At 32.0% G+C, this 54,187-nt stretch overlaps 3 protein-coding genes across 3 annotated transcripts; all 3 read left to right on the top strand.

Annotated features, from left to right (window-relative positions):
* The first annotated feature begins 212 nt into the window (after positions 1–212).
* Positions 213–26,471, top strand: LOC111002978 (elongation of very long chain fatty acids protein 7-like). The gene is made up of 7 exons (XM_022273288.2): positions 213–370; positions 16,863–16,928; positions 19,857–20,044; positions 20,932–21,009; positions 21,441–21,530; positions 21,987–22,196; positions 23,054–26,471. The coding sequence occupies exons 2-7, from the start codon at positions 16,874–16,876 to the stop codon at positions 23,396–23,398; spliced, it is 966 nt and encodes a 321-aa protein (XP_022128980.1). The 5' UTR covers positions 213–370; positions 16,863–16,873; the 3' UTR covers positions 23,399–26,471.
* A 3,031-nt stretch (positions 26,472–29,502) lies between these two features.
* Positions 29,503–32,722, top strand: LOC111002973 (elongation of very long chain fatty acids protein-like). The gene is made up of 5 exons (XM_045631786.1): positions 29,503–29,668; positions 30,333–30,523; positions 30,849–30,923; positions 31,273–31,572; positions 32,494–32,722. The coding sequence occupies exons 1-5, from the start codon at positions 29,611–29,613 to the stop codon at positions 32,683–32,685; spliced, it is 816 nt and encodes a 271-aa protein (XP_045487742.1). The 5' UTR covers positions 29,503–29,610; the 3' UTR covers positions 32,686–32,722.
* Positions 32,723–43,062: 10,340 nt separating this feature from the next.
* LOC111001210 (elongation of very long chain fatty acids protein 4) lies at positions 43,063–53,504 on the top strand. Its single transcript, XM_045631751.1, has 6 exons — positions 43,063–43,138; positions 45,397–45,461; positions 48,197–48,387; positions 48,718–48,792; positions 50,909–51,208; positions 52,256–53,504. The coding sequence occupies exons 2-6, from the start codon at positions 45,407–45,409 to the stop codon at positions 52,493–52,495; spliced, it is 861 nt and encodes a 286-aa protein (XP_045487707.1). The 5' UTR covers positions 43,063–43,138; positions 45,397–45,406; the 3' UTR covers positions 52,496–53,504.
* The last annotated feature ends 683 nt before the right edge of the window (positions 53,505–54,187 follow it).

Raw genomic sequence — 54,187 nt, 5'->3', positions numbered from 1 at the left:
TCAAAGCGCTTTTACGGCGTAAAACGTTGTTTGATTTCCCCCAAATCTACAAATATATTTTATGCAAATGTGGCTAAAACACGTCTGTTTAGTTATGAACAAACATAAGTCAACGTGTAAAAAAAGAGATTAGAAGCGGTCCTTTCAGTAATTATATTATAGAATTGGGTTGACTCGAAAACAAACTCGACATCGCGTGCGGTAATTTTACAGGCTCGCTGGTCGATATTGGCGCAGTGCACACCTCTATGTCTGACTGTGCGGTCCTAAGTAGGATTTATAGGGTAACTTGTATTATATCTTGTAAATTAAGAGCCTTGTAACGTGTGAATAGTGACAAGTGAGCTTTTTGGAAATCGAAGAGGATAAGGTTAGTAAATTACATAATCATTATTTTTCATGTTTAACGTTGGTTTGATTCTTATATAAGGGTTTTCTAATAATTCGTAATAGTGAGCTTTTTAAATGTAATCGGTCTATTCTGAAGATAGATTGAAAGTTTTTTATGAAACTTCTGTTTTACATGCAGATTTATATTATGGTTAGTTGGATATTTTTGTAACAAAATTATCCTTTAATATTTTGTATTTTTAAGAAATTAAAATTGTGTATGACCGTCGTGTAGCTTTTCTCGAGCTTAGATGACTTTTTAACGAAATTATTGTTCAGAAATTGGTTATAAATACTTTAATGACTCAATAAAATATTACAACAAAATTTGTTACGCAACTTTTTTAAATTGAAATATATTTTTTATAGAATCACAATGTTTGTTAACAATTCTAATCGAATATTGAAAATTATTTTTAATAAAAAATTTAAAGTGATACATACATAGTTACATGACTCGATATTTCAGCAGTCGTTGTCAGCGAGAGAGTAATTCTTTAGATATATAACAACAATCTCCTTTAAATGTTTATGTACTAATTTCAATACAGTTTCAAATCTTAATGAAAAAATGGACTAAAACATTTTTGTTCACTGAAACTTAAACACATTTTCTATGGTTCGTTAATTACCATAGATTATGACTTTTAGTAAATAATCAAATAGTTTGACGTTAAAAAGACCTCAAAAATAAAATAATCGTAAATCAGACATGTTAAATATACCATTAATAAATGAACTCCGAGTGGTTTATTTAGTTTTTAGTGGAATTTTAATGGTTTAATGGTAAAAATGTTATAGTGTATAATATGTCACTGACCTTAGTATGTACATAAGTTAAATTTTTAAATATGTTCGACGTCCTGTTGGACAGAAAAACTGTGTTCAGCTTGTGTTTCCACGACACCAACTTCTTTCAACATAAGTATACAATAAATAAAATAACAAATAATAACAATGAAAAAAAAAACTGTAAAACATTTGAACGTGTTTATAAAAACTACTCGTAGCAAGTACGAGTTGTGTATTAATAATACTATAAATGATACGGTTTGGTGGACACAAAGGGCTAATTATATCCGTATTTTGCCCCGTGGGATTTTATGTGTAAAATTAAATTGACTAAATAAAAGAAAGCCCTTGTAAGGGGTCTAAGTACTCGAATTTGTATTGTATGTATTTGTGTCACAATACAACATTTGAATGAAGATGTACTTAAATATCAATTAAGTAGCAGGTCAATGAAATCGACGTCGTTTGCTGGCTTTTGTTCGTTTGCACGAGTAACGAATGTGAGACAATTATAATCAAATATCTATATATATAATTATATAGATGCCGCGAACTATGTTTCTCTTTAATCTATTTTTTTAAATTTTACGTATCCTACATTATTAGTACATAATAACATGGAACATTTTGCTATGCTACAACAGAGACTGCGGTTTTTCTGTGAATTTTTATCTAAATAAAGATGAGAGTTCAAGTTATAAGTTTTTAATTAACAAATAAAAAATAGAGGTTGATCGTAGAGGGGTGAAAATTGAGGATTGTATATACTTTTGTAAAAAAAAATAATCATAAAAAAAATTAGGGGTTAACCCACGATGAAAAACAGATGTTGTCCGACACGCAGACCTAACCAATATGCAGATATTATGATATTTTTTTTAACACCGTGTGCATGTCACTGAAGTCCTCTTAAACGGCTGGCCTGTTTGCATGAATTTTTTTGTATAAGTTTGGGTGGCGCTCTGGATAGCTTAGATTCAAAAATCAGCTCGGGTTTATTTATATATACAGAAAATAAACAGCGATCCTATAAATCTGTGCATGAGTTCGTTATTAAACGTCAGATTTTGATGAATTTTTTCTGTGTGTTAGAGTGTGAGTGGTGTAGAGGATGAGATATTATTTTTGTGTGTAAGACGTGTGTATAGAACGTCTGTGTGATCCGACAGTATACTTGATAGTATATATTATGTATAATGATGTAAACAACTTGAATAAAGAGTAATAATTGTAAAACTGTATCTTAGAGCCGTGTTAGCCTAGTCCTGCGATTTTCATCAGAGAAGTTGTTGGTTCGATTCTAGACAGTGAACATTTGACTTTCTGTCAAGATCTAACACTCGACCGTGAGGAAACCCACATGTCGTATACCCAAAACTCAACAGCGTGTGACAGGCACAGAAGTTTATTATGTACTTCTCTTTTAAAAAATATGATCACTGAACAGATACAGAAATCTAGCGGCACTGGATTTATTTTATCTAATGCCTTCTTTTATCGATCTTTATTTTCATAAAGAATTATAGAATATTTTAATGTGTTTAAATGTGTATTTTCTTTCTTGGCGAACGCATATTTAACTACCTGTACGAATATTAACAAGACAATTTTATGGCGCTTTTGTATTTTCTTTTTCTCTTTGATTTCTGTATGACACTATACGTATAATGTTTTAACTCACAAGCTAGTTTTATATAAATAATTCCTCTTTCCTTCATAATATATCTATATAAATCTAATTAATATATAGATTTATTAGTATAACTATGTATAAGTTAAAATAAATCGGCTTTTTTTTTTATAAAATTTTGTATTTATTCGGTAGGTCGTTAATATATAAGGTTGACTCAACCCGTAATTGAGAAAACGAATATTTTACGAGTTGGCATTAAAAAATACATAGTTATTTCCCCCCTCTTATCCACCATTTTTTATATGTACTGAAAACTCTCAGTAAACTAATTTATATGGCATACGAATATTTACCAAGCTGCCTGTATGATTAAGAACATTATTAAGATGTAACTTGTATTAAAAATGTTGTCACTAAGCAAACATTTATAGTCAACGGGCATTGTATTTACATACAGAATTCTGCAGTACCTTGTTTTCTGTTAGACCCTTCAAGTCATCTTGTATTTTGCAAGTTGCAAGCTTTCTTCAAGCCTTCTTAAGACATCCCACGCTAATCTTATCTTGATGTTAGCACGTTCTTTTAGTTGCTGACAGCGTCCAATGTGTACATAATACTTTAGCGAGGCAAATAGCATTTGGTATTACTAGATTTATAGAGCTAGAGCCCACGACGTCCTGACCTTCGTATTTTTGTAATAGCTGAATGTTCTGTGCACCCCTATACAGGTAAGAACGACCAGAGACTATAGAGTTTGGGTTGTGGTTACGTAGGATATTAGTAACCTAGCCTATTTGGTTTGTGCTAAGTTAGATGTCGTTCTTCGCGATTTCCTCCGTGTATTTGTTAAATCAAAATCACCGTCACGAGAATATATAAATCAATTCCTTTTAAGTCAACCCCCTGTCATATGTTTTTATGAAAGCCTATCAGTTGCTTTTAAAGTTAAGGAGAATAAATCACAGAAACAAATATTGCCGGTGTGTGTAAACTAAAACTGTATCTACGTATAATATGTATTAAAAAGAAAGTCAATTTACGAAATAAACAATTTAATAAAAAATTAAAAATTAATACTGTCATGATAAAACTACCGAGATCTAAATGGAGAAGTTATTCCATTTGTCCCTCCTTTCCGTAGAACGCGTTTTGGTCAAAGCTCACCGATGTCCAGATTAAGCATTCTGATAAACAAGCTAGGTCTGGATATCCATAGTTGATGTCACACTTTAAAATCGATTTTTGTTTAGTTTTTTGTAATGTTTATTTTTTTTAATCATTGTTTCGATTAATATTTGTATGTGCTCTAAATGAATGACATGTTTGCCTCTAAGTGCTTGTCACATTAAAAATTGTATTTTGTGTTTATTTTTACCCATGTATCAGTGTGCCGAGCGTTGGCAAACTTTATCAATAAAAAAAAAGTTTCGAGTCAGAATGATACCCTAAGTACTGGAGAGAATTTATTATTACACCCGTGTTGTATCTATCTGTGATTACTAAGAAAATGTTGAACAATTTCGCAAGGTCGAGAACGCTCTAAATTCACTTAGAAAGCAAACACTGCAATGCGGCAAATCCTGGTTGGAAACAAATTCTGTCATTTTAAATCTATCTTGAACGCCAGGCAATTTACTCTGTCACGTATAAAACTAAATGTTATATATCTTGGAATTCTATGTACATAGTTTTGGTGATGGAATTGTTAATATTAATAATTGTTATATTTATAAGTTTTTTTTTGGAACTAAATATCGTAATATTTCTGTCAATTTACCATACGGGCGGTGTTTATACAGTCCGATGAAGGAAGTCATTTCATTCATAATAGGTACGAGAGATAAATTAGCGTTAGATCTAGGGCCTTTAATTAAATAGTTAACTTATTTAATTAGAGCGCCTTATCTAGAACAAGTGACATTAAACAAACCATTATTTCAGTGAAATTGTGGAAAATATATTAAAACTAGATATTAATTAAATTTATGAATACTTGTGCAAGATATAAAGTCATTATTTATTTTATTGCTTTAATTATAGTAGCGACATATTCTAAATTTTAGATTCTAAACGAATTTGTTGTTTGTTTTTGAATTGTTACCTTCGAAAGCACTGGTGTGATCAGAATTAAGTTTGTAATTGTTTATAGCGTGATGGAAAAAGAGAAATGTAGGTAAACTTTTTACAAAACATTGGGAAACAGAGTTTACCTTGGAAGCGTCGCGTCTCACACTGGAGGAACAGAAGAAGACATTACTTCACGCATTTATTTATTTCGTAATCCTACAGCTAACCTAAATTATATATAATTACAAACAAATACACTGAAAATATAGCCAAAAATGGAATACATCATACATTTTACTACAAAAAGATTTACAAAAGTGAACAAACTAACAAAAAGTATACAATACATTTAACTAAGTGTGATTTAATTTATTTAAACAAGACTAATTTGGCTGTGTTGTGTGTGTGATGGTGTAAAAGTGAGGGTATGTACGTGATTGCTTGGCAATGCACACCATCACGTACGGTATGTACGTGCGCATTGCCAAGCATTTGCATCCTTGCCGTCATGTCCAATCAAGGCCCAATATTCGGAACCAACGTGAAATCTGTGCTGCTCTATGGGTGTGAAACGTGAAAGGTCACCAAAGATATCTCGCACCGTCGCTAAGTCTTTGTTAGATGAGGAGAAGAGGGCAAAAAATACTTAGAGCGAAGTGAAATACTCAAGGCTCAAGACAGAACACGATAAAGATTTATTGTAGAAGCCAGCTATTGCCTCTACGGGGTTACAGAACATTAAGTAATTGCAAACGAGAAGGACTCTTCTGTACGCCGCCCATGGACACACTCAATGCCAGATTGCGATGCCGGCCTTTTAAAAACTGGTACGCTCCTATTTTGAAGGAACCTAAGGCGAATTGGTTCGGAAATACTTTTATTATTTTATTTTATTTTATTTTTATTTTTATTTATTTGGTGCACAAAACACATTATAATCTTTACAAAAATAAACTTAAAACTAATAGTTATGAACAGGATTCTAATGTAAAACCATGTGCACACTGCAAAATTAATGTTACATCAATAAAAGGCTCATAACTAACAAAGGTAACATAGTAAAAAAAAAAACAATAATAATAATAATAATAAGTTCCTCGACACCAATTTAACGTAACGTTAACCAGGACCACAAGGGTCAGCACTTAACCTACGATGGAGGATGTCTTTAACGACACTAATGAATTTATTGATGTTGCGACAGAATATGTCCACAAGTAAGTGGTTGCTCTTTGCCATCTCGTTATATTGACGAGCCATCCTGGTCAAAGGGTTGTAAAAAGAGATGTTATTCTTATAAGTTTGAAGGGAAAATAAATTGACTTCGTTAGCTCTACGGGCACTAAATCTAATGTTAAGGCTAATGTGAGCTAGTAGTTCGGGAGAGTCTATAATGGAGTGGGTGATTTTGTAAAGGTAAACTAAGTCGAAGACTATGCGTCTGGATTCTAATGGTTGAACTTTAAATTTCAGGAGTCTATCGCAATAATTTAAGTTAGACCGGCCAGGTTTTATACGATAACATAAAATTCTGAGAAATTTCCTCTGAATTCGTTCAATATCGTCAATGTGCACCTTATAATTCGGCGACCATATTGGACTACCGTATTCTAATATACTTCTTACGAGGCTGAAGTATAAGTACAAGGTGCTACGAGGATTTTTAAAACCTTTTGTGGATCTAAGAATAAAACCCAGTAGATGGTTTGCTTTAGACGTGATGTGACTATAGTGGGCACGGAATGAAAGCTTGTCATCGAACAGGATACCTAGGTCTTTTGCAACATCTGATCTGTTAACTAATTGACCATCTATGACGTAGTTCCATACGATTTTGTTTCGTTTATTAGTAAACGATATGACAAAACACTTGTCTATATTTAAATACATGTAGTTCGTCTTGCACCATAGTGATACGGTATTGATATCACGCTGTAATGTTAAGCAGTCATCTAAATTAGTAATAGAAGTAAATATTTTTAAGTCATCTGCATATAAGAGACAATTGCAGGACAGTTGTTGAATAAGGTCATTAATAAAAACTACGAAGAATAATGGCCCTAAGTGGGAACCCTGAGGTACTCCCGATGTAACTGCGATAGGTGCAGAGATGAAGCCCTTTAACGCAACCAACTGAGTTCTAGAGTCTAGGTATGAGCAGATCCATCTATATAAACTGCCGTGGATACCATGTGACGCTAACTTATGACAGAGCAGATGGTGATTTACTTTGTCAAAAGCCTTAGAGAAGTCAGTGTAAACAGAGTCAACTTGGCCACCTGTGGCAAACACTTGACAGAGATAGTTTTTGTATTCCAGAAGGTTAGTGACCGTAGACCTGTTTCTAACAAAACCATGTTGCTTGTCTGAAAGAACAGGCTTAAAATGACTGAACAGATGAGTATACATCACTGACTCAAATAATTTAGCAGCGCAAGATAAAATACTTATCGGTCTATAGTTTTTACAATTGGACTTATCACCACTTTTATAAATAGGTATTATGTGGGCAGTTTTCCAGCGCTTAGGAAACACACCACTAGTTAACGATTTATTAAAGAGAACACATAATGGAATGGACAACTCCTTTCCGCAACTTTTTATGAAAATAGGAGGCAGAAGGTCAGGACCCGCCCCTTTGTTAATATCCAAACTATCTATTTTACGTTTGATATCTGTTACCGTAATAGAAAAGCCAGATAATATATTAAAATACGTGTTATTTACAGCACCAGATTGGTCAGTGTATATAGTTTTATTAGTTTTATCGTCAAAAACTGAACCAAAGTATCGCGAAAAAAGGTCACATATCCCCTGACCGTCTGTCTCAGAAGTATTTTCAAGTGTCATGGTGTGAGGCACTGAAATATGGCCTTTACGATTATTCACAAATCTCCAAAATGATTTTATGTCCTTGGCCAACGAGTCCTCGATGGATGCGATATACTTGTCGTAACAAATCTTGGTAAGAAATTTGCATCTCTCCCTCAGCAAAGAGAAAACGTCGTAATCGCGGGGATTCCCAAACCTCTTAAACCGTTTATGATATAAGTTTTTTTCTTTATTACATTTAATTAAGGAATTGCTGTACCAGACTGGATAAGATGAGAATTTGCTACAACAACTTGGTGTATTTCTTGATATTATTTCAAATAAAAGCTCATAAAAAGCTTCGGTGCACTCATCAATACAAGGGGACGATAAGATTTCGGACCAGTTCACAGACTGGAGTTCAGATTTAATGTTTTCAAAATTACATTTAGCAAAATTAAGCCGTTTAATGTTAGCGCGTTGAAGCCCTTTAGAAATCTGAATCGGAGAAAGAGTAATCAAAATTGCGGGATGATTTTTATCTAACAAACTTAATGCAAGTGTTTCATTGACACTTATACAATCTATATTAGAAAGCACCAAATCCAACAAGCGAGCGTTTGCATTTGTGATAAAGTTATGCTGTTTTAGATTACACAGTGACATTAATTCATTTAGTAGAAGGAGCTTCTTACTCGGGTTAGGGGAAATTGACAGAGAGGGATTAATCGAATCAGAGTAATCAGGTGTGTTAAAATCACCAATTAATAAGAAATTATCCAAAGGGAAACGATTAAGAAGTAAATTTTGGCAATGGCTATAAAAGAGTTCAAGCTTGTTAATTCTAATATCAGGAGGCAAATAGCAAACACATAAATTTATGCGAGAAGTGTCACGTGCTTCAGGAATAAGAGTAACCCAGACATCCTCCATATCACTATCCCACGATGCTTGACGGATGACCTGGTATTTTTTATGGACGGCGAGTAAAACTCCACCTCCCTCGGTTTTAGCACAGGAGGAATCCGCACGATCTCGTCTGAAGAGATTGTAACGGGCGTCAACAACTTCGCCATCGAAAACACTCATATTTAAGTTCGTTTCCGTCAAGCATATAATATCGAAGTTAGAATTTAACAGATTTAAAGAAAATTGAGTTAACTTGCTACGAATTCTGTTTACATTTTGATAAAATATATTAATCATTGTGGAAATAACGTGTGATTCAGTATATAAAAACAAAAATTGATCAAGTAACTTACTAAGCAATGATAAACAAACAAATTAGTAGTAGTAATAACAATTAAGACAATTTAGTGAAGGAATCATGACTTTTAATTAGAATGGCCGGGCTTGATTCATCCTTACGAACATAAATTTGGCCATATCGCACCCAAACAAACCTGTAGTTCTTGTCAGTAGAAAATTTACGTGCCGCACGGTGTAACTCTTTAGCTTCAGGAGACAAATGTTCAGACAAGTATATCCTGCTCGACGACGAGCCGCCAATACCAATATCGGTAGTAGATAGTTTGGTGTCAGGGTGGGACTTATTGAAGCGAGTCAACGCAGACAAGAGTGTATCACGCTGACGCTGCGTTGAGAGGGTAACTAGTATGTTTCGCGGCCTTTTGGAGTTTATATTTTTTTTTATTTTTATTATAATATGAACAGACTGATTTGAAATCACAGGTGACTTGTCGTGAACGAAATATAAATAGCAGCTATTAATAATCTAAAAGTTTATTAATATAGGTCAAACGCAAACTTAAAATTATATCAGCAGAAATATATATGATTGGAGATATATCTTGTATAAATAGACTTAATAAAAACCCGGAGCGATTAGCTTTTCGATCTATTTTCGTGTGTAGAAGTAAAATTTCTCCTTTCCTGAATATACACCCTAACTTTATATATTCTAAGTTATAATAAATTATTATTAATTTAAATGGATGAGCGTGCATTCTCATTGTATATTTGTTACACACAGTCATTTGTATGATATTTTAACGATCCTATTATTGGATTATATACCTCAATACAACGTTATACAGCACATAATTTATCAATAGTGTCTGTAATCTTACAATTTGTCTTTCACTGAAAGGGAAAATATTAATAGGCAACTTCGAGACTATCTGGAAGAATTTTTTGCTGGCTTAGTTGTTCAATATAAGCAAAAATAGATTTGTCATAAGTCTGAGGTTATTTAAAAATAACTTGCACGTGACAGTTCTCATTATTACTAGACGCTGACCTGATTCGCGTGTGTTATGGGAAAAATTGAAATACTTGGTGAGCTTTTTAAACTAATGTAGCTTTCTCTTCCTCTGACTGAAATATAGGTAGAGTGTTTAAAGTTTTTGATATAAGTGAATAAATATAGACTTTGTAATATTCTTCTATTTACATTTCTAATTTTCGCCTGTTATACTAATCAATATAACTCCCTTTTGGTCACGTGACATTTGACAAATAAAAAAAACGAAACGAAAAATTATACAGTCCGCTTTATTATAAATGCTTATTTTTTTTACATCTAGAAACGTTTAATTTATAAAAGTGATAATTTAAGAGGAATTTAAGTACGAAAAGTAATAGTCAGGGAATATACAATATCCTTCCGTGTTATTTAATACATTTTGGTAAAAAAATCTATCCATTTGTCGTTCTTGTCTATGTCCTCTGCACCGCCAGAAGTCTTGTGCATTTTCGATGTCAACAGGTGGACTTTAGCTTATTTATATTCTAATTACGAATATTTTTTCCTAGTTATTTTTCTAATATGTTCGTCACTATGACAATTATTAGAAAAATGTAAACACACTGTCTCACTATGTTCCTATACTAGTGTATTTTCAAAAATGCAGTCTTCACGTTAAATGTTTAGAATGAATTGTATTTTGGCTACAGATAGATGGATCAATGTAAGTTCACCCTTTTAAAAATGAGCATAATTAAATAATGAATAAAATTTTGTAACGACGTGGTTTAAGTTGTCCCAACTTTGGGGTCATGGGTTCAAATGATGGGTAATGTATGCGCGTAATTAATACTGTATGTAAACTAAACAAACGACGAATTTTGTTTGGATATTAAACATCTGATTTATAGAAATATATACTACTGATACGCCATTATGATTATGATTATTATAATATATATTTTTTTTAGAACAGGCGGCAAACGGGCAGGAGGTTCACCTGACGTAAAGTGATACCGCCGCCCAAGGACACTCTCATTGCGAGAGGGCTCGCGAGTGCGTTGCTGGCCTTTTAAGAATTGGTACGCTTTTTTCTTAAAGGATCCTAAGTCGAATTGGTTCGGAAATACTTAATAATAATAATAATGTGCCCGTTTTGGTGATCTAGTGTCGTGTGGGCTCATCCGGCCTCTTCCATTCCTTTCCAATATTAGCTTTTTTGTCTTCCTCTTCTTCTTTTTCCAGTTCTCAATGATAGACAATTCAGTGTGGCGATATTAAAATTATTTCGATTGGGATTTGAATGTTTGAAATGTTATTTTTTTTTAATCTTGTTCTGAGCTGAAAGGGAGTGGTTATGTCCGATGTTGAATAGGATCTGCTTTTGTGTGTGTATTGTTATTAGTTTTCCATATTCATTATAAATTCATATCATTATTTTCAAAGGGAAATCACGCTCAAGTAATCCTTAAGATATCTTGAAATAAATGTGTCAGTATTCTCACAAGTCACTGTTATTTTGTAATCTATATGAATACAATGAACATTGACCACTGCGACCTACAATCCATCACTTGACATACAATTTGTACAGTGTAGGAGCTTACAACTTTTCTTCAATATATAATAATAAAAAATAATTGTTGAAATATTTAGTACGCTATACTAGTCGTCATAAAAATATAAACGTCTTAATTATAAACAATGCAATGTAAGATTTTGTAAATTGTAATCACATTTCAGTAAAACTACCTGTGTACAGATCTTCCATAACAAGTAATAGTTATTTTCATTTCAGATAAATTTAAAATGATGATACACAAATTTGTACAGTACATCAGTTATATCATAGAATTTTTAAAATTAACCGAATTTTCAACTACATACAGTTTAGTCTACTGGTGTTGCTTTAATGAGAAAATTGAGGTATAAATTGAACCATTATATGATTGCTGATGATCTCAGCATTAGCGGTATAAATACGATTCTGTCTGAGTACTTATTATCTACGCCGCATTCAGGATTAAAAACAATTCAAGGAAACTGCAAAATCAGCCATATCGAACTTGGATGCAATCGTATAATTAAAGGCAATGAACTAAATATCGATGTAACGTAAATTATTTCTTTTTTTTTACTAAAAATATGTTGAGCATGGAGAGTGTATTGCTCTGTGAATCTAATGAAATGGTTAATTGTCATATTTATTATGTCATAGCAGACGAAGATAAATAATTTAATTGTTAACTTAAATATAAAAGTACCTACTGAAACATAAATGTTCTTTTTTTAATAAAAATATATTGAGCAAGGAGAATGTATTGTTCCTACAATCTGAAGTCATTATCTTCGATGCCCAAAGGCGATGGTGATGATAAAATTCTGTATCTATGGTCAGCGTTCAGAAATAATTCATAAACCTCATCATACTAATACTAAACGCAGGTTGTAACATCTACAATCTGCGTTTAGTTGCTACAAATATATTAACAGAAAATGTGAAATAGTTATTTTTAGAATACGAACAGATGTATTAACACATTTTTATTTAATATATTTTAGCTAGGTTTTTACGTCCCCAAACTTCGTTTTTCACGGCTTTTGGCTGAAAAATCCTACTTATGACGCTGTATTGGGAAAAAAAATCTGTGCTACAATTATTATTGTTTTACACCAGTTCTTTTCATCCGTTGTAGTATGTACATCCATTACAGTTATTTTGAGAACTGGCAGTAAATATATATTTATAACCTTCATACATATACATACGTTACGTTATATGAATGCATCTTATATGAATGAGTGATATTTAATTTTCATTAGATATGATAAAACAAATTATATTGTACATAAATTAGCTTCTTTTACAACCAAAATTACAATTTACGATCAGCGATTTACCCGCATTTTAACGGCAGTCTTCGACCATATTTAGAATAGAACATATTAAATACTACTGTAATGTAATAGAATTTAATATGTGTCCCAACAATAGTGTCAAGCGGAGGTTTAGAGATTATAGCACCTTTAGGTTTTAATTCTTTTTTGTTTTTGAATAAATATGAATTTCCGCTTTTTAGGTAATTAAAAAAATATATCAGTTTCGTAATAAAGGAAGAATAACTGAAATAATAAGATTTCAAAAGAAATTGTCTGTATGACAAATAGTTGATAGAATATTCAGCCAGATCTTAGACTATTTTATCGCTATTACTGTCTAACAGTAGAAAGCTGTTGATGGCAAATAAATCGCTTCAAATACATAATAGGGCCTTCTAAGTAACAAATGATGTGACAGTTATACGTAGTACCTTCTCTTAAAATACATTACTAGGTCGGATCAGCTTTACTTATGTGCATCTTCTGCAGCGTCCACCGCGGATTTTTATTTTTAATTATAAATGGCGTGCCCAAATAAAATATATTACTAAAAAATAATGGTGTGGCTGTGTTTGTGTGTGTGCGTGTTTGTGAGAGTATATCTGTGACTGTTTACTTCATTAATTATTTTGCATATCGTCACTGTAGAATATATGTGTATAAAAATAGGTATAACCATAAAATAAGGATTTTTTATTAATAACATAATTAATAATAAATCATCCAAAACAATGGACAAAATTAATAAAATTTAACGAACATAGATGAAATTTAAAAAAAAAAGAATTAGTTTCCTGTAATGATCTCGTACGAGCTCGGTCGCGTACGAGCTCGTCGGTTAGTATTTATTGGTCCAGAAGAGAGCGTTATAGGATTAAAGAAATTCGTTAGCTCAAAGCTTATTGTTTTTATAAAGACAGGTGACGGGCGAACTATATTTTATTATATGTACGATTATGTTATTGATTTTGGCCTCAGATTGCCTTTAATTAATTAATTTGGCTGTAAGGTCGTCATCGATTTTGGGGTCTGAGACATGCCAGTTTCCCTTATCGTAATAATGACAGCTTATATTAAGTAAAATTTTATTATCATAAAATTTAAACGAACGATAGACATACATTTTTTTTCTATTTCGGTCACCTCTACAAAGAGAATCCTATATCCTATACTCTATTTATGTTACTAAATCGGGAAATTCTTAACACATCAAATGACATTTTTAAAGAATATGTAAATATGTATTATATATACATTTTTGGTATATTAGACATTTTTGAAAAATCTAAAAAATTACATATGCCATTCATAACACCAATTAAGGATTTTTTTCAATGTGTTTATATAATATTAAATTACAATTTGAATAATATTCCTGTATTCATTCTCGAATGAACGCACACTTTGACATTTGGCCACTATTTATTTATTTATTTATTAATTACAGACATGGCTAAACTCACAATAAAATAGACTATAATATATACAATACAAAATTAATTAAAATAACATAAAATACAGTTTATTCAAACCCCTAATACTCTCCAAGTATACTATAGTGCCCAATTAAGAAAATCATGTCTAACGGTATACGGCTATATATTCCCAGCAGCCAAAATGGCTAGCGAGAACAGAATTTTTTTATTAAAACACAAGATTATTATAGGCTATTTTTATTTCTAAAATATTAAACATTGTTTAGTGTGAAGCTGGGACAGGTTTATAAGAGTCTGTAAATTCGATTACACGAGGCATACAGTGAGATTTCTATCTTACTATTGAAGCTTAGGATAATCTCGGATTACTTTAATGGCTTCCACTGCAATGACACTTTATATAGATCAAGTTTAAAAACTTTGCAGTGCACCTTTAACGATGGCACCGGGAAAGCACTAGCTAGCTCTGGGTCACCGGTAGTATCTACCAGGCGCCAACTTTCATTAGCGTCTTTTTTTATTTTATTTTATAGAACACTTGGCAAACGGGCAGGAGGCTCATCTGATGTTAAGTGATACCGCCGCCCATGTACACTCTCAATGCCAGAGAGCTCGCGTGTGCGTTGCCGGTCTTCAAATCTTTCATTAACGTCTGTGCACTTGAACCTCTAGAGTTTCTAATCCAAAGAGAACAAAATTCGTAATTCGAGGAAAACTTTATCTTTGATTTTTATGAATACTAATAAATATTACTATTCTAAAACAAAAAAATGTTCATTAGTTGATTTTTACACAAGACACGATCTATGCTACCGACAAATATCAATAAACTACATGAAACTTGAAAAGTCAGTAAACTTGATATTCAAAATCGCGTTTAAAATTATGACGTACAATATATTTAGAGCAACGTATGACCTGAATAGCGCCGAAGCCAATGAAATTCATACAAATTGAATTCCGCAAGAAACATACTAACATGGATTCACAGTGTTAATCTAATATAGACCAATAATTATTGTGTTGATTTTTCAGTTTGTTACTCTTATATCAAAACATTAATATTTATTTATTTTCAATTAGTAATGTTACAGCCAATATACATATTATAAAACAAAACACTTAGACAATATACAAAGTTAATGTCTTCCCGCGTCTTCGAATATTTCCTCACATCCTCATTGATGAGGTGAAGAATATCAATATTCTCATAATTACTGTCATAGTTAAATAAAACCCGAAACATTTGCAAATTGTATGCAAAATAATTTGTGTATTTTTATATCGAACTCTATTTGTTATATTCTAACATACAAATATACAGTATTTACAATATTTAAAATGTCCAAAATAGTAAGTAGTAATAATCATTAAAAATGGATAATATATAGAAAATTAAAACAAATTTAAATAGTAATGAAATTCGAACGTGAAAACGATTCTCTAATGAACTAAAAAATATCTAAATAAAAAGCATAACGCTGTTGCACATGGAAGCATTCTATAATAATCTATGGCACATTATAGTTTTGGCGTTCGTTTTTTAAAATTTATTTTTAATAAATCGCAATTGGTAGCTTATTATAGACAGTGATGTAGTCTGTGCGTAGTATTAAAACTTTGACTAGACGGCTCTAGTTTATGCTTCATCAAGAACAAATTAATTTAGAATATATAGCAGTAAGGCTTATTCCTCTGTTCCTTTCTTGTGTAACTACAACTTTCCGTTATCCACCAAAGCCAGTAAGAGACATTACATACATTAAAAAAAAATGTATTCATTAACCAACAATTATACGATACCTTTCATAGTTTAGTTTTTTGTCGATGCACCACTTAACCTACAAAATTTACAGTAATGAAAAATATGCGTTCGTAAATTTCTTTAGTTTTCTCCTCTCAAAATGGAGACAAAAGAGGGGAAAAAAAATTAATTTGTTCAGTTTAAGTATGCGATAAAGTTTCAACATTTGAATATCCCGCCCACCTTGACAGATTGACAAATGTCAGGTTGACATTAAGGCTGTCAAGTGTGAAAACTATAATTCGGTGATTTCAAATGGTAGATGTGAAACGTTCAAACATTTTGGTTTCAAGATAATAAAACGAATGTAATTTTAATTTATTATTTTATATTTGATAAAAACAATGGTTAAAAACGTTTTAATAATTCATAATATGCAAAGAAAACTTTTCACCTACCTAACTACCATGTAAATGTAGTATTTAAATCTTTAATTTTGATATAAACTAAAATAATTAAAGTTTCACTATTTGAATTTCCAGCCCACCTTGACTGTGATTTCCAGAGACTTCCTATCTCATGTCTCTTTTTATTATCGCATTTTCGTTTCATCTCCTTTCAAATCACAACGATGCTACAGAAGTTTTTACTTCAAAAAACGTAATTAAACAAATTCCTTGCATTTTTTTTAAATTTTATGGCATTAAAACTTCCATTTCTGTATCAGCAATTTCGAGAGTTCTTTATCTACGAAACTGTTTTTAATTTTATAACAAACCTTTTTAGTACTTTCTGCACCACTGGCCGAAAAAATGCCAGAGGGAGAAAACAAAAAATGTCAGTCGGAAAATATAATCACGTTGTTGAATTATTGATTTGTGATATTAATTTCTTTATTTTCAGAAAACTTGAAGATGAACTTCATAGGGAAGATTGATAGATACCTGGACTCACTTAAAGTTGGTAAAAGTAAGTTTCTATTTTTCTTTCATACAATTCTATTTTTCTGTTATCTAAGAACTGTATATGTCAACAAGGCCAGTCTCTAAAGAGAAAAGTCACCATGTATCACCCTGGAAGACATACTGTGTTTTAATTACAGACTTGTTAACTCATATTAATAATAATAATTAAGCCTAAGATGAGATTGATAGATAGATAATGAGAGATGAGATGCACAAACAACCGTATAATTGTATTGTCTTTTATTTACATAACTTTTACACATTTAAAGAAAAACACTTTTTTAACGGATTATAGATATGTATATTTAAACTTATAATTATTTGTACATAATTTAAAGCACAACACAACATTTTCTGCAGCTGTAATACTTTTTGACATTTAACACCTTTGTCTTCAGTCACCGTGACCACGCACGCTGTAAAGCACGCGAAACGTCGGTTTAAATTTAAAATTATGTACAAATAATTATAAGTTTAAATATAATAATACATATCTATAATCCGTTAAAAAAGTGTTTTTCTTTAAACCGTATAATTATTATAATATCTAAAAACCGTGCAACGAAAAAACGAATTAAGCTTATACTTACACGCAGAAGTTAGGCACCTCGCTGTAATGACGTCATAGTGATGTACTAACTGCATAAAAAATTCAATTCTCGACACTCGCGATAGTAGATATCTATGGATTATTTATAATATCAATGTTTATCAATGAGGTATATTTTTTTATAACAGTTACTTCTATCTTATATCTTTATCGGTTAATAAAAATAAATAAAAAATTAGTTTATTTTTTAATAAAATGATAACATACTATTTATTTTACTGATCGTACTGTCGCGTCAAGGGCGAGATCGGAAGCACTTTCCACGCAGGTGCCAAGTTGATTTTTGCGTGTAGTAATATATATAGTATATATAGTATACATAGGTATAAGAAAAAACTTACTTAACTTATTACAGAATGCGTAAATCTAAGTGACACATTATGTTATTGGACATTATCAGAAACTACGAGAATGTTAAATTACAATTTGTGAGTGTGGTAAAAACTAAAAGGCTCTTGGCTTGCAAGTGTGCGATGATTGTTTTAAGTTTGTTTATTAATTAATATACATTAGTGAGAATTATCAGAATTATGCTTGGTTGTCAACGAGCAATTCTTGCCGCAAAGAATAATGACGTACACCCACTGAATTTCACCATTCAATCAAAAATTGCTGGCGATTTGGTGACATACAATTCCGTTGATTCCATAACAAATCCCGATGATATAGTAAATTATCCAACGGAGATTTTGAAATCTCTGGAGTTACCAGGATTTACACCACATAACTTGTAACTCAAAGTTGGTACAGATATTATGATATTGCAACGGTACTTGAGTTTCGGTTTTAAGATGTATGCCGAATTTGATTGAGGCAACCATTATTAACGGAAAGTACGCAGGTGAAACTAAATAACATTTCATTTTAGTAATCGAAATGATTTCATACTGTTGTGAAATGAAATAAAATTTTTCCTTATCAAAGTTAAAACAAAAAAAAATTGTTCTTCTTCTTTTAATCACCAAACGAAATGTTACATAAAACGAAGCCATCTGGTGGCAAAAGGGAGTTCGCCGGGTTTGCTAGTTAATGAATATATTATTAATTCAACTAATGTTAGGTAACATAACTCGCGGCTAAAATTTTATCAAATTTTTTGACTCCCAACTAGGTCTATAGTAAACATCTAAAATGACAATAAACATTAATTCCTAATTAATATGCCGCGGCTGTTTTTAATAAAAAAACAATATATTTTTTTCATTATCGAGCAATTACCAGAAGCAATGTTAATTCTTAGCTCATAGCAACTCCCTTGATCTTTGACATTTTTAATTAAATAGGAAGCTATTAGGCAATAGTTCACTTGTAACATAACAATAGGAGGAAAAATAGATGTACGTATTTATTTAATTAAAAGTATTAGTAATTAAAAAAAAATTAAATTTTCTAAATACCTAGATCTTCTTAATACGTTGGTATGGTTTTTTATATATATAACCAGCGTGAACAAGCAACATTCCCCGCTTACTTAGCTTATTAGTTTTCCTGATTCGACCGGAGAGCGGCCTATTTGTTAAGCGTATGAGGGTATTGTGATTTAAAAATGTAGGTATGTACTTTAAAAAGATAAATGGATAGCTAAAGAGTTTCAGGTAATTTTATAAAAATCACCTTATTTGGACATACCAGCTAAAATGCCATGCTGTAAATAAGTATTATTTTTGAGTTGATTCAGGTTTATTTTTTTTTGACGTAAATCTTCTTTAACGGCGTTGTACACTTTTTTGGAATGGGTAAAACATGTTAAACTCGCGTCAGAACACGTGACCTGATCGAAAAATCGTAAGACGGATGAAGAGTAGACAGCTGGCACGGCGTATTAAGGGCCTGTTTCACGATGTATGGATAAAGTGCCAAATAGCTATGCAACACATAAATAATTCGAAAGATAAAAGTTCCGAATAATATACTTCGCATTTCATGACGTATAGCGCTATCTGACAGTCGTGAAACGCAAAAATACTGTTTATCCTACCAATAAGTAATAAATAGCTTATTTGGAACTTATCCGGACATTGTGAAACAGGCCCTAAATGTAATATAGACTGTCATGTTTGTGTACGATAGCCGTCCATTTTTTTTTTTATTCTTTTCACTATTTACATGTATTAATTGCTTTGTTTTGTTCCATTCTATAAATACGTATTTTTTTTCACTTCTTACGCTTGCCTTTATTTATAATCTTTAGAAAAAGTATGTGGATTATTGATCAACTATTATTACAACAAAAAATAACAAATGTTTATAATTTATTAATTTAAAAAAGATGTGTATAGAAATAAATTAATTTAATATTAAATGATAACACTTGTTTTTCAGGTACGCTAGTAGACTCATGGTTTATGATGTCCAGTCCAATGCCAATCTTGGCAGTGGTCGTATCATACCTGTTCTTCCTCAAAATTGGAACTCGACTGATGAAAAACCGCACTCCATTGCAACTTACCACGATAGTTAGCTACTATAACGCTGGTCAAGTAGTACTTGCCACTGTGCTATGTATTAAGGTAAGAATATGTTATATTGAATGCTTTCAAACCTGCGATTCTGTCTCCAATTATGTACAAAATATTCCAATAAAATCCATACGTCTTATCCCAGAAATTAAGTACAAAGAAAAATGGTAAATAAAAGATTTCATAATTTATGTTGCCTTGCAATTCGACCCAATTTGCAAAAAATTTTTATAATTTGTGTGGAGACTGTTTTTCATACAACTTTGCGAATACAATTTTACAATTTGAAATAGTTTAACATATATTTTTATATTCGTCACCTTAACGTGACTAACTTAGCGCCAGCAATCCAGCACCAACTCTGAGGAGTACCAGTCCCCTGTACTCTGCTACTTACAGTAGCGAAACCGATCCCGACAATTATATATAGTAGAATAAAAGGCAGTTCTCTCAATTAAGGTAGTTCAAAACAAAGCCTGATTTAAGTCAAAACAAAAACAGGGTATTTACAAATTTTGAAGCTATGAAGTAGTTGCCGCCCATGCCTCCATAATTGTCATGTCCTTGATGATTTTTACAATATAGTTTAACATAATATTTTTACAGTATAGTTAGACCGAATATACAGGGCGTCCCACGGCGATGCCACACGGAGGGAAAGTACCTTAACTATTAATGATAGGATATTGAATGAATGAAGATGAATACGCCGTGTGACAAGGGAGATGGGAATTTCATCGACAAAATTTGTTGCAGACTATCTGTAAAACGTCAGAATAAGTCAAATATATTTGAATTCTACGAGGTAGCAAAAATTATTGGTTCCTTAATTTGCCGCCCCAAAAATCTGCCACTTTAGGCTCCTCTACTCAGCCTGCTGGTACGCCGCATACATCTCGCACTGATAAAGATTAAACCTAACATATTTACCATTGCAGGTGTTCAAGTTGAACCTTTTTAAAGATGGGATTGTCTATGCAGGGTGTCGCTATCCGTCGAATACTCAAAATCCTTTGGTGAGTTGTTTTTTTAAATATCTTTATACCCACATGAATGAAGTAAACAGTTCAGAAGAATATCGACAGAAGAATTCATAGTCGTCGAGAACTAGCGTGTAGCTTTGCGCTGTCAGACTGATAGCTTCTAAATTAATGTGGAAGTTTTTACGTTATATGACTAAACATCAGGGGACTATGGTCCGTTGCAGCAGTCTTCTAAAAAATCATGTATTTAAAATTTCATCCTTTATAGTAACTAAAGGCTATTATTTTTTTAAAAATCGCTCTGTAAACATATTAATAATTTAATAACTACCCCTCATTTATTCCTTAAAACATTCACCCATCTTCAAATATTCTCACAACTATTTTTATTTCCTGTAAACATAGAGTAAAGAGTAAATGATGTGATTTTTATTTAAATCTCGATGGTACTCATTTTGTTTCAGCTCTTGGACTTGGGCTGGTGGTATTTTTTCGCTAAATTCACAGAACTTTTGGACACCGTTTTCTTCGTTTTGAGGAAGAAAGATAAACAGGTGATTTTTTTTGAGTTATGAAAACATTTGGTATTCAATACGAGCAGTCATAAGATAAATATCTCTAATAAAAAGTCAAAGGAAAGTCCGCTCCAGATGATGCCTTGCCAACTAAAGAGAGAGAGAGAGAGTAATGGAACAAAGAAAGTCATCACTGCTATCAGAGGCGCAACAGAAATAATTATTTCTAAGCTTGGAAAACTTTAGTAAATGACCCATAAAGTCATCAAATAAAATTACTTTCTTTTTTAAGTATCCACAATAATTGTTTCTTTGAAATGTCGTTTTCCTGTTTTTGTAGAAATAAACCTCAATATTTATGTATCTGTTTTCTTGTACATTATTTTAATAGGATAAAGTTCTTTGGCGTACGAGTGAGTGTTAAAAGCACGTAAAATCAATCAGTTCTTTAGATATTAAGTGTGATATATAATTTGATTTCGATTGCCCCATCAGGTGACATTCCTCCATGTATACCACCACGTTGTGATGGCTCTCTATTCATGGAGCTATCTCAAATTCGCTGCGGGAGGTGAAGGGGCCGTCTTGGCACTTCTCAACTCTGCCGTCCACATCGTCATGTATTCATACTATTTCCTATCTGGTTTGGGTCCAAAGTTCCAGAAGTATCTGTGGTGGAAGAAGTATGTGACCAAAATGCAACTGGTGAGTTTAAAGTTTGCTTTGGAGATTTTTCACAGCCATAGTTTTTTAAGGGGTTGAATCGAAGAGCACTAAGTATCATATCCAAACGTCAAAAAACGTGGATTTTACCATACGTGCGAATAAATTAATTTTTAAATAATTTAAATAAATTCCGTAACCTTTACTCTGTTTTTTAATTCCTTAAGCTTTGGTCTGGTGATGATGACGCACAACGCTGCGGTATTCGGTATGCGTTGTCGGACACTCAATCATATTATGAAAAACGTCGAGACTGTTCTCTTGTTCCGTCGCAGTATGCATCAGCAGCGAGGGGCAAGCGCGGGGAAGTGGGGAGGTGTACTGCCGCACAGCGCGGCGTCATTCTCGGTTCAACGCGTCACGGGTGTGCCTCACTGAGTCAATATGGAATTTTTCGTAGCTGCGGCAACATCAATTGACCACCTCTCTGCAGGGACGCTAAATGCTGCGTCGTGACGCTGCGTTGCGGCGTATACCGCATCGTTGTGCGTCATGATCACCAGACCAAAGCTTTAGAATTCAGACAGCTATCATTTTTTTACATGTCTGAGACAGAGATCTCACAATATAGATTTAAATATTGAAACCAATAATGAACTTAATAATTGGCAGATTTTAATACCGCTGTTTTTGATTATTAAAATATTAATCGCAACTATCGTAGAAACCAGATACATTACAAGGTTGGCGATAGATTTTGCCAGTTATTTCTCATATAGTTGAGTAAAATAGTGACGATTAAGCCTATGGTCATTTTTCACTAGTTTTATGTTATTATTATCAAGTTAAGTTTTGTATTAAGATTTCGATGGGACTAAAACTGCAATTTTCGATTTCAGAGCCAGTTCGTATTAATGCTTGTGTATTGCATCTGGACCTACTTCTCACCGCAATGTCAATACGCAGCCGGCTTCACATATTTCATATCTTTCAACGTCATAGTATTTTTGCTGCTTTTCGTGAATTTTTACTCGAAAAGTTATAAGAAAGATGCAAAGGAAAGCATTCAAAATGGCCACAACAAAATGAACGGTCATAATAAAATTAAAAATACGAAGATGGCTATTAATGGTACAAAGGTGCCTTATGATAAGATTGGAGTAAAATCTGATAATGGTGTAACAAGAAGATCGGTAAAGGAATCGAGCGGACCAGATTTTAACTGTAGGAACTTTGAAAAATGATGTGTCAGTAACGAATAATGGTGGTTATTGTTGGTTGTCACTAGATGGCGCTGTTTTGGAATGCGATACAAAGTATCACAGCAGTTCAATTTGACAGCGACGTGATCTTTTTAAGATAAACGAATGATAACATTAATTAATGTAGTATTAAATTTTAACTATTTCATACATTCGCACCCTTTAAAGCACTACATTTTAAGATAAACCATAAAAGCAGGCGTTCATTTCCCTTCACTTAATTAGCTTTCAGTGCTGTTAGAATCTGCAACTGAAATCAGCGCTATCTAGTGGTGCCAACATGAACTTCCTGAATCTTCTGAGACTGATGATTGTGATTTAAATGGCTTTGTTGAAATCAGAGGGTTTGTATTTAAGTTCAATGTAAATATAGATATGGTTGCCTTTCGCAGTTAAACATTAGATAAGTACAAGTAAGTAAATGCCTGTTTGGGAAAACAATATTTTAAGTGAAGAGTAGAAAATAATGATAAATACATATCGTTTCGATTGTATCTAATTTTCAATGGACTAATAGAATGAAAAAAAAATTAGACAATAATTTCCCAGTTGTAATGTGTGCTTAACTTTTATTTAAGGTAGTTACGAATAATGTATGGTCCAGAAAGAATTTATTATGTTAGTTTTAAGACTGGAAAAGCAATTTTGCAGTAAGCCACATTTGCTAATGAGTTTGTGTATTTTGCCAATTATGTACAATAGGTTTATTAATTCAAATTTTGTTAATTAAAATTAATAATATATAAATAACCTGCGTCGTATCGTAAGCTTTGGTTGGATAAAAATAAAAGATTAGCGGCGATTTGGACAATTGACAATATGGCTTTGTCGGTCATCATCGCATTTTGCTAATACATATTACTTTCGTCGTACGAAGTAGATTATACGTGATAACGAAAAAGAACGCAAAGGTCTATGGTCCAAAATCTTAAGTTTGGCCACAATTAGAATAAGCATGTCAATTGTCATTTCGGTCGTAATATTAATATTGCACTTACAATTCTTATGATATTTATCAAAATAAACTACAATCTGACTATGAGGATTCCGGCCAAAAAATAGTTTTAAATAAGTAGCTATGTTGCAATAAAATAAAATAAAAATGCTTAATTTATAACCTTAAAATATCTATAAGCTATTTTACATTAGCGCCCTCTATGAAAGAGACGAATAGTTCTGTATTTTCGTCTTTTTCTTACTTGAGTGATATTGGTTACTATGGTTACAATGTTTCTTCCGCGATTATATCGTTACCATGGTAACATACGCCCTATTATAAGCTTTGCCTTTTAAGTACACCGATTTGTGTACTTACAATTAACATTCACAATCATTACAAAAATATATATAGACAATATACAAAACAGAAATTTAAGGCAAATTAATATTTCTACAGCCTTACCAACATGTTCCTTTAAAGTTATGTTTAGTAGTGTTGTTAAGTAAATATTTTTATTCTTAAATTACGTAAAGAAATTCGGTATTTTAGTTTCAGAATCTGCAGGTTTATCCAAGAAACGTTTTCTTTGTAAGCAATAGACACTTCTTGGAAAATTGAGAAACCATCTCAAAATGTAAACAGAGACTGATTGCGAGCTCTGACCGTCGCTATTTATCGGGATGCGCCCTCTTATTTTTATTTTTTTTCAAATTTGATAGTTTCTAAAAAATCACAATTAGCGAGGGCGCTGTAAGTTATTACTGGTGGAGTGTGGAGTGGAAGTAACTTTTAACTCTTTTCGTGCTGAAAAAGACCTTTGCAGCTGCAGTTTTTGAACCGTCCCAGTAGATCCAGCTTGTAGATCCAGTTCACAGTGCTTTTAGTGTTTTGTCTCGGTGTAGTTGAAATATGTAGGGGATGATGCATAGGATCTAGCGAAGACGCGATATCAGCGCCCCCCCCTCCCTAGTTCGTCGTGTCCTAGGGTTAATCAGGCCCTGCATTTAAACCAAATATCATCGTCATGCGCAAAAGTCTGTAGTTGTTAATGAAAGCAATCATTTATGACATGAGACATTTATCAATACATTACGGAATTACTAAACAGTTGGATATACGTTTAAGTACAATTTCCAGCATTGTACATAGTTGGTGGGGCTGTACAAATTCATTATCCAGCATAGTAAACTCTCGCAATTTTCCGTTGTATATAATATTGTAAGTATATATTATACGTGTCCGAAAAACTCCAGAATATATTTGAATATACTGCCGAGCAGATAGTTTTTATTTTCTGGGTTGAGATTAGCTTTAAGTTTGCTTTGTAATTTTTCGTAAACTTAACAAATGCGCTTTTGAATCTTAGTTTCAATTAGTTTTATTTATTATACTTTTAAAGGAATTACAATTTTAATCATAATCATTAGTAACGACATCTTTCGATTAAATATATGTATAACATAATGCCCTGAATAACGACTTTAGGGGTTAGATTCACATTAGCCTCGCTAAGTGTCATTTATACTTAAAAAAATGTGCTACAGGAGTACTTATCTCTGTAATAATAATTACTACTTTTGACAAAGATTTCTAGGTCACAAATATTCGCATTAGTAAACCGATTCTTGACTCACAATTGTATGAAAAATTGTCTTCACTCACGATTATAGTAAATATTTGTTTGGGTCTGTCAACTCAATAGACAACGATTATAATTTCGATATCGGAATCCTAAGAATTAGCGATGTGAATATTGAGATAATTATTTAAAATTGTATCCAAAAAGTTTTTTTTTTCACTCGACTGCGGCTAGTTTCAAAAGCGCATTTTGTCACGACGTTATTTATTCCGGAAGGTGCTAATACAGTAGACCTTGCATTCAAAATGCTTCAAATCCTTGTAGATAAACTCTTCTGCTATAGGTTAACTTGTTTTATGAAAGGTAGTACAAAATTATACGAATCGAAATATGCCAGTGAGAAGAAACGCTTTATATATAAATGTAAATCGCACAATAAATTTATATTAGTGAAATAATTTAGTATAGTTAAGTTACGCCGAGGGCTCTGTCTTCCCGACATCTGAGTTTTCTGTGAAATAAATATTATTATTGAATATGTGTTTTATTACATCCAGGGAATCCTGCCCTAAGATTGCAAATGTTTTTGATGAGTTTTAGACCTGAGCATGCTATGCAATTAATTTTTGGGTCTTAACGCTGGCCATAGACGTCCGCATGTTGCAGTCGAGACCGACTGCTGTACAGCGGTTGCGTTGATGTCGTACACGACTGCGACAGTATAATGCAGTCGTCTACGACTGCTTGGAGCAGTTGTGTTAGAGCGCCAAATAATACTGATGTAACTCACATCTCATCACATTTACAAGATGGATTTCGATGAAGGAACACTGCTTCTTCTACTATTAGCAAGCGTAGGCCTAAAAGACTCCGTAGTATGTGGGTGCGTCCAATAATACAATCAAGAGAACAGCATGGAATATTTTATATAACTTAGAGAAAGGAATTAGTTTAGTCTTTTTGGTTGCCTGTCGAGAGTAAGGGATCGGTACTCAGCGGGAAGGGAGTGACGCGCAGTCGGCAGCAACCGCTTGTAGCGGTCCGTGTGTGGTGGCTCCATCAGCTCAAAGCAGTCGACAGCAGAGTGACTGCCCCTACCGCTCAGAAGTTGCTCAAGCGGTATTCGTTTTTGCTCCGTGTATTCCGGATATGAGTTTTGTATGAAAACTGCAGTTCGGCTAGCGGCGACCGCTCTAGATAGGTCGGTCTCGGCTGCAAGATGCAGTCCGTCTATGGCCGGCGTAAGGCATACAGACTTTCCATTTCATTCCTTCATTGAATGGGTGAATGTTAAACACGCACTAACTTGATGTCCAGACGTGATTAGACTTCAGGGTCAAGAGTTGTGTGCTCAAGACAAATACCGCTGTTAAATCTGATATAAATGACTAACAAATAGTTAATATATATGTGAGGGATGTCTGTACCAACTATTACATAGAAATGTAAAGAAATTTTAAGACAGAAGATATCAGCAATTGTCTTCGCTGAGAAATTGTTCTAAATTTAAAACCTAGTAAAGTAAACGAATGAATCGATTCTCTTTGTGGTTTTTGTTGTAAAAGAGTTTTGCACTGTAGAAGCATTAGCTATTCAAAATTATTGTCAAAACTATCAGGCACAATTTTTTTTCCTTACTTTTGCTCGCTTGTAAAGTATGGTATGTAAGAATTAAAAGGAGTAATTGTAAGGAAAATTTTTCGTCGATGTGTCGTAGCTGCATATAGTTTCTCTTGAATAATAAATAAAATAAAGTTCATTAAAATAGTTGCTCCTTCTGAAGTATTGGAATTTTAAAAATATCGTCTTTAACGTCATAAATATGCTAAGTGCTTAGGTGTGCTAATTAGGCAAACGGTTGGCAACTGAGTGAGTGACGGAGCATACAAACACGCGCAAACAACTGGCGATGTCGCCAGGTACTGAGCGTCGCCAGTCGCAGCAAGCGGAGCGGTAGACTCTGGTGAGGTATGGCTTTAGGGCTAGACCTCTCCGAGATGGCATTGAAGTGGCCATTGACGTCGCCAACTAGTTCTTATTGAGATGTATGACGGCTAACTCACTCGGCGACCGACTGGCTAATGGTTTCCTTGTGAAGATATATTTTCCTGAATTCCGTTTGTCAAATATTTCTTTGCCTTTTGTTTCCTACGATTTCTCAACAATTTCTTTTTTAATCAACAAAACAGTTCCCTATTAATATATTCTTTTAAAATAATCTTTACGACTCCGTAGACCATAATTGTCGGACCATTAGGCTGGAAAAGTCTCACAATGCTTTTCATTTTTCTATACAAATTGAAGTCACATTCTTTCGCGATACCATACATTAATCACGAATATTTTAGTAAAATTAAATTAATACCATGCGATGGAAAAAAGCTTCAGCCGCATAAAATGATAAATACGGTGTAGATTTGTGCAAAAAAAGAATGTAGTCGGCAAGACACAACGGGCCATCTTCTGCCCTGTCTTATCTTAAAAGATAAATATGTGATTTGTAAAAACCCAATACAAAAGAATAAGTGATGTGATTTAAGATCCTAGTGGTAGAATACCAATAAATAAAAATAACGTACAATAAATATATATTCAAATAAAATCCTAAAAAACATATTTTCTTTATGTTACACACATTGTTCAGATTAATTAACATATAACCTATATTTAAATTTGTTCTATTTTAGGGTTAAGGTCCATTGAAGTTAAAATTGCGAGTTCAGTCTGTTGTTAATAAAATTAATTTGTTACAAATATATTTTAGAAATAAACTTGCAAGAGTACCTTATAACTTATGGTGAATTTTGAACCTTCGTTATTATATTGATTCAGGAGAATGTTAATAAATCAAATAAAAAATCATTTATTCGGGTAGGTAAGACTATGTACACTTATGAACGTCAAAATAGAAATATACATTGAATGCTTCTAATTTTACATTAACTGCTATCAAATCCTTGATTCGTGCGTAGAACGGAACAGAAGAACTGACAATAAACTCTCCGCCACTCTTTTCAATCGCCAAGTTTTTCTTTTACACAACGTTTGAAAGAAGCTCCAACCATTACACCATATTCCATATGACATCTTAAGTAATAAAGAATAATAAAATAAATTAAAAACAAAGAATTGTCCTTTATCAGCAGGAGGCATGGCGAAAAAGGACACACACAAAAAAAAGGGCACATCGTGTTATGAAATTATACAAAAATACAAGTATATATCTATGTAAACTATAATGTAGTATAGTAAATTATAACTTATCGTAAAATTAATTCGCCAAAGTAATGAAACAAAATTAACAATATGTACAATATTTATCTCTTCATATTCTTTTTAGATATCATAAGCCTAAGTCAGTCTCTATGCATATCTAAAATAGTTTTTCGTCTCATTTCGTCACATCAGATAATACCATTCCTTAAGGAATAAAAATCATAATAATTTAATTAATGAAGTGGGTGTAAATCGACCGTTAGAAGTTTTTTGTTTGCGTAAATTAAATCAACATTACATCTAAAAATTTAAATAAATTGTGTTATGGTAATTTATATATAATTGCAAAGCTAATTTTGCCATTGCAAACTAGAACGTCGAAGCTACCGAATGCATTATTTGTTAGTTTCACTAAGACGATATTTTTATGTGTAAAGTGTGAATAACAGTAAGTGGAAAATGGATATTCTTAACATAACGAAATCGAATACTTCAGAATGGCAGCCAGATCAAAAAAGTGAGTACCAATTAATTATTGAAGTTATATTTCTTTTGGCGCGATGGAAAAAATGATGAGAGTGAATTTTTACGATGCTCGCGCACACCAACACCTTAAATTGACATCGTATAGTTAGGTCTAGGTGGCATGGATATCGATAACTATGTTCAAGTTGTATATTCTAGTATTTTTATATTTAGAACACGTGTTTCGTAACAGTACAATTAAACAGTGTGAATAAATAAATATTATTTCGGTGTTTTTAAATCACATACGACGGTGATAGTATTTACTAATAATTTATTTATTTAAATAAAATCTTTTTGATTAATTTTAATATTTATCGTTAATCATTACTGCCTTTTAGTTCTTTTTTCCATATGCCAAGGAAGTATAACTTCTAACGCGTGTACATAAGTAGACACAGTCTTTTTTTATTTGTTGCAACATCCCTTGGTTGACTTGAGGTTATTTGTGGTGGTTTCGTGATCATTTTTGTAATAGGCAAGTGGATGATCAGCCTGTACCTGACACACCATGAGTATGAGGCTTGCCCGTTTCAGGATATTTTTATTTTATCATGCGAGTGTGTTAAATTCCCACATAGATGCAGGTCTAAGTCAAAGCTCGCCGGAGGTCCAACTTTTGAAAGGTTATATATTATAATATATATTTGTTCCAGGTGTAGATATCAACGAATGGTTCCTGATGGGATCGCCAGCACCAGTTTTATTAATTATGGCGACTTACTGGCTGTTCGTGATTAAAGTAGGGCCATCTGTTATGAGTAAACGTTCGCCATTAACTCTAAGAAATATCATGGCTGCATATAATTTTGTACAAATAATACTAGCAACAGCCATATTCTCCAAGGTTGGTATATAACAATAAAAATAATAAAAATCGTGTGTGTACACGGGGTCGAAGTTTTACTTCTCTGCCGTACCGTGTTAAAAATCTTTTAAAAAATCTACGTTTGTAGAAAACACGATAGTAACAATAAAAAAATGGTATTTAATACATCGAAAGTTTTATTGTAACGCATTATCTAGGTAAATAAAGTTTATTTAAATATCGCAAAAAAACAAATGTTGACTATAGCTAACTTCAGTGTGTCAGTGTTTTGTAACTTTAGCCATGGCGTTTGTTTTCTAATTGTATTATTGAAGTTGATTGAATTAAAAACATTATATTTTAGGGTGCTTATTTTATGTGGAATAATGGATTCATACAAACTGAATGTATAATGGAAAATATTGAATTAAAATATTGTGTAAGTATATTCACACTTAATATATATATATTAATATTGTAGACTTATTGTATGTAAATTCTATAATATTATAAATATTAGTATACAAGGATTGAGAGTAAAAATGTGCCTTTAAAAAGTATGGAGTAAAAGTACTGGTAACTAATTAAATTTAACGTGTATTTGTGTAAGTTAACTATAATATTTAAGACGTAAATACTTAAAATTTGTTTACACAAGCATGTCATAGGAATTTTTGGAATCATATTTAATTTGAATTTACAACCAACACTTAATTAAAAACTCGCAGTTATATAGTCACGTTATATAGCCCATTGACATTCCGAGTAATTTCATATTGAATTTGCAGGTTATGACCGGCGTCTATTTGTACTTTATAACAAAAATCACCGAGCTATTGGACACAGTATTTTTCATACTTCGTAAGAAGTACAACCAAGCGAGCTTCCTTCATATATATCATCACTCGATTACTGTCATAAGCACATGGATCGCCTTAAAATACGAGCCCAATTTCAACTCGACACTGTTCGTGGGAACTCTGAATTCGTTTGTACATATTATAATGTACACCTATTATGCGTTGTCTGCCTACCCACAATTGACTAAATATCTGTGGTGGAAGAAGTATATAACGAAATTGCAACTGGTAATGAGTTTTTTTATTATTATAATTATTGTATTAAAATAATTTTTATACTATATATAATGTGGCAACACAGCTTTCAGTTAAGTACATTAGAGCTTTTCAAACTTTTTAATGGATTAAAAAATCTATAATATATTTAGTATAATTTGGTAGTATGAATTTAATTTTATACGCATAAAGCTACGGTAGATAGGAAGATAGGGATTCGCTTAGCTCCTTCTCTATGTTCCTTTAAATTTCTTCTGTACAAACATTACCTGTCCACGTCATATCCATAACTTGCGTACTAACTACTAACTGACTTGAGACTGATCTTGAATTAAATTATCATGATTCATGTGCACTTTTTACTTTTTCTTGTATCAGTTTAGTTTATTTTTTGTTCCGGTTTAGTTTTTTTTTCTTCTTATATGTAATTTTGCACTTCTTGCCTACCTTATGTAATGTAATACATTTCTTCTCTTTTACATTTAGTGGTTGCCTGGAAGAGATTGCTCGAAAGCGATAAGTCCGCCAGTTGCCCTCCTTTTCAGTTAATGATGTTTAATTTTTATATTGTAATATAACGAAGTGTTATAAATAAAATAAAATGAAAACATATCTGGCGGCGGAACATTATAATAATATTCTTAGGATTAAAACATCTACCAGAAACATAAAATTCATAAAAGGAACAATGATCCATAGTTGTTGTTAAATATTTAAGGATTCACTCTCAATTATGTAACATTAAGATTCAGGCATTGAATTATATAAATTAATGGATCAGTCGTTTACGTAAATGCAACTATAATAAGTCTCATTAATAGGTAAAAGGGTAACAAGCCAATTAATTCCCTATTGTAATTCATGGAGGTCAGATGTCAACTTGAAGGAATTTTTCATGATTAAGTTTTGTTAAAATATACATTTTTTTTTCAGGTACAATTCGCCGTGATGATAGTTCACTTATTAATAGAATATAATGTTACGAAATGCAAGCCGTCCTACATTATTCTGTCGATAATACTGTTTAATTTAGTATTTTTCTTGTATCTATTTAGTAATTTCTATTCGAAAACATATAAAGAAGCTAATGAAGGAGCCAAAGGGAAGACAAAACATGTAGATTAAGCATAGATTGTAATAAAGTTTTAAAGTTTTCACACACCATAAATTGTATTTTTTAACTTAAACCTTCTAGCGATCGTCTTGCGGCTGTGGACAAATGAATTGATCAAAATGATCGCCATATCTAAGATTTAAAAAATCATGAGGTAAAGATATTTACTGTATCTTTCCTCCGTGTACGGTGCAATCAAAACAATATGTTAGGTTAATGTTTATTAGTAATTATAACAATCAAATATTTTACAATTTACAATTTCTAAACCTACATACAGCCAAGATTTGTTAAAAGACATCAAAATAACAAATCACTCACTCACTACTACTTAGTAGTTACATATTGGAACTTTAGATGGCAATTCTGTCGCAAATCGTCTAGTGTAGTAAACGCAGATTTTTTTATTTATTTACATTATCATTAGCACGTATACACAGTGTGTAAATAGTGTGAATATAGATATACAAATACCTGGAGTGATCATATACTGGTACTATATATGTATTGGGGCCTTTAATTTAAGCCTTAGTAATAGTTAATTTACAAAGAAATTTCACTTCAGACGTGTTCTTTGTACGCACGCACTTTTTTTAAAACAGAATTGGACATATATAGGGTATGTCCAGTTCTTTTAAAGGATTTATAAGAGAGATGTGGCCGATAGGGGGGCACGTCTGTCCAGGAAATACCTGTTTTACCGCCGCTTAATTGAACCATTATTATACTGACTAGGGAATTAGGAAGGCAACGAGTCACTCCTTTACTGTTTATTTTAGAAACGATAATCATAGAAATAAATAAATACCTCTACTTAAAATCTAATCCTGAGAGAGATTCAATGAAAAATTGCTGAACTTTTAAAACAAACAGACCTACCTCAATCCATTTTTGACCATCAGAGATAGACATCTTAATCGAAATATTGATAAAAGTGTGCCAATAACCAATTGACGGATTGTAATCGCCATCTGTCGATACAAGCTATCCATGGTAGGATCTTTGTTTAAAAATGACAGTTCAACTGTGCCAATCTTAAGTTTAACTTACACCAGTTTTTAAAATAATTAAAAATCTATTTGACATGTTTTAAACATACACGTATATTGTAATATTATTTGTACGGTTTTATTTACTTTATTTGGTTTATATTGATTATCAAATATGAGTGTAAAGAGCGGAGATTGCATTCTATCCGTCGCCGGAATGGATTGTCTTCGTAGGTGGTTATTGGGATGCAGATTGCTTTCAATCTGAGATTGAATATTAATTATTGGGTTCCGGCGTTAAGAGATACCTCGCTCGCTACAATGGTTAAACGGTTAACATGGCATATACGGAGTTCCTGAGTTCATGAGTGATCAGCTGCCGCTTCCGGAAACTTGACTGAGGTGGAGACCTCACAGACCAGTTCCAGCTTTGTAATTTAATACAAATAAAGAGCGTAGCGTATCTCTCTCCTTCTGTTTTCTTCCATCTATGTATGGCATACTCATTCTGTAAGATGTTTTGATATTTAAATGAGTACCGAGAGTTTTTTACCGCCGGCTTTTTCTCTCGGCTTCTTTGCCGATAAACATAAATAAAATATTTTATTTAAACTTGTTTTGAGTGTATAAATACCTGAAAAATGTTAATAGAAAGGAGGAAAATGCTACCTAAAAGGTATCTGAAAATAACATTACACTATCCCATGTACATAAAAAGGCTTGCCTATAAATTAAAGTATGTCATTTTGATTTTTCAGAACAATGATATGAAATACATTAGAAAATGACTGTACCTCAACATTATCTCGCCATAGACGTTGTTTGCTCTGGTTGTGCAAAAAAGGCACAATCTGCCCATCTCATATGTATTGTATACTACACCAGAGGTTATGAGCGTAACAGTTATGCGTTTGCGGCCTCAGCCTCTACAACTTGGCCTTGTAGGAATCGTCCGAAATCTAATTCAGATTGTCAAAAAATCTATATAAATAGTGATAAGTCTAAGCTACCGCTTCAATCACACACGTATACATAATATATTATATATATGTATATATATAAATATAACTGAACTAATGGTAGGTTATATAAAGCGAGTTTAATTGATTAAATCGTTCAATTTTTGTCATAGATGGAAGTCTGATTTGAATACTTCAATATTTATTTTTCTAAGGCTATTTTGCAATTTAAAATTTTATTAAGTGGCGTAATTTTTCGTTTTTTAGATAGAAATTAAATAGAAAAAAAAATGACTGAGAATGCAGATGTTTGATCTAATATTTATCGTTGATGGACGTCTGAGACTAGTTCAATATTTATATAATTCTTATGAACTTATGCAATTTAAATTAGGAATTTAGTGAATTATTCCTGTTTTGATTAATTTCTTAATTATAAATACTTAGGAACTATTTACTCCTTTGAATTCATGAAATCTTTTTGTGTTACCGACATACACCGACACACATAGCCTATATGGTTTCCTTACATATATTTTTTTGTTAACGTCGCGACCCATTGTAATAAATTTCTCTACTCCCCATATATATCCCATTTGATGTGCGATATATGATAGCTGTGGCTTTATTATTATTATTTTCACGCACGCGGTATTTAATTAGGGCTAAAGGATTCCACAAAAATGCTCGTACTTCATATAAACCTGTTCAGTTTTTTTATTCATGTAGATCGACTTGCTTATAATCGCCGCATCAAAATCCGTTGCGTAGTTTCAAAGATTTAAGCATACAAAGGGACATAGGGACAGAGAAAGCGACTTTGCTTTATACTATCTATTGATAGTCAGTCGTTCTAAACATTGAAAAGTATTTAAAATAAAATTAAGTACAGAGAAAAATTCACAGAACAACCTAAAAAGATTTCATTCCGGAAAACCGAACAGTCTCTGGGATAGCATAGAAAAATGTTCCATGTTGGTATGTACTAAACAGGTAGGCTCAGTAAATCCTCATTAAGGAGAAACGAAGTTCGCGGGGGCAGCTAGTAATTTTATAAAAAGATAAAAATGCCTTAGGCTGAAACAGCTTAGATTATGGGTATTGTGTGGCACTGTAAAGAAGACGAATCTTTTCCATCACTAAACGACAGAGTGGTACTTCCCCAGTAAAGCCTGCCAATTGAGTTAAAAGCGTCACAAGCGACACTCCCACTAAAAAAGAGATTTACTGATTGCACTGATGAAACAGTGTTGCCAGATGGTCTCGGCGATATACCCCTAGAATTATTTGATTTCGTTCTAGAAATCCCCTAGCCCTTACCAGTTGTGAAAGATCCTCCTCCACCCATCATCATTTTTAGGACACATGTGACCGAAATCTAGGTCACCATGAGAACAACCTGAAAGCCAATGCGACACTTGGTATAGAATATTTTTAGTAAAAAAAGATAATGGATCAAAAACCCTCAAATAAAAAAAAATCTTGTGTGTATTTTAATGTTAATATAGAATTTGTATTTCATCTAAATCACATCCTTCTCTGACAGCTCAAACGAACATACAATTAGTAAGGTTAAACACACGGATTCTCTTCTTACCGTGTGTTTGTACTGCAATTTAGTTCTAAAATCAGGAACATAATATAAAAAAGCAAAAAACTCAACTTGGCGTGTTTTTGAAATATCCCCACCAAAACTCCCAAATATTTTTTTCCCCTATTCTGCCCCGAACACGGTTGAGAAATCCCTAAATCTAGGGGGAAGTACGCTGATTCGGCAACACTTTATTGAAATAACCTTTGGCACGGGTTAATTTTTTTAACTAAGCAAATATAATGTATGATAGAGATAAATATAGAATGCTCATTAAACATTCAAATGATCACTTACTTAGTTGATAGTAATGGGTTTATTCATTAGCAGAGCAAACTTGTTTCAATATTTACTTAAACAAACGCTAGCCCTATAGCTGAGATGAAAAAATTAATAATAAAATTAATACAAAATTAAAATATTTATTAACAGATATTTCGTCTTATAGTAACAATGGCTTGATAAAGTTTAAGACTCTTTTACGTATGTTGTCTTATGTGTTAGTATTTTTATGTTACAGGAGGCAGACGAGCAGGAGGCTGATTATTTTAAAAATAATTATTAAAATAATACAAAATTAAAATATTTATTAACAGACATTTCGTCTTATAGTAACAATGGCTTGATAAAGTTTAAGACTCTTTTACTTATGTTGTCTTATGTGTTAGTATTTTTATGTTACAGGAGGCAGACGAGCAGGAGGCTGATTATTTTAAAAATAATTATTAAAATAATACAAAATTAAAATATTTATTAACAGACATTTCGTCTTATAGTAACAATGGCTTGATAAAGTTTAAGACTCTTTTACTTATGTTGTCTTATGTGTTAGTATTTTTATGTTACAGGAGGCAGACGAGCAGGAGGCTCACCTGATGTTAAGTGACACCGCCGCCAATGCACACTCGCACTGCCTAACGGGACTCCTTTTAATAATATTCGTATTTATTAGTAATTAGTATTATGTTATTTGTTTTGAATAAATAAGTCAACTATGACTTCAGTGATTAAAATTCATAAAAATATCAAATAATCACCAGTATAATCTAAAATTGAAAGTGTATTATGTTTTATTATTATTTTTAATATGTTGTAACATTTTTGTTTACAATAATTTATACACTAAATGATATAACAGAGTCAAATATCATCTCAACTCTATCCACAAGAATACTGAAATTTAATTCACAATCGGATATTATCACTATCTCTGCTTGTTATTTATTTAAAGCTCGTAAGGATGAAGTAAACAATATTTTAAAATTTATAACTAGATCTTAGTAAAAGACCGGACCGGATTATTCCGTCCTAATTTGTCAAAAAATTACACGACGTGTGACCTTGTTGTATCCTGTTTTCGACTGGAAACTTTCCCGAGGCATGGAAAGTTGCTCGGGTGAAAAGTCTGATGTCATACTTATATCTATACTCGGCTTGGTAGAAGTCAGATACATTTGAATAATATGAAGATTATTTATGTTCTAACAAGGGTGAAACATTCGGCCTATAGGTACGAGGTTGGATTGTTAGTAAAAGAAAACACAAAAATTAAATCAACATGCCTTCCAACATTATCCTCTTCTTACATGAAGAACTGATATTTTGAAAACGAAACAAGAACTAGATCTCATAAACTGCCCCTCAGACTATTATACGTACAGACCATTGTACTTCATGATTGCACACAAAGCTTTATCAATATTTTTTATTAGACTCTATTAGTAAATTAAGCAGTTGTACATTTGTACAGCTGCTTCAGCATGCTGCAACATGCATTTTTGTCAAAAAAGAAATAAACATAATATAGTCCAAAATCGAACAGCAATTGTTCTACGTGCAAAATTATTTATATTTACATACGAAATTGCTTTTTTATCCACTTTTTTAAACAAACGAAAGACTTAAAATACTATATCTCAAACTACTGGTACGACAGTTGTCAAGTTTATACGCGTGTGTTTTGAAGGTTAGTGCTAACAAAAACTCATCACATTTATTTAAAGTAGTAGCGCCATCTATGTGTCAGCTTGCGAACTTGTCAGCCTACTTAATAGTTCCTCGTACAAGAAAGGAAAAAACATCGTCCGGTTGTTTTCAAGGTACGATTTTACCGATTTCAGGTACGGCAACCGCTCAGGCTAAAGAAAAATATTAAATTCACAAACAATACATTTGTTTATGTTTAGAAGTGCATTTCCTTTCAGAAAACATCTTCAGGGAATTGTTGATGTGAAATATCTATAGCCGCACGTAAAACCGATTCCTGGCGTGGTGACGCATGCCGTGGCGCCACGCTATATGATATTAATTCTAAATGCAGTAGTAAATTTCAAATTAAAAATATTTAATGAAAATAATGTTTATTCAACAAACAGTCATCGTTATCTGGAATAAAAATCGTAATATTTTATTTTATCAAATTATGACATATTTACCTGGTTCCTATCACAGTCTGTTCTTTTCTGCATATTACTTTTACAAAATAATGTCGATGTTTCACATCTACCAGGCGTCCCGTGACGGCTCACATTTTATTTTGACATTTCGCTTGTTCAATAGTAATCGTTATATTTCAGCCAAATTATAAACCATGAGGAATTATAAATCTAAACGTTCCTCAGGACACATTATTAGTGGATCAAACAAATCCATTTTGAATCTTATCGTATGAAACAAAATGATACTTTATTCGTATAATAATAATGATTCGATACTTTATTGTAGTTTGTATAAAAATAAAACTCATCGTAATATTGATTGGCCAAAAGATTTGAGAATACATTGCATCAACAATTCTCTATTGTTCACACGTCATTGGCCCAATTTGAGACATTTACATCGAATTACTTTGACACCAATGTCATTACCCCTTACAGGGCAAGGTCGTCGATATTTGTTTATTTTGTGCAGAATGGATATATACCAAATGTTTTATTTAACAATAAATAAAATATTTTGATTTTGTATATGTGTCGATCCTAAGATATTGAACGAATATTTATTTATTTTTATTTTACATAGAACAGGGTTCAAACACACATAAATTTATTTGTAGCTGGTTCCTTGGTTTATAAAAAGAAAAAGGTAGTCATGCGTGTAAGTTAATTTGTAGTTATTTAGTACGTGTGGAACGACTACTAAGTTCGAGCGATTTCCCTACTTCCCTCTCCGAAATTTTTCTTTGTTTTCTTTTGGATGCCTTTTAAACATGAGTTACCCACGGGTCGTTCTGCGTTATACATTCGGTATTATTTAAAGATCTTGTAAAAAATATTACAAATGTAGTTTTAAATAAAAACAATATATAACACAAAATTATATTGCATGTAGTCTCCAGTAGAGACGAATTTAATTATCAAAAGCAAAGGTTATACTTAATATAATTTTTCCACCCATATTTTCTGCCACCGTCCCCGTTTTGATCCCGTCAATCCATTGCTCTGTTGCTCGGTCCTTATTCCTTTTGGACCAGTCCATTCGGTTACTATTTTTGATCATCTGTATAACGGGCTACGTGCCTTGCCCATCTGCATTTAAGTAATGTTGCTCAGTAATTATTTTTGTTTTCCTGCTAATACATTCATATTTATGTTTGTCGCGTATTACGAGAATACGTACGCATACGGCGCGAAAGTATTTTGGATTTTGTTTTGTTTTTGAAATGTGTTCCATATATGACCACGAATCCTAATTTAATTATATTAACCGTAAACAATTAATATAGCAGCGTTGGCCAAGTGGCTTGAGCGTGCGACTCCCGAGGTCGTTGGTTCGATACCCGGCCGTGCATAAATGGTCTGTTTATTCTAAATACGCATTTAACATTCGCTCGAACCACCTTGCCCAAAAAAGGGCCCAAAAAATTTACCGCATGTGTCAGGCACAAAAGGCTGATCACCTATTTGTCTAATAGATAGACAAATGATCATGGAACAGCTACAGAAATTTGAAGTCCAGACCTAAAAAGGTGTGTTGTTGGTGCACCTAGTCCCACTGTTTCTTCTTAAACCCTTAATACATTACTCTGTGCGCGGATGTACTATATCTTATTAACAGATATTTCGTCTTGTATCAACAACAACTGTTTGATGTTTACAGAATTACGTGAAATAAATATTGATTTTGCTTAGTATTAGTATGTTTAGAAGGATGTCATCGTACCGTGTGTTACAAGGGAATTTTGGTAAACAGCGGATATTGCCACTTCATTGATTTCATGTTTGGATTTCGAATGCATTGGACAAGTTGTTTCAAGGTGTTTAAGCAAATTATGCTGAATTGTTCACAACAGCTTGATCAGCCTGCAATCTATTTATTCATTTGTCTCTTGCTATCAAATTGGTCGTGAAAACATAGTGAAAACTGATTTAGTAAGAAATGGGTAAATTCAATTGAGGTTAAATCTAAGAAAGCAAGATGTGTACACTGAAGTATTTCCGAACCAATTCGAATTAGGGTCCTTCAAGAAAAGAGCGTACCAATTCTTAAAAGGCCGGCAACGCACTCGCGAGCCCTCTGGCATTGATAGTGTCCATGGGCGGCGGTATCACTTAACATCAGGTGAGCCTCCAGCCCGTTTGCAAAACGTTCCCTTGTTCTATAAAAAAATCATAGCTGGATAATTATGATGTCATCAAAAACATATCTTTAAAAAAAACAAGATCCATGTAATGTAGTCAGATTAATTATTCACTTAAGGGACCTTCTGTCTTATGTAAACGTATTTTATGTTTTAAATATTTATTTATTTACATAAGAAGGCTGTCAACACTTAAGATGAGAGACCGCGTCGAGTTCTTTTTTTTTCGTATTGGTTAGTAAGAGATTACGAAAAAAAGTGTCGGGCCACACTTGTCAAATCAGTTAATCATTATGTAAAATTGCTGCCTCTCATTCTCTTTAAACACTGTTTATGTAACAGAGCAATATCAATGACAAGCTTAAACATACTCAATAAATTCAAAATCATTTATTAATTTAGATAACACAATGTACACTTATGAACGTCAATAAGGAATTACATATTCAATGCGTCTAATTTTACAATATTTTACTTTATTTTTTTAAATCAGTAGTCAGTAGCGTAGAACGGATGAGAAGACGGCAATAAACTCTCTGAACTGTTTCGAGAAAAGAATGGTAGGTTGTGTCGTTATTTTGATGGACTTGGCTGGACCTAGAAAACTACGGAACGCATATCATCAGTCTTCTGACTATGAGCAGAAGAGTTGTAGGAGTATTTGCGTGTGGAGATATTCTTCATTGGGAATACCTACCATAATAATATTAGCTCAGTCATGTCCTGCTGCTGAGCTCCAGCATACGGTAACAAATAATGAGCTAATTTTATTCATATAAGGTCTACTTCTCAAAAGTAGATACAAATTGTTTATTAGTAAAATACTATAACCTAAAAACTTTCCAAATATATCCTTTTGTAATTGAGAAATTATCTTAACATGTAATTTTCGATCATCACCGTTAATTAAAAATTTGGTTGTGCGTCAATGATTCGTTCTGTTTACACAATTAAAATATATTTACACGTAAAAGAAAAATCGATCAAAACAGGTATATAAAAATAAAAATAATAATATATATATAAAGACGAAGAAGATTTGTGCGGATTTTTATAATTAAGTATACCGAGTAACAATAAATATAAGAGGGAACAATATGAAATAATAAATACATAACATTAAAATGATCTATTAAAAATATTGTAGTTTATGTCATTTATTTTTTAAAATTTATAACAAATACACTTAAAATGTTTACTGTTTTATATTGCAATATTAATCACAAGACAATATTTAATGAAATTAGTATGACATCGTGGAATAAGCGTGGCCCCATAGCTCAAATATAAAATAGTAACTCACAAGATTTTTTTTTAAATTTTTTTTAATTCAGGGGTCAGGCCATCTAAAATGGCCTTGTGCAGGAGACTTAGCACGACATTCAGACGATAGATTGAATTGACGAATACCCGGCCCAATACCAGACAATTATACAGAAAAACCCTGGTCGGGCGAAATCAGAGCAGTAAGCAAGAAGCTTGTATTATAATATTTTTGTTGGTGGACGTCTATACTCAAGAAGAGGTTTCAAAATATACACTAAAGACCAAACGAAATACTTAACTTCATATTTTACATTTATTTATATTTTTAGTACTGAACTTTAATATTATATACATTAAACTATTCGTGTCAGTAAGTCATCTTTATATATTATAATATTGGTGTGTAAATTAAAAATACATACTATTTAAGTTTGGTAATTTAGGAATGTAATTTTTTATGTACCTACTGTTTTAAATGTAACGAAGTGTGAAAAAATAAAAATAAAATAAATAATAATGGCATTATTATAATTTTACAAAATATTAACAATTTATGTAAGTAATGCCTATTTTTACTTAATTTGCAAGTGTTGAAATGTTATTACATAATATTTTTTAAGTTTACGAAATATAATGGAATAATTTAAAAATATTTGTTTAATTTAATTAAAATTGTCAAATTAAATTTTAAATTTAGGTAACTTATTAATTATTACTTAATGGGTATTTTGCTACACATTTAACGTAACTAGAGTGTTTTAGTGGACTCAAAACACAGTTATATTAGCAGCTTTGGGCAGGTTTTTTTGTTATTTATTGTTACTTATAGTTTTTTTTTATTTGTTTATTCAATCTCACAGGAGCACATCTAGGCTACAAAGTGTATTTCAGCGCTGTACAAATGTGACCTTATGATAGATCAAACAATGAGATATGCAAATCCATCTTGAACCAACAGCTTTACATAAATAAGAATGTTTTCATAAAATGAGTACAAATCTATACTAGACGCGAAGCGATGCGCATGTAACAAATTTATTTTTCAATGTGATAGTGTTAATGTAAATACATTATTTTTAAGTAAGTATTGTGGATTTTTTTTACATTATTACTGTTAGTGTTTTATTATATGCGAAAGAAATATAGTGAGATTTTAGAACTATGCCTCGACTGTTAAACTTTTTGAATTAGTTTCGCATGACTGATTTATTAATTGTTATAAAGACAAAAAAGTTCGATGTCAGTGAATAAAAAAATGTTTTTTACGAGTCTGTTCCCTTTCTTCTTCGTTCAACCCATGTTATGGTTGACATAGTTATAAACCAAATTGATTAACACCCTAACCCAATACCTAATCCACAATCTCAGAACAGACCGTGACAGTTGATCGATCTCTTATATGCATCCCAATAACCAATTTTTACGAAGACAATCCATTTTTGGCGACGGATAAAATGCAGTCTCTTCGCTCTTTACACTCATATTTGATAATCAATATAAACCAAATAAAGTAAATAAACCCTTAGAAATAATATTAAAATATACATGTCTATGTTTAAAACATATCAAATGGCTTTTTAGTAATTTTTAAAAAACTGGTGTAAGTTAAAATCTTAACATTGGCACAGTTGAACTGTTATTTTTATACAAAGGTCTATTCAGATACACCGATCCTCCACCGATCCTACCATGGATAGCTTGTGTCGACAGATGGCGATTACAATCCGTCGATTGGTTATTGGCACATTATTCATATTTGGATTAAGATATTTCAGATAGTCAAAAATTGATTGAGATAGGTTATTGGGTTTGGGCGTAAAAGTCTTTAAATGGCTACTATGAGCTATTAAAATACCGGGCCAAAAACATATGATAAATTTTGTCATCGTTAATTTTCTAACAAAAAATAATAATTGGTTTTTACCGTGTTACGGATGTGTTCGCTGTCAAATGTATTTTTAAACAATTTTGATGTGGTTCTCCCAATATCAATGGCGCTGTTGTTGACCTAATAAATAAGCCGCCGGGGCCGCATTGAAAAATGTAATTTTCTTCTATTTGAGCCGCAAAGTCCACACATTCTATACAATGTACCATGGTTATCGATCAAATAAAACCTTATCAGAAATATCGATAATGTTCTATTATATAATTTCACTCAACTGTTTTTTTATTGAAAAGTCAAAGGAGGGACATAATTTATTATTTTGGTAATTATGTTTGCAAATCGTAAATGTCGGTAAAGATTTTACATTTCCTTTTAAAATATTAAATTGCATAAATTAATGTAATGTGCATTGGAAAACTGTATAAAAATTTATCATAAATATGACTAGTTTATCAGAAGAAAAAAACTTCCTTGAATATTTTTTGAAACTCTCACCTCTCACCAATCTCAGTGCGTACCTGTACAATATTGTCACGATAATATCTTCAAAGCTGTCATTCTAACACATAGTGATATCTCTTAACATTGGTGCACACATAATCACCTGATTTAAGTTTCTTATTAAAATACCTACCGCAGTGTTGGTCTTTGTTGTTGGAACTCTCCCCTCTGGGGTCATAGGGTCGGTCATAGGGCAATGGGCTTTTTGTCTATGTGCGCCTTGAGCATTCGTTCCAAAACCGAAAAACGGCATCTGTTAGACCGAAGAATTTGACGGTATGTGTGTGAACAGTAGGTTGATCACCACCCTATAGGCAACTAGGCTAAAAAAATGATCTCGGAACAGATACAGAATCTAAGACTAAAAGCGTCATTGATATTGAAGTAGACCTGAAATACCCATCTTCGAAACCATCATTAGGCGTATAACAAAAATGTTAATTAAATTAATTATTATCAAAACTGGTTTAAAATTAATGAGATTTAAGTTAAAAGTACGCAATAATTACCTAACGAATTAGTACTAATAAAATTAATTACTAAAACTATAACTGTCACTCGGTGCTCATTACTGTGATGGAAAGTTTCATTTCTATTGAATTCTTTATAGATATAGAATATCTTTATCAGCTAAATGTACAAGTGTTGGCAAAAAGTGATAAAATAAATGTTGTATTGATTAAAAAATCGATCACTCTACAAGTGTTACATAAAATTTTGCTAAAGTTATGAAATAGCTGCTGCTACCACTGAGGTATGATGACAATAGTTTCCTCCAATAGAGTCCTTACCTCCCCATTCATATAAACTATATCTGTTAAACTACACTGTTCGTAAGTAGTCTTTCTATATACCGTTGACGTTTGAAAGAGAGAACCAAATGTATATTTAGTTTTTATCAGTTTTCTTAAAATAACATTTGCTAATATTTTACAATATTTTATTTCAGATCCAACAAGATGACTACTGCGTTTAATTTAAGGTTTCCCGAATGGGATTTCACAAAGAGCCAATGTAAGTATTTTTTTAAGTGTATCTAACCAATTTGGAATAATGGAATTTAATAGTTAGCTGCTATAGCCTCCTTAATAACAATCATTTTAAACTACACTCATTAACCATAACACAATCGTGCAACATTTCGTGTTTATTCTCGTATAGATGAATCCACTTCGAGCTCTGTTATGTCCATTGAAATATTGGTCATTACACTCATGTCAATGTCTGATTTGAAAAATTCAAAAAGAAATTTACATTGAATACGAACTGATTCAGTTATATAAGTATTAATACAATAATTATCGTTCGTAGCCTACGGATAGGTACATAATATGTCGATTTTAATATAACTGTTATAGTTAAATTATTTTTTATAACCTCAGTACTTCACTTTGCTCAAATGAAAATAGTGCCCACAGTGTACACGAGATGGATAAAGAATTATTTGTATTGTATTTATTATTGTATACCACATTATAGAAGTTTTCATACAGATTAATAACTTTAATAAAAATAATTTTATAAATATATACAAATGTACATCAGAGATAATATGGGTTTATATAAAAGTCCCGTAGTTTAGAGCCTAATCATCAAACAATCTATATATCTATAATCTAAATAAATAAACATCAAACAATCTAATCATTATTTTTTTTATAATATTATGGTAGATCATCTTTAACGTGTTTAAAATTTCATCGCCCTTTCATTAATGCAATGCATCTTAAAAACTCGCCAACAGTGAAGATATTATTAGCTTCGGCTTTGGTTTTTTATCTTATAAAATTATCTTCAATAGACATTTTAAATTTAATTATTTTTTATTGTTGAACCGCTAATGTTCTACTAGATTTATAACCACAACGATTCATCATTTTTCTAAGAAGTATAAACAATGGCTGCGTCTTTCACACATTATAGTGTTTATTTTGCATACAATGTTGGATCAATATATGTTCACAACAGGTATTGGTATAGGATAATTATTGTTTATGTTATGGACAGTTAAATTTAATAATTAAAATTTACAGTTAAAATATCTGCTGCTTTCAATGGTCCAGTGAATAGGCTATCTCGCTCTTACAACTTATTTATTACTATTGATGAACATATTTGTTTATTTTATAAAAAAATTAACTTACCCTAACTTGGATTTTTTTTATAGAACAGGGGGCAAACGGGCAGGAGGCTCACCTGATGTTAAGTGATACTGCCGCCCATGGACACTCTCAATGCCAGAGGGCTCGCGAGTGCGTTGCCGGCTCTTTAAGAATTGGCTTATCATCCTCTTAATGGGGCTTAAGTTTATGTTTAGTTTTAGATGTTATTCGTCTTGTTTTTTATTTTATGGTAACTTGTTTAAGTTTTTCCCTTGCTTGCATGCGTATGTTGATACATCACAAATCACAATTTTTCTTGTAAAATCACTGCTAAGTAATACATACAGTATTTGTTTTTTTTAAACATATTAATCAATAAATATTGTCATTACCATTAGAATTATAGGAATTTGTTCATCTGTACAAATGCAGTAATTCTAAAATATTTAAAATTCAATGTTATGTTCTCATATATATACAGGGCGTCCCACGGCGATGCCACACGGAGGGAAAGTACCTTAAATATTAACGATAGGATATTTTACTGAAAGAAGACATCGTTTAATTTTTAATAATAAGTAGAACTGCATTCACAGATTTTTTAAAAATCGCCTACCTCAACCGGGAATCGAACCCGCCAAATGTGACAGTAAAATTACATGTATTTTATAATAGCGTTTGAAAGGGCTACTCATAAGCATTATTTTTTCCTTAATAACCTAGCATAATAAATAAAATTAAAAACATAAAATTTTACATTTTATTAAAAAAATAATTTATCAAATGCTCAAAATGTGATCCGTTCTGTTGTATACAAATACTCACTCTTTTAATAATTTCTCTCCCTGTCGATTTACTTATTTTTGCATGGTGGATGTTTGAGATAATACGTCTAAGTTCATTTTGTAACTCCTGCACACTGTTGTACCGATTCCTGTAAACTAAATCTTTTACATAACCCCATATAAAAAACTCAAGTGGGCTTAGATCTGGGGATCTCGGTGGCCATCTAATTTGTCCAAAAGTGCCGATCCAGGAAGGAAAATGTTCATTAAAAAAAAGATTTAGCTTACAGGAATCGGTACAACAGTGTGCAGGAGTTACAAAATGAACTTAGACGTATTATCTCAAACATCCACCATGCAAAAATAAGTAAATCGACAGGGAGAGAAATTATTAAAAGAGTGAGTATTTGTATACAACAGAACGGATCACATTTTGAGCATTTGATAAATTATTTTTTTAATAAAATGTAAAATTTTATGTTTTTAATTTCATTTAATATGCTAGGTTATTAAGGAAAAAATAATGCTTATGAGTAGCCCTTTCAAACGCTATTATAAAATACATGTAATTTTACTGTCACATTTGGCGGGTTCGATTCCCGGTTGAGGTAGGCGATTTTTAAAAAATCTGTGAATGCAGTTCTACTTATTATTAAAAATTAAACGATGTCTTCTTTCAGTAAAATATCCTATCATTAATATTTAAGGTACTTTCCCTCCGTGTGGCATCGCCGTGGGACACCCTGTATATATCCTATCATGTATGATATATTATGTACCTATATCATCTAGCTTTATTTTATTAAAACCTATTATAATATATTATATACACATATTTACAATAATATTTTTCAAATTACAGTCAAAGAGTTAGATGAATTACCTTTAATGGGAACTCCAGGGCCAATACTTATGATCCTGGCAGCATATTTTCTCTTCGTATTGAAAATAGGACCCGCCCTTATGACCAAACGAGAACCGTATAAGTTGACAGCAGTCCTTCTGCTGTATAACTTCTTCCAAGTCGTATTGTCGGCTTTTATGGTACATAGGGTAAGTTGAAATGGTTTTAAATATACACAAACTCGTCTAAAGCTAATTATGCCGTTAGAAGCCGTTTACGCCGAGTAAATACAGCGTGCGACACCAATAGACTTTCTGTTATACATTACGATGTATAGACAGAAATTTCTTACGAGAAATCCTTAATATCTCAAATCAAAGAAACGGATGAATTCAGAGGCCAAGACAATTACTAATGGCTAACCGTTAACCAATCATAGATACTTAACTTAACTTATTTTCAAAAAGTCCTCATTTTAAAATATGTAGTATTTTAGAGGAAAATAAATTAAGTATATAATATGTAATATAAACTTTCAGTATGCGAGTATGATGTCTGAAAATGGGGTGGCACCAGCTACATGTCACATGCATAATAAATCTACAAGAGAGAGGGTATGTTATGTTTCACTTTAAAAACAATGATAACACAGTTTATTTATATACTTTATTTATTTATTATCTGTTTTTACAGTAACATAATACTAATACAATAGAAAACTAAACTAAAAAGTGGTAGTGGTTGACTGGAAGAAATCGCTCGAAAGCGATAAGGCCGCCAGTTGCTTTTCATTAAATTATGTTTAGTTTTTTTTTCTTTTATGTAATTCATCGAAGTGTTAATAAATAAATAAAAACTTATTATACACATAACAAGTTAAAACTTAAAACCTAAACCATTTTATAACTAATTATAAATAGTACAATTTTTGTGAATTCAGCCAGTATGCAACTAAATACATCTGTCTCACACGCAATAATATTAAGGGTGCGCAAGACAAACTGGTAATCGTAAATGGTACTCCTCTGAGTGAGTTCGTACGCGCCCGAGGCACTGCCAGCAATTGAGATCGCTTGCCACGTCGAGTGATTATTACCTTAAAAAAATATAATGTGATAGTACGATCCCTTCTTATCTTAGGTTATATAATTAGCACTAAGTTTCTGAATAAATCTAATACTTGACCTATCTATTAATAGTAATAGAAACTTTATTCATGACAGAAATAGGTTGTAACAAAATTATATCGCTAGTCACTATACTGCCAGGTGTTGTGGGTATATAGATTTTACAATTATTTTTATTTACTTATTTATTAACACTTCGTTACATTACAATATAAAAATTGAACATAATTAAATGAAAAAGAGGGCAACTGGCGGCCTTATCGTACTTTCAGTACACATTGAAAACAGTTTTTGGGAAAAAGTAGGTTTAATGTTTCAACTAATCAAACTCAAATAATTATCAAAATTTATATTGAGGTAGACCTATTTATTTTTAGACTGGCTGAGTTCACAAGAGTTGCTTGGTATGTTGTTAGTTATAAGATGTAGGCATATAAATATATATTTTGATGTTTTTTTTATGTAGGATAATTGGTGTGGGTTCTTTTTATTATTTTGACGTTCTACCGAATTAGTAGTAACTGTTAAGGTAGAATAATAATGTGGAATAAATAAATAAACAAGTCTTATAAGACATGAAGAATGTGTGAATGTGTGAGTGTATGTGTGGGTATGTGCGCATGTATTATAGAGTGTAGTGTGTTGTTATAAACGTGCGCTGTGTCTGTATTAGTTTTTGGCACCTCAGAATCATACCAGACTGTAGCTTAATAATTTTTCTTTGTTAGCAAATATGTGTTCAGCAGTTTGACGCGCTCATTTCCTCAAGTTATTTTCCTTCCTTGTATGAGCATAATTAAAGGCGTCGGGTTGAAAGGTTGCTATGAAAATCATTATTGTTTCAACTACACTGATACATATCGTTTAATCATCAACTTCCTTATATTGATACTGCCATGATATAAGTTGATTTTAATAAGATTATTTATTTTTATTTTGTACTGGAAAAACCGGTACCGAACATATGAAGTGGACAAACATTTTTACATAATTATTAAGGCCTTTTAATCTAAGACGGTAATAGCGTCACGCCACAAATAAGAAATGCACACAAAGCCAAGGGCAAACTCATATTTGACTGATTTTGACGTCAACTTGTCTTGTCAATATTTTTCTTATTTTTGTAAATATACATAAAGATAAACTACATGTAATTTACTACATGAAGTTTAATGTTTTTCTGTCAAATGTATAAAATAAATAGAGAAATACTTCCTAACTTTGACTTAGAGTGTCAATACAGAATTCAGTGAAAATATCCATCCCTATAGCAAACAAAACACTAATTACATCAAGAAAGAGCAGTTTAGTTAGGAAAATGTCATGAAAAGTAATTACATATACATATATTGTAAAAATATCATCGTATTTATAGCTTATTGTAATTATGCATCAAATATAATGAATAGATTGAAGCGAGAAGATATACATTATTTTATAACGATCATATATGCGAAAATTACCTGATCATAGAAAAACTGTTTTACTGGACTTGCACCTTCGACCTACATAAGTGCTTTAATTGTCTAATTTATATACTATCTTCACAACTTAAATTTCTTAGAATTCAAGAGCTATTTCTAACACATCTAATTTGTTACAGATATTATTGGATATATGGATTTACTTCGCTGCAAAAGTTACAGAATTACTGGATACGATATTTTTCGTTTTACGAAAGAAAGACAGACAAGTGACGTTTCTACATTTGTACCATCATTCGGTGATGATGATCGGTACATGGATGTACTTAAAGTATTGGCCATCATACACATTGTTCTTCATTGGTTTTATGAACGCCCTGGTTCACGTATTCATGTATACGTACTATGGGTTAGCAGCATTAGGCCCTAAAGTCACCAAATACATCTTCTGGAAGAAGTATATGACGAAACTACAACTGGTAGGGTTATTCAATATATAAACTTTCTCGCTATTTAATATAAAAGCTTAATATTATATTTAATATCAAAATTTCTTAGAGTAAATATAATCTTGAAGTGCCTTTAGTACATAAAACCTAATTAAAATCAAATCTAATGTAACTATTTTTATTAACATTACATAAATCATTATTTAAAATGAAATCATGTATATTATATATACAATTGTAGTTAATTCTCATATACCTAATAACCAACCTTAAAATATATTATTAAAAGGAGTCCCTTTAGGCAAGGTCCCGAAGATACTGGCAGCGTTCCCCCTTTGAATAGCTAGACTAATACTTTGTGCGAGGTAGCTGCCAGCTCTTCGGTCTCCAGTGGCAGTAATAAATTAAAATCTTTGTTTATTTTTCCTACTACTCTGAATGGTGGCAGTCAGACAATAGTCCGGTTTATAGAATGATCAGTAACAGAGTATAAAATGTTTGCACAAAATCGTAATATAGTAACGGACAATGCAAGTATGTTGCTAAAATAAGCAAATTAAAAAAAAATTAAAGATTCAACTGCAGAGCGAGTTATAAATAACTTAACGTAGATTTGATTTAAGTAGTCATGTTTGAATTAAAAATAATAAATATGTATTGATCCTTGTAAAGAGCATCCTAATTCTTAATAGGCTGGCAGCGCACTCACGACCCTAACTAATGTGCTGTAAATCAATAATTTTGTAACTCCATAATACTCGTTTGAATAAAAATGAAATTAGACAAAAGTTGTGGTGACAATGCTGTTTTTGTATCGTGAAACATTGTGTTTTTAATAAGAGTCAAGTTATTAATTCAAATGTCACATACTATGCTCATTAAATAATTCAATTTCAAATGAATTTCATAAAATGTGACGTTAACACCAATACGTTTGACCTGAAATTAAAAAAAAATATTCATCATGGAACTGCCTTAATCGTCCGTCATGAATAAAATGTTATTTCTCTTCAATTATTTTTCCTATTGTATACTGTGGTACCGCAAAATTATATAATAGTTTTAATTTTGTTACAGCTGCAGTTCTTCTGTATAATAGTTCACTATATAGTGGCAATCAACAAGTCTGAGTGTCCGCCGTCGAAGGGAGTTGCAATTTTCATTGGCGCAAATACACTCTTCATTGCTTTTCTCTTCCTCAACTTCTATTTCCAAAACTACAAAAGTCGTAACATTGTTAAGGATAAAACGTTAGAAAAGCTGAAAAGTTCAAAAGCAATAAATGATGAGAAAAGTGAAAAAGAAAAGAGTGATTGAAAATACATAATCAAATACGTGAAGAAAATGAAGAAATAATAAGAGTATTTCAGACGACCAGTCCTATATCGTTGTAATTTGCTTTAATGTATAAAATGTGATGTAAAAAATTGTGTTCCCGGATGGATGGATGGTGTTTAATTTAGTTAATTTTGATGTTGATCACTAGATGGCGGTTGTTGTTTGGAAAACGTGGTATTCTTTTGGTTAGTAATTTGTATATACTGGTGAGTGGTGTCTATACGTGATATAACAGTAAACTTAAGATAATAAATTGCCTTTACTTGGTAAGGTTTTTCTTCATACTTCGCTCATTAAAAGTTACGGTCCTCTGCCCTTCAGGCGTTTGACCACCCTGCCGATGGCCGAGGTGCTGTAAACTGTGAAGGCCATTAGTAAGATTTTACAAAAAAATCAAGATAATACAAAGAAGAAATTAAATTCGTTAATATTATTTGCAGCAAATTGATCTTACCAAATAATGTACTCATCGTTACATATAAGTAGTGTCTTATATAAATTATTTTTAAGAGCGTTGAAAATGTGATTTAACGTATATACTATAAGGTAAAATCGGGAACTATTGACTCACGAATACAGCACGGTACAAAGCTACACACTGCAAGATTTGCAATCAATGTTTTTTCCTATTTCTGTATATTATTTTAAATAAATTGTTAATACGTGGTTTTTTATAAAAATTACCTGTGCCGATACTCTGTAGACTGTAATTTCTAATATCCAAAGCACCGATGGTGAAAAAATCTCCACATTTATGATAAGATCCCGATAGGTATTGTTGTTGGTAGTTACATAATACCGGCGCTGAAGAATGATTCTCATATCATCAAGGCATCTCTCTTATTGGTATACTTTTATATTTTAAGATTGCCAAAGCCTTCACGCGAACATTAAACGAACAAATAAGATATTAAAAAAGAACTTTCGTGTAATCGTGAGTCACTCTAGACAATAAGAAATTTGTGATATATTAAAATGTTTCTTAATACTACAGGTTTTTTATTTATTAGCTTTGAACAAATTTTCCTTAACAACATACACATTGTGTTATAACTATTTCACAATGGTCCTCAAGAAATTTTGAAGCAGTTATTTATAATAACAAATTAAAAATACGTAGATTTAATACGCATTTAATTAGAAATAACTTCGCAAAATGAGTAGTGTTATCTTAGGGACTTTAGCGCGATATTCAACTCTAAGGTTCGTGCTTTTGAATTTCTGTTGGTAATTAACATTTGCTTTTACGTCGTATCGTAGTGTCAGTGGATGATTATTATTTATTGAACGTACTTCAAGTAATTATATCACAAAGGCAAACAAATATTGACATTGCTGATGAGGTTCCTTAAGCTTAAATTTTGACAGTTGTTTTTGGGGTGTGATGTCAATCAACAAGTAAACATCGAAAGGCAGCAACCGAAAGTCTAAAACCCTTCAAAAAACGTCTGAGAGTGCCACGGGAAACCACCACACTAAATCTAAAGAGGGACCTGGAGCTGAGTTTCATCATCAGACGTGAAGGCAGAATTCCACCACTATGTGGAACCACCTGCCCACTGAAGTATTTCCGAACCAATTCGACTTAGGGTCCGTCAAGAAAAGAGCGTACCAATTCTTAAAAGACCGGCAGCGCACTTGCGAGCCTTCTGGCAGAGCCAGTGTCCATGG

The sequence above is a fragment of the Pieris rapae genome, chromosome 16 (assembly GCF_905147795.1).
Source record: "Pieris rapae chromosome 16, ilPieRapa1.1, whole genome shotgun sequence".
Classification (NCBI taxonomy): Eukaryota; Metazoa; Arthropoda; class Insecta; order Lepidoptera; family Pieridae; genus Pieris; species Pieris rapae.
Note: the sequence above shows the minus strand (reverse complement) of the source record. Positions and strands in the feature narration are given on the sequence as shown.

What these genes read in the sequence shown, in the direction of transcription:
- LOC111002978 (XM_022273288.2), top strand. Translation starts at nt 16,874, where the DNA reads ATGAACTTCATAGGGAAGATTGATAGATACCTGGACTCACTTAAAGTT. An exon ending in CCACTGTGCTATGTATTAAG is followed by an intron (nt 20,045 to 20,931) that starts GTAAGAATATGT and finishes TTACCATTGCAG; the next exon opens with GTGTTCAAGTTGAACCTTTT. An exon ending in TGAGGAAGAAAGATAAACAG is followed by an intron (nt 21,531 to 21,986) that starts GTGATTTTTTTT and finishes TTGCCCCATCAG; the next exon opens with GTGACATTCCTCCATGTATA.
- LOC111002973 (XM_045631786.1), top strand. Translation starts at nt 29,611, where the DNA reads ATGGATATTCTTAACATAACGAAATCGAATACTTCAGAATGGCAGCCA. An exon ending in CAACAGCCATATTCTCCAAG is followed by an intron (nt 30,524 to 30,848) that starts GTTGGTATATAA and finishes ATTATATTTTAG; the next exon opens with GGTGCTTATTTTATGTGGAA. An exon ending in ATATTGAATTAAAATATTGT is followed by an intron (nt 30,924 to 31,272) that starts GTAAGTATATTC and finishes TTGAATTTGCAG; the next exon opens with GTTATGACCGGCGTCTATTT.
- LOC111001210 (XM_045631751.1), top strand. Translation starts at nt 45,407, where the DNA reads ATGACTACTGCGTTTAATTTAAGGTTTCCCGAATGGGATTTCACAAAG. An exon ending in GGATTTCACAAAGAGCCAAT is followed by an intron (nt 45,462 to 48,196) that starts GTAAGTATTTTT and finishes TTCAAATTACAG; the next exon opens with TCAAAGAGTTAGATGAATTA. An exon ending in ATAAATCTACAAGAGAGAGG is followed by an intron (nt 48,793 to 50,908) that starts GTATGTTATGTT and finishes AATTTGTTACAG; the next exon opens with ATATTATTGGATATATGGAT.